The sequence below is a fragment of the Mesocricetus auratus genome, unplaced genomic scaffold (genome assembly GCF_017639785.1).
Source record: "Mesocricetus auratus isolate SY011 unplaced genomic scaffold, BCM_Maur_2.0 Super-Scaffold_100694, whole genome shotgun sequence".
Lineage (NCBI taxonomy): Eukaryota > Metazoa > Chordata > Mammalia > Rodentia > Cricetidae > Mesocricetus > Mesocricetus auratus.
The window spans coordinates 4091816-4163904 of NW_024429268.1; the positions used below are offsets into that span (position 1 = coordinate 4091816).

Below are 72089 nucleotides of genomic sequence, written 5' to 3' on the forward strand. Positions count from 1 at the left end.
CTTGGCTCCCGCAGGGATGGGAAGCTCTGTGGCAGTCGACATGTGTTTCTTGTATGCAGCAGAAGGATGGGTTCTGTCTTTGTATCCATTCTGCTAGTCTGTGTCTTTTAATAGGCAAGTTGAGACCATTGACATTGAGGGATATTAATGACCATTGATTGATGATTCTTGTTTGTGCTTGATTTATTGGTAGTGGAGTTATTGTGTGTAGGTTCTCCTGCCATTTTCTTTTGGTGTTTGGTAAAGTGGGATTATCTATTCCCTATGTCTTTATGAGTGTAGTTATCTTCATTAGGTCTGGGTTTTCCTTTCAGCACTTTCTGTAGAGCTGGATACATATTTTTTAAATCTTGCTTTGTCATGGAATAATTTTGTTTTCTCCATCTATGGTAATTGAAAGCTCTGATGGATATAGTATTCTGAGCTGGCATCCTTGTTCCCTTAGCATTTGTAGGGCATCTGTTTCATAGTTTCCATTGAGAAGTCAGGTGTAATTTGGTTAGGTCTCCCTTTATATGTTACTTGACCTTTTTCTTTAGCTGCTCTTAATATTTTCTCTTTATTCTGTAGGTTTTCACGTTTTGATTATTATGTGGCGAGGTGACTTCTTTTTCTGGTCCAGCCTATTAGGTGTTCTGTAAGATTCTTGTATTTTCATAGGCATATCCTTCTTTAGGTTAGGGAAGTTTTCTTCTATGATTTTGTTGAATATGTTTTCTGTACCTTTGATCTGTATTTCTTCACCTTCTTCTATACCTATTATTCTCAGCCTTGGCTTCTTCACAGTGTCCCATATTTCCTGGGTATTTTCTTTGGTTGATGACTGTATATCCTCTAATGAGTCTTCAACACCTGAGATTCTCTCTTCTATCTCTTGTATTCTACTTGCAACTGTAGTTCCTTATCATTTACTCTGCTTTTCTATTTCTGGCATCCCCTTGTTATGTGTTTTCTTTATTGTTTCTATTTCAGCTTTCAAGTCTTCAACTGTTTGAGTTATTTCCTTCATTTGTTTGGTTGTTTTTTTCTTGGTACTCTTTAGATTCTTTGAGACATTTTTTATTTCTTGAATTTTTTGGTTTGCCTTTTCCTCCATTTCATGTATTTTTGTTTGTTTGTTTGCTTTTTCTTCTATTTCTTTAGGGGATTTCATCATTTCCTCTTTGAGGGTCTCTATCATCTTCATAAAATATTTTCCAGGGTTTGTCTCTTCTGCTTCATCTATGTAGTGTTTTTCATGTCTTTCTGGTGATGCGTCTCTAGATTCTGGTGGAGTCATGTTGGTCTTTCTATTGCTGAGTGAGCTCTTATTCTGTCTTCCTCCCATCTCTTCTTCCAGTGGGTCCAGGTGGGGTATTTCTGTCTCCACTGGTCTCCTTCTTTCCTGAAGCTGAAGCTGGGGACACTGCAGCTGGGGATGCCAGAGGTTGAGTTGTGGAAGGACTGATACCTTTCCTGTGTGGGCAGGTCCTCTGGATGCCAGGAGCGGGCCACCAGAAGATTGAGGGCATGGGTGATGGGCAGGGGATGGGGGTGGCCCCAGGGGGACCCAAGCTCACCTGAAGCTGGGGTTGCTGGAGGCTGGGGGTATGGAAGGACTGATGCTTTTCCTGTGTGGGCAGGTCCTCTGGATGCCAGGAGTGGGCCCCCAGAAGATTAGGGGATGGGAGATGGGCATGGGATGGGGGTGGCCCCAGGGGAACCCAAGCTCACCTGAAGCTGAAGCTGGGTACACTGGAGGTTGGGGTCTTGAAGACCCTGATATTAACCCACACCTATGAACACCTGATCTGTGACAAAGAATCTAAACTATACAATGGAAAAAAGAAAGCATCTTCAACAAATGGTGCTGGCATAACTGGATGCTGGCATGTAGAAGACTGCAGATAGATCCATGTCTCTCACCATGCACAAAACTTAAGTCCAAATGGATCAAAGACCTCAAAAGAAATCTAGCCACACTGAACCTCTTAGAAGAGAAGGTGGTAAATACCCTTGAATTAATTGGTACAGGAGACTGCTTGCTGAACATAATACCAGTATCATAGACACTGAGATTGACTATTAATAAATGGGACCTTCTGAAACTGAGAAGCTTCTGTAAGGCAAAGGACACAGTCAACAAGAATAAATGGCAGCCCAAAGAATGGAAAATATCTTCACCAACCCCACATCTGATAGAGGGCTGATTTCCAAAATATATAATGAACTCAGGAAGCTAGCTACCAAAACACCAAACAATCCAATTACAAAGTGGGGTGCAGAAATAGAGGATTCTCAAGAGAGGAATTTAAAATTGCGAATAAACACTTGAGAAAGTGCTCAACATCCTTAGCCATCAGAGAAACGCAACTCAAAACAACCCTGAGATACCATCTTACACCTGCTGGAATGGCTAAAATCAAAAACACCAGTGATAGTCTATGCTGGAGAGGGTGTGGAGAAAGGAACACCCCTCCATTGCTAGTGGGTTGGCACACTTGTACAACCACATTGGAAATCAATATGGCCATTTCTAAGGAAAATGGTAATGAGCCCACCCCAAGATCCAGCAATTCCTCTCTTGGGAATATACCCAAAAGATGCACATTCATACAACAAGGACATCTGTTCAACTATGTTCATAGCAGTGTTGTTTTTAACAGCCAGAACCTGGAAGCAATCTAGATGTCCTTCAACCGAAGAATGGATGGAGAAAATGTGGTACATTTTCACAATGGAGTATTACTCAAAATGAATGGATGGAACTGGAAGAAAACATCCTGAGTGAGGTAACCCAGTCACAGAAATACAAGCAGGGTTTGTGCTCACTCATATATGTCTATGAGACCCAGAGCAAAGGGCTGCCAGCCTACAATCCACGCCACCAGGGAAACTAGGATACAAGGAGGACCCCAAGAGAAGAACTCATGGCCCCCAAAGAAGGGGGGATAAGAACCCTTGATCAAATTTGGAGCATGGGGAGAGAGGAGGGAGTTGAGAATGGGCAGGGGAGAAGGGGAAATGGGAGAACAGGAAAGAACACGAAGACTGAGACAGGGGAGCAGTAGAGGAGGGCAAGAAAGGAGAAGCCTCAATAGAGGGAGCCAGTACAGGTTTGGAGAGAGGTCTGGCACAGGGGAAAAGTTAGAGGATCCACAGGGATGACTCCAACTAAGAATCTAGGTAGTGGTGAAGAGGCTGCCTTTGATGCCCTTCCCCTATAATGAGATTGATGACTACCTTGGTTGCCATTCTAGATCCTCCATCCAGTAGCTGATCAAAGCAGAAACAGGCACCCATAGCTAGACACTGAGCCATACTCAAGGAATCCAGTTGCAGAGACGGAGGAGGAATGAGCAAAGGAGCCAAGACTGTGCTAGAGAAACCTGCAGAAATAGTTTACTTGTCCTAGTGAGAGCATGGAGATCCTAGTCCTAAAGCTGTGGAACCAGCATTGGACCAAACCAAGCCCTCCGAATGTGGGTGCCATACAGGAAGCCAGGACAGTCTATGGGATCTCTAACAATGGAGCCAGTGTTTATCCCTAGAGCACAAATGGACTTCGGGAGCCCATTCCCTATGGAGGGATCCTATTGTGGTCCAGATACAAGAAAGAGGGCCTAGGCCCTCCCCCAAATGATGTGACAGACTTTCATGGTCCCCACATGGAGGGCTTCACTATGCTTGGGGAGTGGATGGGAGGTGGGTTGGGGGTTCAGTGGGGAGCATGGGAGGATGGGAGGGCAAGGGAATGGGGGAATTGATATGTAAATAAGAGTGCTCTAAAATAATAAAGAAGATATAAGCTTAATGTACATTTGGCTTTATAGTCCAATGCAAGAAACTAGTCTACATAATCTTAGCATGTATTTTGACAGTAATGATAAGAATTAAATGGTGTTAATTCCAATGAAATGGAACAACCCCCTGTAACATATTCTACTGTCATTTCTGTTAAGTAGGAAAACTATTTCACATGTTTCATTTAAACCCATGATATGGAAATTACTATTTGTATAGAATGTGAATGAGCGTGTATATTTAACATTCACAGACACAATCCATTTCTCATCATGATACAGAAATAAAGAATGACAATAACAGTGAGAGTTAAGCAAAGACAAGATGGGCCAAGCTGTCTGGGAGGAATTTGTGGTGTTCTAAATTTATAGAACCTTACCGAGTCACATATTAACACACAAGGATATCAGAAGGGGAAGCAGCTGGAGACTGGCACTGGGTCCAATTTCTGCAGAATTTCTGGGGAACTGTAGAACACTCATGTCTGAGGCTGCTTGAAATCCAGCATAATGCTTAGGGAAGGAGATTTTATTTTCTGAGGGCTCAGCCTAGTTGGCTGCTCTTGAGTCTCCTAGGAAGGGCAGGGCCATGAGACATCATGCATGCCTATTTTTGCAGGAAGCAGAGACAAAGAAATGATCTCTTTCTATTGTTCTCATCCTCAACAAGACACACAATTAAGAATCACAGACAGTTAAAAAGTATGCCTCCCAGACAACAACCATCAGAGTCCCTGAATCCTGGCATTAGTTTATCTTGTAACTTCCACAGCTTTGTCTTCACATCTAGATGTTTCTGATGAATTTGTCAAGATGTAGAACCAGGGAAAAAACTCCTGGAATCCATTCAGAAGCTTAGCCTCTCCTGGATGGAATCTGAATCCCTTGGTTTGTAGTAGAAGTGTGATGTCAAGGACTTAGAAATCGCTTGTGATTGAAAGTCACACTCCAAGTTGTAGACCCACTTTGGGAACTTCATAGGAAGGCAGAGAGGGGATTTGGGAGTTCAAAAAGAGGCCAAGGTGTCCTAGAATGATCTTTTGGGTCTTGTCGTAAGGCAGTGACTTTTATGGTACAAACCACCAATGTAGGTGATCTATCAGAAGTACTCTTTTGGCTTCATCTTGCAAGATGGAGGTGTCTTGATTCAGAGACCATGCCTTTCTGGGAAAGCAGAAGCCTCTACAGTATGGTTTCACTTATGTTTTACTATATAAACCCATTGTCATTTTATTTATGTTTCTTTCTGGTATTAGAAATTGGAGAGACGGTTATTTCATTTGAAGGCACTCTAAAAGTTGTAAATCAATAATTTACTACATTTGCAATCATAGTCATCTGGAGTTAGGGCATAAATTCGAGGAGAATTTTTGTGTTTCTCACATTTTCAGGACATACTCACATCTGCTATGAGTTTGTATTTGTGATGAAAATACTCCCTCATGCTCCATCTTTTTTTCAAGATACTGTTTCTCTGAGTAGACCTGGAACTTACTCTGTAGATCAGGATGGCCTTGAACTCAGAAATCTGACTCTTATGTCTCTTGAGTGCTGGGATTAAGGGTGTGCACCACCATTATCTAGCTGAAACAAAAATAAATCTATAAACACCATTTTTGAAGCTCAAAGCATTGTTCCTTGTATGAAACCCATTATTTGTAGGCTATAGTCTTTATAACTTTCGTCTCCTTTTGTGTGGACATGAACTGCAACTAATGTAAGCAAAGCTTTTCTGACAATTATCAGTTTTAGGGCATTTAAAAAATTGGAAATCAGTGTGGCACTTCCTCAATCATCTGGGAATTTATCTACCTCAATATCCATCTTAGAGACATATCCGAAGGATGCACAGAGACACTTGTCAACCATGCTCATTGCTACTTTACTCCTAATAGCTAAGAGTGGAAACAACCCAGATGTCCTTCAACAGATGAATGGAGAAAGAAAATGTGGTACATTCACACAATGAAATATTACTCAGCCGTTTAAAAAATGAAACAATGAAACTCACACATAAATTGGTGGAAAAAATCCTGAGTGAGTTAACCCAGAATTTATTTGCTTTTATGTGGAAATTATCTTTTAGGTCAATGATAAGCATGGATAGATATCCCTAGGAAAGGAAAACAGAATAGATAATATGGATGGACAAAGGAATAGGACTGGAATGGGAGGATTATTTAGAGTGAGGGAGGGAACAGGAAATAAGGGGAAAGACGTGTAAAATTAAGGGTTGTTTGATGGGTAGTATGGAAACATAATATAGTAGAAGCTTTATATATGAAAGTGATCTAAATGACACCACCAAATAATGATGGAGACAGAGCCCAACTGGACATCTCTTGTCACCAAATGAAGCTTTCCAGTACGAGGAAATGGGTTATACCTAATTTAGTTTTTGCACAAAGGGATCCCATGGGAGTCTCCAAGCAACCCAGGGTGCGCCCATCACTATAGGTCACTTTCCACAAACTTAAGGTAAGGGCCCATTGCTGAAGACACAACCTACATAAATCATTGAGCATGGAGAAGTCGAGCTGTTGCCTACTACAGCCTCCACTGCTATGCTCTAGTGTCTTTGGTACAGGAAGGTATTCTGCACATTACCAAAGGAAAAATGTGAACGCCAGCCCAGTTACAAACCCTTTTCAATGGCTCTGCTAGTGCAATGGTGACGCCAACGATGGGGGAGTAACCACCAACACATGGTAGGACTTAAAAGATCACCCCACGAGAGGGAACCCTACCCAACACTGCTTTGGGAACTTAGAATCCAAGACTAGATAGCTCAGGGATGTAGCACAAAACCAAACACCATTCTCCTAAGGAAATGTAGCAATAAAGCGACTCCTAATGACATTCTGCTACACACGTAGATACGTGCCTTGCTTTGCAGTCATCAGAGAAGTTTCCTCCTGAAGCAGATGGAAAGAAATAACAGAGACCCACAGCCAGACATCGTGCAGAGTGAGAGGCCTTGAAATGCTCAGCCCTAAGTGGGATCTATCAAATCTCTCCCCTCAGGGTTCAGGGAATTCTGCGTAATAGAAAAATGGAAAGAGAGGGAAGTAGCTGTCCCTCTGGCATCATCAGGTAAACAGGCCAGCTTCCAGGCCTGTGTTCCAGAGCCTGCAGATCGCCTGGGAACTGCACAGAGCTCCCAATCCCGGCGGGAGCATCAGGTAAACAGGCCAGCTTCCAGGCCTGTGTTCCAGAGCCTGCAGATCAACTGGGAACTGCACAGAGCTCCCAATCCCGGCGGGAGCCAAGCACCCCAGACTCCAGATCTTCTCTCCCACCAACGAGTTCAGGAAACTAGAGAAGGCTGGGAGCACAGGGAAGTAGCTGTCCCTCTGGCATCATCAGGTAAACAGGCCGGCTTCCCGGCCTGTGTTCCAGAGCCTGCAGATCGCCTGGGAACTGCACAGAGCTCCCAATCCCGGTGGGAACCAAGCACCCCAGACTCCAGATCTTCTCTCCCACCAACGAGACCAGGAAACGAGAGGAGGCTGGGAATACAGGGAAGCAGCTGTTCCTGCTGCAGCATCAGGTAAACAGGCCAGCTTCCCGGCCTGTGTTCCAGAGCCTGCAGATCGCCTGGGAACTGCACAGAGCTCCCAATCCCGGCGGGAGCCAAGCACCCCAGACTCCAGATCTTCTCTCCCACCAAAGAGACCAGGAAACTACAGGAGCCAGGGAGACCAGGGGAGTAGCTGTTCCGGATCAGGTACAAAAGGACCCAGCATAGGGTCCAGGGGACCAGGTAGGAGGCTAAGCGCCCCAGATTCCTGTTCTTCTTCTCCACCCACGGACCAGCATTTGAACAAGGTATAGAAGAACCACCAGATTACTGGACTTACTAGCACCCACCAAAAGGGAACTCTGGTCCCCAGACCAGGAAGGGGCTCTTTCTGCACCCACTAGAAGAAGAGATGGGAAAGAGACAATACAAAAACACAGTCAGCAACAGAAAAACAAATATGACACCGCCAGATTCTAGAGACTCCACACCAGCAAGACCCCAATACTCTAACGCGAAGGAAGCAGAAGAGAACGACCTTAAAAGCACTTTCATGAAAATGATAGAGGCCCTAAAAGAGGATATTGGAAAATCCCTCAAAGAAATGGAAGAAAAAACAAACCAAAAAATGCAAGAAATGGAAGAAAAAACAAACCAAAAAATGCAAGAATTGGAAGAAAAAACAAACCAAAAAAGGCACGAAATGGAAGAAGAAATGAAGCAAAAAATGCAAGAAATGGAAGAAAAAGCAAAGCAAAAATGCAAGAATTAGAAGAAGAAACATACTAAAAAAGGCAGGAAATGGAAGAAGAAACAAAGCAAAAAATGCAAGAAATGGTAGAAAAAACAAAGCAAAAAATGAAAAAAATGGAGGAAGAAACAAACCAAAAAAGGCAGGAAATGGAAGAAGAAACAAAGCACAAAATCCAAGAAATGGAACAAAAAGCAAACCAAAAAATGCAAGAAATGGAAGAAAGAACAAACCAAAAAATTCATAAAAGGCAACAAATGGACGAACAGATAAACAGAAAATTGCAAGAAGCAATGCAAACGCTGCAAGGGTTGAAAACTGAAATAGAGACACAAAAAAAACACAATCTGAAGAAAGGCAGAAAATAGAAAAGCTGGACAAACAGTCAGGCACTACCAATACAAGCATTACCAACAGAATAGAAGAGATGGAAGAGAGAATCTCAAGTGTTGAAGATACATTAGGAGAAATGGATTTATCAACCAAAGAAAACCTTAAATCCAACAAATCCTTAACACAAAACATCCAGGAATTATGGGACACCATGAAAAGACCAAACCTAAGAATAATAGGTATAGAAGAAGGAGAAGAAATCCACCTCAAAGGGGCAGAAGGCATATTCAACAAAATCATAGAAGAAAACTTTCCCAACCTTAAGAAAGACATGCCAATGAAGGTACAAGAAGCCTACAGAACACCAAATAGAGTGGACCACAAAAAAATCCCTCGCCACATAATAATCAAGACCCCAAACATACAGAATAAAGAAAGAATATTAAGAGCAGCTAAGGAAAAAGGTCAAGTAACATATAAAGGCAGACCTATCAGAATTACACCTGATTTCTCCATGGAAACTCTGAAAGCCAGAAGGTCCTGGATAGATATTCTACCTACACTAAGAGACCATGGATGCCAGCCCAGACTACTATACCCGGCAAAGCTCTCAATCACTATAGACGGAGAAAACAAGATATTCCATGACAAAACTAGATTCAACCAATATGTGTCCACTAACCCAGCCCTACAGAAAATTTTGGAAGGAAAACTCCAACCCAAGGAAGCTAACTACAACCAGAAAAACATAAGCATTAGAGAATCCCTCTCTACCAACAGCCAAAAGAACAAAGGGGTGAAATTCCACCCATAATTCCACCAACAACAACCATTGCAAATTGAAGAAGGATGAGCAATCAATGGTCATTAATATCCCTCAATATTAACGGCCTTAACTCACCCATAAAAAGACACAGACTAGCAGAATGGATTCGAAGACAGAACCCTTCCTTCTGCGGCATACAAGAAACACACCTCACCCTCAAAGACAGACATTACTTGAGAGTTAAAGGTTGGGAAAAAATTTTCAATCAAATGGACCCAAGAAACAAGCAGGGGTAGCAATCCTAATATCTAACAAACTAGACTTTAAAATAAAATCAATCAAAAGAGATGAAGGAGGTCATTACATACTCATCACAGGTGAAACCCACCAAGATGAAGTGTCTATCCTGAACACCTATGCCCCCAATACAAAGGCATCCACATTCGTTAAAGAAACATTATTAGAACTTAAATCTCATCTAAAGCCCCACACAGTTATAGTGGGAGATTTCAACACACCACTCTCACCACTAGACAAGAATACCAGACAGAAACTCAACAAAGAAGCAAAGGGTCTAATAGAAGTAATGACCCAACTGGGATTAACAGATATCTATAGAACATTTCATCCACATAAAAAAGAATATACCTTCTTCTCACCACCACATGGAACCTTCTCAAAAATCGACCACATACTTGGCAACATATCAAACCTCAGCAGCTACAAAAACATTGGAATAACTCCATGCATCTTATCAGACCACCATGCCTTAAAATTAGAATTCAACAACAACACAAATTGCAGAAAACCTACAAACTCATGGAAATTGAATAATGCTCAACTGCACCATCCCTGGGTCAAAGAGGAAATAAAAAAATAAATTAAAGACTTCCTCGAATTCAATGAGAATGAAGACACAACATACCCAAACCTATGGGACACTTTGAAAGCAGTGCTACGGGGGAAGTTCATAGCACTAAGTGCTCACATGAAGAAACAGGAAAACAGTTATACCAGAGAATTAACATCACAGCTAAAAGCTCTAGAACACAAAGAAGCAAACTCCCCAGGAGGAGTAGACGCCAGGAAATAATCAAATTGAGGGCTGAAATCAACAAAGTAGAAACCAGGAAAACAATACAAAGAATCAATGCAACGAAGAGTTGGTTCTTTGAGAAAATCAACAAGATAGACAAACCTTTGTCCAAACCTACCAAACAGCAGAGAGTGAACACGCAAATTAACAAAATCAGAAATGAAAAGGGGGACATAACAACAGACTCTGAGGAAATCCAGAGAATCATTAGGTCATACTTTGAAAACCTGTACTCCACAAAATTCGAAAATTTAAAGGAAATGGATGACTTCCTGGACAGCTATCATTTGCCAAAACTAAATCAAGAACAGATAAGCAATTTAAATAGACCTATAACCCCTATGGAAATAGAAGCTGTCATCAAAAGTCTCCCAACCAAAAAAAGTCCAGGTCCAGATGGCCTCAGTGCAGAATTCTACCACAAATTCAAAGAACAGCTTATACCAATTCTTCTCAAAGTGTTCCACACAATAGAAGCAGAAGGGTCTTTGCCAAACTCTTTCTATGAGGCTTCAATAACCTTGATCCCCAAGCCACACAAAGATACAACCAAGAAAGAGAACTTCAGACCAATATCCCTCATGAACATTGATGCAAAAATACTCAATAAAATACTGGCAAATCGGATCCAAGAACACATCAAAACAATCATTCACCACGATCAAGTAGGTTTCATCCCAGGGATGCAGGGATGGTTTAACATACGAAAATCCATCAACGTAATCCACCATATAAACAAGCTGAAAAACAAAAATCACATGATCATCTCACTAGATGCTGAAAAAGCCTTTGACAAAATCCAACACCCCTTCATGTAAAAGTCTTGGAGAGATCTGGGATAACAGGGACATACTTAAACATAATAAAAGCCATATACAGTAAACCAACAGCCAGCATCAAACTAAATGGACAGAAACTCAACGCAATTCCTCTAAAATCAGGAACAAAACAAGGCTGTCCACTCTCTCCATACCTTTTCAACATGGTACTTGAAGTTCTAGCTATTGCCATACGACAACAAAGGGGGATCAAGGGGATACAAATTGGGAAGGAAGAAGTCAAACTTTCACTGTTTGCAGACGATATGATAGTTTACATCAATGACCCAAAGAACTCTACCAGGGAACTCTTACAGCTGATTAACACCTTCAGCAAAGTGGCAGGTTACAAGATCAACTCAAGAAAGTCAGTAGCCCTACTATATACAGATGATAAAAGGGCTGAAAGAGAAATCAGAGAAACATCACCCTTTACAATTGCCACAAACAACATAAAATACCTTGGGGTAATGCTAACCAAACAAGTGAAAGACCTGTATCGTAAGAACTTTGAATCTTTAAAGAAAGAAATTAAAGAAGCCCTCAGAAAATGGAAAGATCTCCCATGCTCTTGGATAGGTAGGATCAATGTAGTAAAAATGGCAATCCTGCCAAAAGCAATCTACAGATTCAATGCTATCCCCATTAAAATCCCAGCACAATTCTTCACAGACCTTGAAAGAACAATAATCAATTTTGTATGGAAAAACAAAAGACGCAGGATAGCCAAAACAACCCTGCTCAACAAGGCAACGTCCGGAGGCATCACTATCCCTGACCTCAAGCTCTATTATAGAGCTATAGTCCTGAAAACAGCTTGGTATTGGCACAAAAATAGACAGGCAGACCAATGGAATCGAATTGAAAATCCGGGTATTAACCCACACACGTACGAACATCTGATCTTTGACAAAGAAGCTAAAAATATACAATGGAATAAAGAAAGCATCTTCAACAAATGGTGCTGGCATAATTGGAGACTGGCATGTAGAAGAATGCGGATCGATCCATGTTTATCGCCATGCACAAAACTTAAGTCCAAATGGATCAAAGACCTCAACATAAATCCAGCCACACTGAACCTCTTAGAAGAGAAAGTGGGTGGTACCCTTGAACGAATTGGTACAGGAGACAGCTTCCTGAACATAACACCAGTAGCACAGACAGTGAGATCAACAATTAATAAATGGGACCTACTGAAACTGAGAAGCTTCTGTAAGGCAAAGGACACAGTCAGCAAGACAAAAAGGCAGCCCACAGAATGGGAAAAATATTCACTAATCCCACATCTGACAGAGGGTTGATCTCCAAACTTTACAAAGAACTCAAGAAGCAAGTCTCCAAAACAGCAAAGGACCCAATTAAGAAGTGGGCTGCAGAACTAAATAGAGAGTTTTCAATAGAGGAGTCTAAAATGGCTGAGAGGCACTTGAGAAAGTGCTCAACATCCTTAGCCATCCGGGAAATGCAAATCAAAGCAACTCTGAGATACCATCTCACTCCTGTCAGAATGGCTAAAATCAAAAACACCAATGACAATTTATGCTGGAGAGGATGTGGTGAAAGGGGGACACTCCTCCATTGCTGGTGGGAGTGCCAACTGGTTCAGCCACTTTGGAAAGCAGTATGGAGATTCCTCAGAAAAATGGGAATAAACCTACCACAAGACCCAGCAACTGCACTCTTAGGCATATATCCAAAAGATGCCCATTCATATAACAAAGATGTCTGTTCCACTATGTTCATAGCAGCTTTATTTGTAATAGCCAGAACTTGGAAGCAACCTAGATGTCCCTCACCCGAAGAGTGGATAGAGAAAATGTGGTACATCTACACAATGTAGTACTATTCAGCAGAAAAAAATAATGGAATCATGAGATTCGCAGGCAAATGGATGACACTAGAAGAAACCATCCTGAGTGAGGTAACCCAGTCACAAAAAGAGAAACATGGCATGTACTCTCTCATATATGGATTTTAGACATAGATCTGGGGAGTGCCAGCCTACAATCCTATGGCCAGAGAGTCTGGGAAACAGAAACTTCATTTAGTGGCTGGTTAAGTACTGAGCTGAACTCAAGAAAGCCAGTATCAGAGAGGGAGGACTGATGATCAAAGGGATTAAGACTGGGCTGGTTTAACCCCCAGAAACAGCTGACCAGACAAAGGTTAACTCTTGAATCCCAGGCATCAGCCTGGGAATCCAGCATAGGACTGATCAAGACCCCCTGAAGCTGGGTGTCAGTGAGGAGGCCTAGGTAATCTATTGAGCCTTGGACAGCAGATCAGTACCCATCCCAAGTATACACATGGACTCTGGACTCCCATAGAACAATGTGAGGTGCACTCTCACCCTGAACTCTTGGGGAAGGGTCTAGGCCCTGCCCTATATGAAATGACAGACTATGGACACCCCCATGGAGGGCCTCACCCTGGGGGAATGAGGGGATAACGGGGGGGGATGGGGGGAGGGCACGGGAGGAGGGGAGGGAAAGGGAGAGGGACCTCGAACTGACTTGTGAAGCAACCTTGTTTCTTATCTAAATTTAAAATGGAAAGTAAAAAAAAAAATAATAATAATAAAAAAGAAAAATGGAAAGAGTGCTGGAGCCAGAGGAGATGGGAGACACTAAGAAGACCAGGGCCTCTAAACACACAAGACAGATGCACGCATGAACTCACAGAGACTGTGGCAGCATGCACAGGTCCTGTATGGGTCTGCAGCAGATGGGTCTCTAGAGCCCAAAGGAGACTTGGACACATGTCCCAATCCCTAACCCAGAAGCTATCTCCAATTGATAAATACTTGCAAATGAAAATTTAGTTTTCTCCAAGGGAGTTTCACTGGGGAAACAAACTACTCCTAAGGGTAGACCACATGCCCAGTAGTAGATGGTCCATAGAAAATGAACCCAACAGCCTGTTTGGAGGTTCCTTCTCTCATGATGTCGCATCAGGGCCTTTTTTTTTCTCTTTTATATTTTTAATTTTATCCTTTTTATTTTTAATTTTTGTTTCTTTCTCTCTCTTTTACCCTCCAGGTCTTTTGCACATATATATTATATCTTTCAGTTTTATATTTTAATGTATTTCTCTATTGTGCAAGCTATTGATAACTGGCTTTCAGTGTAGTTTGCTTTCTTCTTAAGCTTATGGCATATGCAATTTGTGAGGCTATGCAATTAGAATTTTGATAGAATTTATTCTATTTTTGGGATCAAGAAAATGAAATATTATTTAATTTTATAGCCAATAAATTCAACTGAAAATAAAAACAACTATGTCTGATAAAAACCTCATTTTATAGAAAGCCAATGATTGAATCACATGTAGTATTTTTCTTACAAATTAAGAGGAAGGGTGTGGTCTTATATTACTAGACCCAGATAAGAGGGCAATAGAGAACTTTTCTGGATTTAGGAAAATAATTGGGATAAAGATTAGAGGAAATTACTGAGACTTGTGGTCCAAGCATCACACTATCCGGGAATGAGTTTCTTTGCACAGAATCCTTCTCAGGGCACCCTTGACCTCAGTGTTCCTCAGGCTGTAGATCAGGGGGTTCAGCATGGGGTTGAAAAAACTGTAAAACAGGAAAAGGATCTTCTGCTGCTCCTCGGGGTGCTGGGACTTGGGGGCCATGTACATGACGATGGCGCTGCCAAAGAAGAGCCCAACCACACAGAGGTGGGAGGAGCAGGTGGAGAAGGCCTTTCTGCGGCCTTCCCCCGACTGGATCCTCAGGATGGCCACCAGGATGCGTGCGTAGGAGACTAGTACAAAACAGAGGGGGCCCACTAAGATGAACACACAGGCTGCAAAGATGACGACTTTGTTGAGTGTGGTGTCAGCACAGGCCAGCTTGAGGACAGACAGGATTTCACAGAAGAAGTGATTGATTTCATGGGGCCCACAGAAGGGCAGCCTCAGGATGAGGACTAAATGAACCAGAGCCAGGAGGAAGCTAAATATCCAGGAACCAGTAGCCAGGATAGTACACACTCGCCAGTTCATGATGACAGTGTAGTGTAAGGGGTGGCAGATGGCCGCAAACCTATCATAGGACATCACCACGAGGAGGAGACATTCTGCGTGTGCAAAAGCCAAGAAGAGAAAGGTCTGTGTCATGCATCCAGCAAAGGAGATGGGCTTCATCTCATCCAAGAGGTTCACCAGTGTCTGTGGCACCGTGTTGCAGGCATAGGCCATATCCACAATGGCCAAGTGGGACAGGAAGAAGTACATGGGGGTGTGGAGTCTGGAGTCCAGGCAGATTATCCCAAGGATGGTTCCGTTCCCTAACAGGGTGAACGTATAGAAGAGAGAGAAAAGCAGAAAAAGGACTAGATGAATCCTTGGGCCAAGACAGAATCCCAGCAGGATGAACTCTGTGACCAATGTGTGATTTTCTTCCATTACTCTAAGAAGGAGAGATAGAGAGTACTCAGAGATGCAATTATATTAAAACATCTTTTTAAAAATATTTCATCAGCATTTTTTGGTATAGAATACTTTAAAATTATACTCTTAGAAATTCATTCAAGTAAATTAATTAATAAAATATTGCTTATCAAATATCAAATTGTTTACTCATCTGCTTAAGTTTCACTGTTGGTATTCAAGTTTCAGAAGGGAAACATGTCAGCCATTACTGACCCAGAACCATTGGTGCTGATGTGACTAAGAACTACCAAGCTTATACGTATCAAAGTATCATGAAATAAAGTATTTCAGAGTTTCCTGTGTGTCACTTTGTTAGTGAGTTACTGGGTCTTAAAAGAATACCAGAGCTTTTAGAAGAATAGTGTCAAGGAAAAAAATAGAGACTGTAGATTGCTTTGGCAGAAATCAGATTGCTGTTACAATTTTTTGAATAGTTATTTACAGATATTTAAATTGTAAATAGAATATAGAGGCTGTTTTTGATGGGCAAGTATAATTGGGTGTGTTATGGAGTAGAAGGTGAAGTTTGGCACATGGACACACTTGCAATATTAGCGAGGAGAGAGTTGGTAGTAGAAATATTATCTAATTAGAGTTCTATATGATGTCATGTATCTGTTTTCATTTGTCTAAAACACATTCTTTCTACATATAAATGTATATAAGATGTGTATCATTGTTTTGATAAATGAGCAGAAATCAGTGTTTGACTATTTGGTAACTGGGTTACTGAGAGTTATTAATTCACTGTACCTACTTTTCTACACATTGAAAGCAGGTCAGTTAGTGTTCAGTTGATTGGTGATACAGGACTAGACACTGCACTAACTACTCCAGATCAGTGTTCCTATAAACTCCTGAGGATTTAGAGGGTGGCCATGATTTGGGATTTTTCCAAATATGCTGTCTGCTTTGACTTTCCTTTCTTGTAGTATAAAATGAAGATAAGTCAGGATACTCATCCTATTAGTTTTACAATTTACAATGATTGCCTTTTATTAATATATTTTTAATCATGTCTGTGTACAGAGGTCAAAAGACAATCTCCAGTAGCCAACTCTCTCCTTTCACCACATGGGTTCTAGGGAAATGGATTTGGACTGATAGACTTGGCTACAAGCTCCTTTACCTGCCAAGTCATCCTGCCTGTCCTACTCATTTTATTTTAATTTAATCCTTTATATTGATAATGAGCACCATATGTGTTAATAATTATGCAATTTTCTATTTAAACACACTGCATGAAAGAACAAGATGGCCTCAGTATCAAGGATTATCATATTCTCTATAAGTAGGCAATTCTAAAAGCATTGAGAAGTTGATATTTCATTTGGACACTTTACAGAAATCTGAACGGACTAATTAGGGATAAAATAGTCTACAAAAGTGGCTTTTTGATTTTGATTTTGGACATGATTTCTTCACTAAGCCTTATTGAAATACACATGGTTTCTGATGAGAACTTCATCAACTCTATCACCCGGGCAACATAATGTGAAGCTTAGTAACTTTCCCAATGACCAGTGTCAGGGATGACACAGAGTTTGGCTAGTCCCCAGATTAACTGTAGTCTCTAGGGATGACACGGAGTTTGGCTAGTCCCCAGATTAACTGTAGTCTTTAGCAAGGGATATGTCAAGAAGTATTTCCTGAGGAATTGGCATAGGAGACAGAACTGGGTTCTTAAGGAAACAATTGTAAAATGCACATATAACATATGATAATAATGACTTAGAAGCAGAAAGGTAATTACAGTTGCTGGATGTAATCTCCCAGAGGCAGGGCTGGAGGATTTGACCAACAAGTGAGCTCAAATGTAGTTACTTTCATGAAAAACCTGACTGGAAAATGGGTTTAAAAAAAGGGAGGATATGGATGTGGAGTGTAGATACTGTGTCTATGAGGCAGCATTGGGAAGTTCATGTAAAATAACCTTCAGGAGAGGAGGCCAAGGGAACCAAGAAGAGCAAGGATAGGAGATGTCTGCACTCCTAGTGGGTGGGTTGGTGATTGGTCATCCATCACCTTATCTGGAAAGATTTCTGAATAGCTCTTCCAGATGTCATTTCATGTTATTTATAGCCCTTGGCCAATGATCCCTTTTCTTGAACAGGTGACCATACAAAGACAGGATATGTGATTAACAAAATTTTCTTCTTATATTGCATTGCATCTTGATTTTTACATAAAGAATATTTAGATATTATGCTTTATATACCAGTGTTTTGATGGAACATGAAAAAATATTTCTTGAAGAAAATTTCCAAAGCTAGATCTAAAAAGCAGAGACCACATTCTAGACCAATACAACTCCTTTAATACCATACCTTGCAAAGAAATAGTTCCCTTACTAATGGCAACTAATGTTGTCCCTACCTTCATAGAAGCATTATTGACACACAGCCAATGTATATTGACTGCACATAATATAAATTATACATATTTAAAGTTCCATGCATGACAGGCTGATTTAACATTATGTTACTATCAAAAATTTCGTGGTGAAAGACTAAGTTTAATTGTTAAATACACTACGCATAGAGAAATATTGTATTATAGCTTTTTATAGCCCCAGACACAGGAAGATGGAAAGGTCAGATGTATTAGCATCCTGTTAGCACTATTGTTTCAGTCTTGATTTATTCTACAGCGGTGGAGCATATTTGCCTATTTTGTATCCCAGACATTTGTTATATGACAAATGCATTAAAAAGAACAAACAAATAACTTTTGTCTTCTTATTATATCTAGTTCCTTTAAAAACATAGCCTTTAACAAATATGCCAAGGAAGCTCCTTCTTTCTAACGGAAATAAGCCCTACCACCCAGCAAAACTTCTTTCTTGTGACCTGTGTTAAAGTAAGAGCTTTAACATTGGGTAAGACCAACTAAAGGGTATGCAATGTGTTAAACACTTGAATTTAATATTTATTTGTCTTATAATTTTATTTGCTAGCTGTTTGACACATCTAGTACTAACAAAAACAATCAACGGAAGCTAATTTTCAAGAGGTCTGCGAGAATGTCCCACTGACACATATTTCAGTTGCAAATGTAAATTTCAGTTATTGTGATGACCATAAGTCTACCAATGTGTGATTTCAAGTATTTAGAAGATGTTAAAATTATATTCAGTTAAAAATTCATCCACTGACTTTAACATTCTACTCAGGTAAATATCTGAGTAAGAAAGATGTTTTTTTTCCTGTATCAACAAAGTTTTACCATTTAAACAATCCACATTTAGAAAAGCAAATCTCAAAGTTTGATGGACGTCCATCTATCCTCCGCAGTAGCAGACATGGGCCAGAAGGAATTTGTAGTATGACTCCCTGTTGTTTACCAATTATGCAGCTCTAAAAGAAGCCTGGCCACTTACAGGTGATGAAAAAAAGAACTGGAGACTAATTAGTTTTCTTGCTCACACTGTTAGAGAGACTTCGCCAGGTCGTCCTACAGAAGAGTCTATGGAGTGGTGTCTTAGGCACCAAATACCGTAGGGAAACAACAGCAGGGCAGGTTGATGGAACCATTATTGTGGAGACTCCGTCGTAAAATTATCTCCAGGAAAAAGAGATTCATGTAAAGGTAAACTTTGAACATCAAAGCCTTCTAGCAGAAAACTTAAGAGGTTTTTTTTGGCATTTCTTCCTTCTCTCACTTTGCCATGTGACCACAGACACCTATATTCCTTTCCATACCCATTACAAAACACATCCTGCAGACTAACATGTACTTACTTGTTCAGAGCATTCTAGATGTCTAAGCGCATCCTTATAACTGTGAAGAAAAGTATGTGGAAGACATAGGCTTGACATTCATTTGGCCTCATATTCCACTGGAATAAAAATATTTTCGTAAGCTTGGCATGCGTTTCGTGAGGGTTGACGAGAATTAAATGCAACCTGTATGAGATAACCAGCATATGTTAATTTTCCTGCAATGGAACACCATTCTGTAATTTATCCTATTCTTCTATTATAATTTTTGTTAATTGGGAAAATCATTCCACATATTCCATCCAAGCTTTCAATGTCGAGCTCACTCGCATGTAGAATGTGAATAATGAGCATGTAAATTCAGCATCCACAGAGACAACTGATTTCTTTTCCTGATTAATAAAGAGTGGTAATAACAAAGGTAGCAGAAACCACAACCTAGAAGTATTAACCAGTCTGGGAGGATGTAGCTAGCAAAGTCAGGCAACTTTGCTATGAACATTAAACTCAAGCATTTCAGAAGGGGAAGCAGCTGGAGGCTCTCACAGATCCTGTCTCCTCAGATCTTCCCATGGAACTGCAGAAACCTCCCTGACTGAAATGCAGCCACATCCTCAGGAAAGGAGCTGCTATTCTCTCAGGGCCCAGCCTAGTTTGCAGCCCTTGAGAGGTCACAGGAAGGGCTATGCCATGAAACACCCTGCATGCCTACCTCTGCTGGAAGCAGCAACAAAGCAATTGTGTTTTTCTCATCCCCAGCACACAATTAGGAAATATAACCACCAAGCACACCTCTGAGACTACAACTCTCATTAGAGTCCCTGAATGCTTCTCACTATTCGATCTCATAATTTCCAGAATAGCATTGTCCCCAGTCTCTGTGGGATTCCGGAAAACCTGCCAAGAAGCTGGACCACTGGGGGAGCTGCTGGCATCCAGTCGTCAAGTCAACCTGCTTTGGATGGACTTTGGTTGCTCCAGGCTGGAGCACACATGGAGGAAAAAGGATTCTGAAACTCAGTTGTTTGCAAGCTGCACTCCAAGGTCTGGAGGTCCTGTGAAAGTTGCTTAGAGAGTCATACAAAAGATTGGGGAGTTCAAGGAGGAGGTGGTAAGGTATTCCAGAGAATCTTTGGGGACTTGCTTTAAGGCAGTGTACCTTCTACGGCAGGAACCGCAAATGTAGGTCATGGCTTGGAAGTCCTCATTCATCTCCTTCTGAGACTGTCACTTTCTGGGAAGATAGGAGCCTCTACAAGGTGGTTTCTGTTATGAATTACTGTCTCTCCCAGGAAAATGGAGATGCACGATGCCAGATGTATTTTCATTTTTATTTATATTTTTCCTAATATTGGATATTGGAGAAATAATAATTGTAGTTGCAGCCATACTGAACTTTATAACCCACTAAGTTTATTACATGGTGATCCTGATCTTCTGGGGTTAAAGCATAGACCCAAGGGAGTTTCTCACATCTTTCCCACCTTTGCAGGTCATGGTCACCTCGATCATGAGTATGTGCCCATGATGAGAAAAAAAAACACTGTTTTTAGGAAGCCAAACAATCATTTCCTGTATGAAAATTCCCTGTGCACAGAAGACATGGCATAAACATTTTATCTTCTTTTTTGCATCCTGGAGATCTACAAGCAATATAAATAAAACTCCCGTGATAACCATAAGAAATCTTCACTATGTAAACAACCAGTCATAAAGACTCATTCTAGAGCCACGCATTGGTGGTACATGCCTTTAATCCTAGCACTTGGGAGGCAGAGGCAGGCAGATCTCTGCAAATTCTAGGTCAGCCTGGTTTGCAGAGCAAGACACAGGACAACTAAGGCTACACAGAGAAATTCTGACTCTAAAAAACAAAAACAAAAAGTCGTTTCAGTGAAAGAGACTGAACATTTGAGTTGGGTCAAGGCAAACACACAATTTCATAATGGCAAACAAATGGAAATTTGGGAAACACACCACCCAAATCGTGCCTTTTCTAGTGTATAACAAGTTAGGAAAATCTCTACTTCAGCAAGCTGTCACTAAGAAACATAAACACATGGAAAACATAAACACATGGAAATTAGACTAACAGAGGAAACAAAGTTTAATTGAAACAAATATGTTTATAAATGTTTGTGCTATTCTTAACCACATAGAAATCCTCTATGGAGAATTAGCCTGGGCTAGAGAGATGGCTCAGCCGTCAAAGGCTAGGCTCACAGCCAAAAATATAAGATAAGTATCCTGAAAAAATCTATGTAAATGGAGTCTATAGAAAACATTTCTATATGATCAACACATATTTGAGGATATAAGCCTGAAAAAATAGAGAATAGTAACTAAATTTTACACTTGGGAATACAACAAAAATTAAACGTAAGAAAATTTCCCTTCCCCTGTAATTGGACTGATGACTACCTTGGTTACCATCCCTAGAGCCTTGACCCAGTAGCTGATCCTAGCAGAAACAGGCACCCACAGCTGAGCACTGAGCCATACTCCCAGAATCCAGCTGTGGAGAGGGAGGAGAGATGAGCAAAGGAGCCAAGACTGGACTGGAGATACCCGCAGAAACAGTTGACCTGACCTAATGAGAGCACACAGACCCTCGTTGGATAGCACAGGAACCAGCATTGGACCAAACCAAGTCCTCAGAATATGGGTACCAGTCTATGGAACCTCTAACAGTGGAGCCAGGGTTTATTCCTAGGCCACAAATGCACTTGGGGAGCCCATTCCCAATGGAGGGATACTATTGCAGCCCAGATATGGAAAGGAGGATCTTGGCCCACCCCCAAATGATGTGATGGACTTTGGTGATCCCTCTGGAGGGTCTCACTATCCCTGGGGAGTGGGTGGTGGGTGGGCCGGGGGTTGGTGGGAATCAAGGGAGGATGGGAGGGCGAGGGAATGGAGGGACGGATATGTAAATAAGAGTGTTTCTAAAGAATAAAAATAAAACAAAGAATATTTGGCTAAGAACTGTTTCTTCCTACATATAAATAAAAACACATTGCTTCAAAAAAATTCCCTGAAGAACACAACACCAATAGCTATCAATATCGATCAAACTGTACATGTTCTGCTGAAAGTAAAATGAGATAGTGTTTATCTTGTGTTGGTTTTCCCCAGGAGATGTAAACAAACGTCCATTTGCCCAGATAGGACACAGATAGCAGGCCAACAAAACAGACCCACCCACGTCTAGCTCGATGGACTAGTGAATATTGGAGTATTTCTTACAGTAGTGTGGGTGATTAAAATGCAGTCTCATCTCTGAAGATTCTTTCTCAATAATGGGTAAGGATTCAATGAAAGCTGCATTTATCGAATTGTCTACATGACTTGCAGGCAGTGTGGGTGGACCATAAGTTTCACTCCATAGCAGCAATTACTGTGGAACTCTGGAGAGGGGTTTTATGTATCTGCTAAGTTTCAGGACCATCTTGAGACTTGTGAGTTTCTTTTCTTCCTGAGCTTCATCATTTTAATTTACTTCCTAAGTCATAAGGTTGTCCATTTCAGGAGGATATACATCAATTTGAAGGATGTAGCTACTCAATTTCTGGATAAGTATTTACCATTTTAAGGAATAAGAAGGCTATGCAAGTATAGGAATAGGTAAAGCTAACAGTGCAGTCAGTATTAATTGAAATAAAAATATTTATGTGCTAACACTATTTGCCTTTGATGGAGATTCAAAGCTCTTATGCTCAAAGCACCTCTAGAATTAATCACGGTATTTAACTGAGAGTAATATACATAAATCCTAACTGAGACAGGAGGATGCTGTCAATGCTTAAAGTAAAACATCATCAGTGCCTTTCCCTACAGCGGGAGGGACAACTAAGAAGAGGGAGGGTGTATCTTCAGGACAGCATGGCAGACATGTTCTGGGTGGAGAGTGCTAGTGCTGTTCTTTTTTTACTTGTGCAGTTCTGAACTGTGTGTCCTGAGTGATTTTACTTTCAAATGTCAGGTGTTTATTTGGAACAGATGCCGGGAATAAAAGAGGCGTTTGTGATAGGAATTATTTTTCTTGGCTCTTAAGTGTTGCTTTCACTGGGACACAGGGCAAAAGTGTTCCTCTTCACGATGTGCAGTTATGCCTGGCAATAACAACCGACACAAGGCTACATCACTCAGCCCTTTACATTTAGTGTGGGTCATGTGTCCCCAAAGGGGACATAATCCGAATAGCTTTGAGCAACTCCTGAGGCTGAAGTGGATATGAAACTGGAATCCTGAATTATACCTAATCTATCAGAAGCAGAGGTCACAACTGGAGCTTGTCATTGCCGGCTGCAGTGAGGTGGTATTATGAGAAGAGCCACTGACTCATGACATCTGACACTATCTAATATGAGATGGGTGTTGGAGTTTAGTTGGAGGACACACAGCTGGTGTTTGCTGGAGAAGGGATTGCTTGGTTTGTGGGGAAAGCCCCCATATACTCAGGATCAGTGGCAGAACATTGGATGTGTGAACACAAGAATGGGAAAACAACCATACGTTTCTATATTCTTTGAGAGATTCTAAATATCCAAGGGAAACACACACACACACACACACACACACACACACACACAAACACTTAAAAAAAAAGACTTGCTTGTGCTGATATTGAGAAAGACCAGAGATGTGAGAGTTTATTAGATCTCAAGGCAAACTAAAAAAAATGATTTCAGGGACTAGAAATATGGCTTTGTGTGTTAGTTGCTTGCTGCATAAAGCGTGAACACTTGAGTTCAGATCCTCAGTGCCCACAAAAAAAAAGAAGGCTTACCAGAACACACCAGCAACCCCTGTGCTGCAGATGTAGAGATAAGTGGATCCTGCAGCATCAGGTTCAAGAAAGAGATCCTGTTTCAAAAACTGAAGGGAAGATCAGAAGAAGATACCCAAAGTTGACCTGTTTTACACACACACACACACACACACACACACACACACACACACACACACGGTACATGGATATACATGTGTATGAAGGAGTATGCACAAGCAGACAGGGAAATACATGTGCATATATACTAAATGATTTCATAGATAACTTATTGAGAAGCCACCTAAAATATTTGGAGACTGAATGCTAGTCTTTAGCTTTTAACCGAGTTGCCAGAACCAGCTATGTACCAACTGCATCCTGCAAAGCTTCTCATGGAAGGTGAGAAGAACTTGGAGGGCAGTGACAGGCACCTGGACTAATACAAGTAGAAGAGCTTATGGGAAGATGCTGGGAAACAATGCATAGAAAAGTCTGCAACAGACATAAACCAGAATTCATTATTGAACAGTTGTAGAGGAATAAGTCACAACCCAAACAGTTGAACCTGATTCTCACTTTCAGCTGATACAAGGAGACAATGCTCCCTTTTACCCTCTTACTAGCTGCCAATGAATCCCCAATCTATAAATGAAGCTTCAGTGATGCCACTGTCTATGGTCTTAAAAAAATACTCTCTTCTTCATCCTTCTGTAGTTCTTGTTTTACTTCTGTTCTTTCACTCAACAAACACGATCTTAATATGAGTCAATAATTTTCATATAAAAGTTGTTGATCTCACAAAGCACAAGTAACTACATATCCTCAGGTGTTCCCTGGACTAGGCAAGTGCAATTGGGAAATGGACCAGTGTGTGATGGGTTGCCTTTGGGTGTAGCTTGTTTTGCTTCTAAATCTTATGCACTTTTGTGAAGATATCCAATTACCCTAAAGGTTTGATGACACACAACTTTTTGGACCTAGAAAATGAGTTACAATATAATGACTTCATAAAAATAATTATCATTACATAACAACAACAATTATTATATAACGACATAATATAATTACATAATCAATTCAACTGGAAATTAGTCATGTCTGATAAAACCTTGTTTCAAGAATGCAACTCATTTATATGTTTTTCTTGCACCAGTAGAAGGAGGGTGTGTTCTTATCATCAGCAACAGAAAAAAAAAAACAATGCAGATGTTTTTGTATTTAGGTAAGAACTGGAGGCTAATATTATAGGAAACTACTGAGGCTAGTGGTCCAACCATCATCCCAACTGGGAGTGAGTTTCTTTGCACAGTGCTTTCCTGAGAGCACCTTTGACCTCAACATTCCTCAGGCTGTAGATCAGGGGGTTCAGCATGGGGTTGAAAAAACTGTAAAACAGGAAAAGGATCTTCTGCTGCTCCTCGGGGTGCTGGGACTTGGGGGCCATGTACATGACGATGGCGCTGCCAAAGAAAAGCCCAACCACACAGAGGTGGGAGGAGCAGGTGGAGAAGGCCTTTCTGCGGCCTTCCCCTGACTGCATCCTCAGGATGGCCACCAGGATGCGTGTGTAGGAGACCAGCACCAAGCATAAGGGCCCCACTAAGATGAACACAGAAGCTGCAAAGATGACGACTTTGTTGAGCGTGGTGTCAGCACAGGCCAGCTTGAGGACAGACAGGATTTCACAGAAGAAGTGATTGATTTCATGGGGCCCACAGAAGGGCAGCCTCAGGATGAGGCTCATATGAACCATGCCAAGGAGGGAGCCGCATGCCCAGGATGTGATAACCAGAGCAGCACAGTCTCTCCAGCTCATGATGGCGGAGTAGCGGAGTGGGTGGCAGATGGCCGCATACCGATCGTAGGACATCACCATGAGGAGGAGACATTCTGCGTGTGCAAAAGCCAAGAGAGAAAGGTCTGCGTCATGCAGCCAGCAAAGGAGATGGGCCTGGCTGGATCTAGGAGGTTCACCAGCATCTGGGGCACTGTGTTGCAGGCATAGGCGATGTCCACGATGGCCAAGTGGGACAGGAAGAAGTACATGGGGCTGTGGAGTCTGGAGTTTTGACAGATTGTTCCAAGGATGGCCCCGTTCCCCAGCAGGGTGAAGGCATAGAAGAGTGAGAAAGATGCAAAAAGAATTTGGTGAATCCTTGGGCCAAGGCAGAATCCAAGCAGGACAAACTCTGTGACCATTGTGTGGTTTTCCTCCATTTCACTATGAAAGAGAGATTCAGGGAACTGAGACACGACTGTTTCAAATGGAGGCGTCATTTTTTTTTGGCATTGTAACATGAGTCTGTCATCCACAGATGTGTTGGACACAACTGCTGTTTACTTGTCATAAGCATGGAATACTATTATTAACCTCCCCAAGAGCTTAACTAATTAAAAGTAAATTAGTAAATGCTTATGAAAACCAGATTATCTATAAGCAAAATAACTAGTCTGACATTGAAGTTTCAGAAGAAAAATGTGTCAGCAATGATTATTTACTTAGAACTACTGACCCCAAGGCAGTTAAGAACTAGCAAATTCACACATACAAAATAAGTATGAATCACTGATCATTTCAGGCTTTATAAATAAATATGTAGGGGAATTGCTGAATCTTAAAGTGAGCTTTCAAAATAAGAACAGCACTAGAAAAGAAAAGAATTCGAATTGCTTTGGTAGAAGTTATGATTGCTACTAGAAATATTTATATACTAACTAACTAGATACTGCTTTCATAGCTCTATCCAAAGGACATTGTGAAACAGCAACTTTTTAATTAATATTGTTTTTGATGGACAAGAATAATTATGGGTATTTACTTATTGAGTTCAGTTTAATGTTTAGATATTTGAATACAACCTGGAATGCTGTGAGGTAGTCAGAAGGAGAGGATTTGTACAAACACTATCAAATAATGATTTATGATAGTATGTATCTTTGTCTAGATATATAAATAAAGTGTGTATAACTGCATCTGTACAAAATATGTATTATAGTCTTGAAAAACAGAAACAAACTAGTATTTGTTAACTTGACAACTGGTTCACCAAGCAATGCCTATAGACAATAGGGCATTTTGTGTTTCATCAGCTGTATTTATAAGCACAAGAATGCATAAGTGCTCCAGGATTTTGAAGCTGGGCATGGCAAGTGTCTACAAGCAAACACTCATAGAAAAATTTCTATGCTCTATCTGATCAATTCATCCCTTCTATGTTTCATAAAAGAGCCTAAAATGAAACTAAGACAGGACTCTCTTTTTTATCATTAATTCAATCCTTTATATTCGCAATACATAACATATCTGAAATTTATAACACAACAGTTTGCTATTCAAACTGAAAAACAGTAGCTGACCTCATCATCAAGAATGCTCATATTCTTTAGCTGATCTGGTGGTGCATACTTTTAATTCCAGCACTTGGGAGGCAGAAGCAGGCAATCTCTGAGTTCAAGGCCACCCTGGGTCTATAGAGATCCAAAAAATGGAAGTATGTAGTAGAAAATATTTATTAAATTGGAAATTCACTTCATCTGTTATGTGACAAATATCTCCATTGTCCATGCATTGTTTTTATGCTACATTGAGGAACTTGGCTTTTTTTAATCATAATTTCCCCAAAAAGTCTTGTTAACACTCAATATAGTCTGGAGTGCTAACATTTATCAGAGCTGTTATCAGCTCAGAATAGTTTAAGGTTTATCTACCTTTCCATAAATAGGGTGAGGTATAACCCCAAGATATTCCTTCCAGTTTAACTGTCCCCATTGCACAGGGTGAGGTTAAGGAATGTTCGTGAAGAAGTTAACATGAGAGATAGGATTGTATTCGGAGAGGGAGAGAGAAAGAGAGACAGACAGAGAGAAGAGAGAAGAGAGAGAGAGAGAGAGAGAGAGAGAGAGAGAGAGAGAGAGAGAGAGAGAGAGAGAGAGGTTGCAAAGCACACTCACAGCTGATGGGACTAACAGCCCAGAGGTGGAAACAAGATAACTATAGGAAAGATGGGATTGGAGAATTTAGGGACTTCTCAAAGGCTATTCTTGTTGGGCAGTCTCCCAGTAGAGGGCAGAAGGATTTGGTTAAATCTGTTGAGACCAAATAGTGATTGGTTTTATGGCATATGTATGTGGAAAAAGAGTAAAAAAAATCATGGGGGTGATGGATATGGAGAATGTGCACCAGGCCTGACGCCAGCATTCAGCAGCAAATGTAAAATGGTCTTCCAGGAGGGGAGCAGGGGAGCCAGGTAACACAATGTTGCTGGTTACCTGGTGGATAGATGTCTGCAGGATGCAGCCATGGGTTTGATGACTCATTGTCGATAACCCTACCAATAACGATCTCCGATTAGGTCTTCTTGCCGTTAATTCTGGATTCTTCAACCATCCAGTAATAAAGTCCTGTTCGTGAACAGATATCTCTACAGGAAAGAAAAACATTATTAGAAAAATTCTGCGCTTCGAGCTTTAAATAAGCTGTATTTACATATGACAGCTTGTGCCTTGTCCTCTCGCACTTTGGCTTGGCATGATGCTGACCCCAAGGAACACTTCTAAAGCCTGGCCTGCAGTGTTATTGGTCAGATCCTGACCAATGAAATCCCCTTTAAGCAAGCTTTGGGGAAAATCGTGCCTTCCTTTTAAATAACAGACTTGTTTTCTTTCAAACAAATGGCCAGATTTAACTGATATGAAAATAACCTAAATGATATCTTTATTTCCTTATTTTAAAAGCCATGATAGGCTGATTCCATGTAAGGCTAGAAAGGAATTCTTTTTTGGTGTGGTTGCCAAAGTGTCTAAGTTTTTATTTAATGAAGTCCCTTACATTTTATTTATTTATTTAGTGTGCATATGGGGGGCATGTGTGCACCACTGCTTAGTTGGGAGTTGAAGAACAGCGTGCAGGTGTTTGTCCTCTCCCTCCGCCTTGTGGGTCTCAGCTATAAAACTCAGATGGCCAGATGGTGGCAGGCACCTTTGCCAGCTGAGCTATCTGTTGTTAAACACACAAAATTCTGGACTAAGCAACTTTGGAAGCTAAAGGAAAGATGATTGGAAAGGTCAGATGTGTGAATTTCTTTTCATCCAGAAGCTCTCTCGTGTCCACCTTAAGAAAGCAGTTGAATGATGTTTTGTAACTCTGGCAATTCACACGCATTTGTTAGATACAAAGTTCACGAGGAAATGCAAGCAACTACTGTGTTGTGCATTTGGTTTCATTTAAAATGACGTCTGCTATACTCGTGTTGAACTCAGACCCATCTTCCAGCGGGAAGCGAGTCCTAGAATTTTGAAATACTTCATTCCTGTGAGCAGTGTTAAAGTAAGACTTTATAAAACTTCTTAAGAGCAGCAGAAGGGTTCACCGAGTGTTCGGCACTTGAATCTAGAACACACTTCCCTTTTATCTCTTTCTTTTGATAGCTGAGTAATAACTAATGGAGACCACACAGACTCGTTTTCTTTTGGTCTGCATGGACTCCACATTGGGGGACTGTTAGCGGTCCGCGTGGGTTGAGGAGCTCAGGGGACTCCTCCTCCTCATTCTGGGTTATTTGCTGCTGATAGATTTAGCGAGAGGGAAGTCATTGCCTTCTGTTGTGCGGCTGGTGAGCTCAGCAGGCTCCCATGGTTAGTTACAATCCAGTGCTTACAGAATTGTCCTCGCTGAACTAAATTGGCTACCTAACAAACTCCAGAACCAGGAATCTGGGATAAAGACTGATTGAGAAGGGGAAGGAGTTCAACAGAGGTGGAGGGGGATAGGAGAGGGTGAGAGGAGAGAGTAATTGGAAGGCATTAGATACATGTATAATGTTGTCAAAACAAACTTAATTAATAAAACAATCAAATATTTAAGTTTTAATGAACCATCAGTGTCTTTCCTACAGCATTAAGCTTTGGGTAAGGAAGAATTCTTAAAACAGTCTCACATTGTTAGTCAATTGCTCAGCTCAAATGGAGATTTCTTATTTGTAAATAACAAGGAAGAGCTTAAAATATTAATTTCTTACTTGCATAATTATAAACATATACTTTGACAAGTTATCTTAAGGAGTAAGAATTGATGCAGAAATGTTTTTTTCTGGGGGGGTAGAGACTATTCTGGATGAGCAAGAACTAGAAAATCACTCTCACTCAATTAGGGCACATTCTGTAACTCATTGAGGGCTGGTAATAACATCTGTTGAGTGCTTCTACGTACCATGTACTATGGGAGTACAATGTGCAACAGGATGATAGGTCTGAGGCCATGAAGATTTCATGTGAATGTGTGCTTTGGGCAGAAGAGGATATGTAAAGAAAAAAGAAACTTTCAGATACAAACATTGTATGTTAAGTTCTTCTGTCACTGGCTGTGTTACCTTGGATACACAGTATGTTTTCCATTTCTATCCATCTGTACCCAAAGACTCATTCTCAGTGTCACAGAAAATCTATTTATTTACAGAGTGCCTTTTAAGTGTCTGAGTATGTCTATAAAGTTATGTTCAATGAAAGGCAAGTATAAAATGCACAACTTAGCAACCATTTAACTTTATGTTCCACTGCAGCGAATATATCATCATAAACACAGCATGTGTTTTGACAGTGCTGACAAGAATTAGATGCAACATTTAAAACAGCCAAATATATTAACTTCACCGGAGCAGAGCATCATTCCATAAGCCATTATACTGTAATTTCTATTGAGTAGGAAAATTATTTCACTTAAACCCATAAAGTAGAAATTCCTAACTATTCATATAGAATGTGAGTGGCTGAGTATTGTGTGTGCATACATTACACACACACACACAAACACACACACACCTCATACAATGAATTTGTTTCTCTTCTGGATACAGACAGAATGTCAGTGAGCGTGACAGGTGTCTAAAGGCTAGATGTTACAACTTGTCTGGCAGGAATTAAAGGTAGAGCAAAATTCAAGTCACCTCGATAGCTTCCACATTAGGACTCTAGGATCTCAGAAGAGGAAGCAGAGGGAGGCTGGCGACACAGGTCCTGTGTCCTCAGAGCATCTCTATATGCACAGAACCCTCACTATTGCCCCTTTCTGAAAAATGACAGAGCCCTCAGGAAAGGAGGCTCTATTCTCTGAGGGCTCAGCCTAGTTGGCAGCTCTTGAGGGCTCACTGGAGACACAGGATCATGAGACTTCATGCATGACCATCTTTGCTGGGAAGCAGAGACAAACAATTGGATTTTTTATCTCTGTTCTCATCCCCAGCAGGACACACGATTAGGAAACACACACAGTCATCCAGCACACCCATGAGGCTTCAACACTCATTACACTTATAGATACATGGCATCATCTGTCTTCAAAGTTTCCAGACTTGCACTGTACCCCATCTCTAGATGATTCTGGCGAGCCTTTCAGGAGGCAGGACCAGTTGCTGAGTTTCCCAGAATCCACTCTACAGCTTGTCTTCTATTTGGTGGAACCTGAGTTACTTGGGGATGTAGCATAAATGTGAAGACAAGACCCAAGTTACACTTCAAGCTGGGGAGGTGCTGTGGGAGCTGGTACGGAAGGCATGGGAAGTCCAAGAAGGGGCCAAGGAATCCCAGTAGGGCCTTTGGGGACTTACCCTTGGGGACTTTTTTCTAGGGCACAAACCTCCCATAGAGATAATTTGCTGTGAAGTATAGAGATTCTGAGTTTAGGCCCTCAAAGGGGGGAGGAAAAGACTCCCTCTGTGACACTTTCCCCTGGAAAAGTGCCTTTTTATCTATGGAAGGCTCTTATTTAAGGTACTGTCGAAGGCACTGTCATAGCGTTCACATTTTACTTCATTGTTTTTTTTTTCTGGATATAGAGAAGTCAGAGTGCTATTTTAAAAAAATTTCATGTCATCCAGTCATGGAATTTATAAACTGACTCCGTATAGCATGTCCTTGCAGGTAAATTTGTCGTAATCATCCACTTTTGAGTGCATGCCAGCCCGTGTTCCAATTCTGCTCACTCCTGTGACAAGAAGCATACATAAAGAAGACAAGTAACAGCTTCTGGCTACAGGAAAATCTTGGTGCTTTACTGGCCATTCATAGCAAGCTCCTTTTGTTATGTTTCAGGGCATCTGCAAACTGGGGAAATCAAGCAATTACTATTTAAGAGAAAAGTAGTGTAAATGAAACATTGCATTTGTGGAAGCAGTTATTTTAGGACGTGGTTCAATATTCACTACTTTTTGCTAGCTACAAAACTATGTTAAGTTACAAAAGTAAAACATTTAAAGATGAGGAGAAGCTAAATATATATGTATATGTCATGAAATTTAAGTCAGCTAAGGGAATCACTTAAAATGCATGCTTTTTTGCATCATAGCAAGTGGACACAGCTTTTTCACTGTGGGTTTTGGCGTTTCTCAGGTTTCTGTAAGAAAAGAATATAAGTTTTTGTCTCTGTCTCTGTTTTCCCTGCCCCCTCTCTCTCATACACACACACACACACATTTTCTTTTTGAGAAGCTAGAGATGGAATCTAGCTTCATAATGCTAATCAAGCACCATTTCATTGCACCATATTGCTCAGCCTCCCAACAAACTCTCTCTCTCTCTCTCTCTCTATATATATATATATATATATATATACATATGTATATTACACACACACACACACACACAAAAACACAAAAACTCATACAGGTTTTCATCACAAATTCTGAAGACTGTGAGACTGAATAGATTCACTATCCAAGGTTTATAATGGCATGCTGGACCAAGAAACAAGAGATGCTTTGAGTCATTGTCTACAAAGGATCATATTGAGCAACAGAGAGTCAGCGACCCTCACTTTCCATAACCAAACAGATCTTGACAGGCACTGATGTGAGTTACTCTCCTCAAATTGACATCCTCTGTAGAGACTTCCTTGTGGGGGAAAAAGAAAGAAAGTTGGGGCAACGGGAGAAAATACATTTTTCCTAGAATGGATTTTCGGGAAGTATCCACAAATAGTCAATCAACCTCCTGCTGCCTTGTATCTGAAAAAAAATGACACAACAATAAACTTTGGCAAAAGCCAAGGCTTTAAAAAGTACAATAGAGCCAGGCGTTGGTGGCACACGCCTTTAATCCCAGCACTCAAGAGGCAGAGGCAGGTGGATCCCTGTGAGTTCAAGGCCAGCCTGATCTAGATAGCGATTCCCAGGACAGCCTCCAAAACAATACAGAGAATTCCTGTCTCAAACCCCCTCCTCAGAAAAGTACAATAGAATTCTTTTTTTTCAATGAAAAGAAATTTATAGCTTTCACTGTACTAATAAAGATATAAGTCTTACGGAGAAACATAACATGAAGTCATTCACCATCTTCTTCCATTAAAAAGGCATTGAACGTCCTCTGGAAGGCTTATGCCTTGAGCAGAGTGTTTTGGTGACACAGAGCACTGCATCATGGCCAGCAGCGTCTCTGAGAAGATCTCTTTTGGAAATGTGGCTTTGAAATCTTGGCTCTGGTGGGGAGTAACTGTACCACAATCTGTTATTGTCAGCTTTTGAAATTAAAGATTTTTAGAATTCCTCCCATAACTGTTGAGCCAGTCATCCAATGGAGGGCATAGGGCAGCTAAATTAAAGGAAATGCATATGCTCTGGATGGTTAGGACCCCCTTGAGAGGATAATTCTTCTGTCAATGGTTAAACATGATGCTGTAAACTTGTCACAAAACGTTGCATCCTCAGAACTCTCCTCAAAGTATTCTTCACATCAGAGTTCCTGAGACTATAGATCAGGGGGTTGAGCATGGGGTTAAAAAGGCTGTGAAATAGTAAGAGATATTTCTTCTGCTCTTTCGGGTTCCCGTGCCTGGGTCCAATGTACATGGCAATGGCTGTACCATAAAATAATCCGACCACACAGAGGTGGGAGGAGCAGGTGGAAAAGGCTTTCCTTTGACCCTCCCCTGACTGGATCCTCAGGATAACACCGAAGATACAGGCGTAAGAGACCACAATTGAGGAGAATGGTCCCACAAGCACAGACACTGCTCCAGCCAAGACCATGGTCTCGTTGACGTGTGTGTCTGCACAGGCAAGTTTGAGAATAGCTGTGATTTCACAGAAAAAGTGATTGACTTTCTGAGACACACAGAAGGGTAAAGGTAGAAGTAACAGCAGATGAACCAGGGACAGGAGCGCCCCAGCGATCCAGGATGTCACAGCCATAGCGCCGCAGACCTTCCAGCTCATGATGGCGGAGTAGCGGAGTGGGTGGCAGATGGCCACATACCGATCGTAGGATATCACCACTAGGAGGAGGCATTCTGTGATAGCAAATGTCAGAAAGAGAAAGGTCTGTGTCATGCAGCCAGCAAAGGAGATGGGCTTGGCTGGATCTAGAAGGTTCACCAGCATCTGGGGCACTGTGTTGCAGGCATAGGCGATGTCCACGATGGCGAGGTGGGACAGGAAGAAGTACATGGGGGTGTGGAGTCTGGAGTCCAGGCAGATAAGGCCCATGATGGTCCCATTCCCTAGGAGGGTGAAGGCATAGAACAGGGAGAAGAGGGCAAAGAGGAGCGTCTGCATCCTCGGGCCGAGTGGGAATCCCAGGAGGATGAACTCTGTGATCAGTGTCATATTGTTTCCCATATCCCTACGACAGAGGACACTGAGTTAATGACTGGCTTATGGGTAAACTTTAATACTGACTTGGGCTAACCTTTGTAGGTTAGCAGAGTAAGGATAGCTGAAATCAATTTTTTTTTGCTTAAATGGAATTTCAAAGATTTGTCATGTGCACAAAAATATGTCTCTAACATTTTAGACGATTTTGTGATTGCTATTGTGTATGTTGTGCACAGTGTGTTTGTGTGGGTGTACTTGCCATTACTTACACGTGGAGAATTTTGTGGAGCTGGTTTTCTCCTCGTACCCTGCTGTGACTCTAAGAGCACGGAGCCGTCTTGCTTGCTTGATGATCATAAGATTTCTGACGGATCTAAAATTTCACAACGAATACACCCATTTTTATGCAAGTCAAACTTTGTTCAATCCTACAGGTTACACCATAGTTTTCAAATAAATCCTACTTCCTGGTTGTCTTGGCTAACATTATTCAGCAACATTTTTTTTAATTTAACTTAGAAACAAGCTTGCTTCACATGACAATCCCAGCTCCCTCTCCCTCCCCTCCTCCCCCACCTCTATCCAGTAACTCTTTAATTATTTTTAATTATAAACAATGAATCCTATATAATCGACCAATGTTTCAAAACTGTGCTGCATTCAATATTGAGTGGAAAGGGTTCAGTAGGATGTAGCAAGTTTAAATATAGAAAAAAAGCATTGTTCATCATTCCTTCCACAGATATTTTCCAGTCTACAATAAATACCTCACAAAGTGTCTGTCTGTTTAAGCAAAAAAATGCTTAGATTCAGCCAAAGATCTTGTCACTTAGTTCTTCACATTAACATTTCGACGAGCATTTTTTGAACTGTGCTTGTTGTCAGGCATGAGAGCAGGATCAGTAGTCTTGTCTTTGGCTCAATGTTGACTGTATTAGGAAAAATAAAAGACCCAGAGACAGATATTAAGCATCAAGCTTCAAACTGAAGAGCAGAAAAGCAAAGCAGCTGGACACCAGCTCTTACTCTACCTCAGACTGAAGTGAGATCCTGGTTCCACAAAGCCTCAGACTGTAACCTCTCCTCAGCATGGCTGGAGAATCCTGAGACTTCATTGTCTTCCTATCCTCAGTGTGGCTGGAGAATGAATGCTTGATCTGAGACCTTGTGCCTATCATAATATACCTCTCATGAGTCCTGGGACTAAAGGCGTGTGATCCCAGGTGCTGAAATCATCTTTGTGTGGACTGTTTCTCTTTAGGACTGGGATCGATTTCGTGTAGCTCAGTGCGGTCTTGAACTAACAGAGGTCTGTCTACCTCTTAATCCTTAGTCCTGGAATTAGAGGGGTGTACCAACTCTTCCTAGCTCTACGGTTGCTGGGATTAAAGGTACGTGCCTGGCTTCTTTAGCTTGTGGCTGGCTTTGCTTTCTGAATCCTCAAGCAAGCTTTAATAACTCACAAATAATCTATCACCACAGCTGACAGACACTCTAAACAGTTTCAGGTACCATCTCTGCAGGTGGCTTGTTGTGACTCACTTTCTGTGGGGAATGTAGCAGAAATGGTTGCTATTGCCTGACTGAACCATATCACCTCTCCAACTATAATTCTATAGTAAAAATGTGAATACAAACATAATTCCCTGCTGCATACATTTATCCTCTTATTTTATGTGAATTCCACTTATGCAGGTGTACAGGAATGAGTAATAAACCTTCATAGAAATAGCCATGAAATTCTATGTCTAAGATTGAAAGATCTCATCATCAAAATATCCAATACTAGCATCAGAGAGGTAATTAGCATGCTCAGATGGGTGAACAATAAAACCTTATGCAGGTGCCTATTAATTTCCCATGTTTTGTATAGCTTTACTCTTAGTGCAGAGATATCAACAATTAGACCATTACTTCCTCATTGCTCAGACTTTGTATGGCACCATAGTAAGGTTATGCACAAGAAACATACATTCTTTATCCTTATTTGATAGGCTCCAATTAGTGCCTCCCATTAAAAATACATATATTTAAAATACATAAAGATATATAAAATATATTTATACATAGGTATGCTATGTATAATATACCCGTGAGCATTTGTATGCCTTACTCAGTTTATCTTGTTGTTGTAACTATTGATGCGCAGAATTTGGACACTAAGAAAGCAGAACTGCTACTTTGTGACAGTGAAAGCTAACTGACAATGGAAATAACATTGTATTTCATCAGAACTTACCAAAAAAGTGAGGAAGCCTGGGTGTCTAAAGAAGGATGTTGTAAAAGGACCCTGGTAAACCTTCATTCAGTCAAAGGTAAACATGTTTGCAATTCTGTGATGACATTGGAAGCCTTGCTGCTTGTCTTGGAACTGACAAAGGAGGTCTATGGCTTTTCAAGTTGCCTTTCGGAAGAGAAGGCTTTATGGATTCACCCTTTCAATTGTTATGAGAGTCTTGTGTAGTGCATGAAAAAAATATGTCTCTTTGCACCATCATGGTTCCTATAGAGACAGGAAGAATCCACCCACTGTGATTCTAGTCCACAGAGGTTTGAGTATATCTCTGTTTCTGTGCCTGAAGAAGCCATACACAAAATGAAATCGTCCAATGTTAAGGAAGAACAGTTAGTACTTTTGTAAGTAGTGGGACATACTTGGAACCACAGCTACATCAAAATACAGATTGTTGTAGCTTTGTGAATTTTCATTTTGTTTCAGTCTTCAAACAATCAAGAGATTTAGTGGTAAATGAACAGGCTGTTTCTGATTATTGACTGTGGACAAAAAACTTGAAATTAATTCCTTTAGTCATAAATCCTTTAGTCTGATTTCCCAGGCAGTGGGAAAATGAACTTGAATGATAAGGCCTAAAATATTGGATATTATCTAGAAATAAAGACATTTCATCCCTAAGCACAGGTTTGGAGACGTGTAGGAGCTATAGGGATGTAGAAACCCTGAGACTTGTTGATTCATCTGTTGTTGGACACCGGGCTGGTCTCCTAATTTAGTTACTACTGATAACAGTTCTGCAGTAAACATCGATATGTGATTATCTCTGTGATTGGGTAAATATGCAGGGGTAGTATAGCTGGGTCATATTGTAGATGTATTTATTAGCAAATTAATGAAACATGATTTTATTAGTGATGTGCTCCATTCCCACTTACTTGGAAAACAAATGAAATACAGACTGAAAGTCTTCAGGTCAATGTTACATTTCTTCTACCTATTTTTAAAATACCCCCTTTAAAAATAATGATTCTTTTAAAGTCTTTTGCAGCTTCAGACATGGATACAATGTACCTCGATCACATCCATCCTCTGCTGTCTCCTCCAGCTGCCTTCTGCACCCCTCATCACGTCTGGCTCCCACTTCCCATGGCTTTTGATTCACACACTTAGTTCAGTTAGTGTTGTCCGTGTGGGCACAGTCGTGGGGTCACCCACTGGGGAATGAGCAGAAAGTGACTCTCAGATCCTCAGCAGCCATCAAGTGTCAAAATCTCCACTAGTAAAGAGCAAGAGCCTCTTTAGCTCACTCAGTGTAGGATCTGGAGACATCCCGGTATGTCAAATTACGGGAGCTATTGTTACTTCTCTGCTCACATCCTTTTCATGATTTTCTGACTCTGTCATAGGTTTACAAAACCATGCTGTACAGGTAACACAGTTTTTGTCTGTCCATGCTGTGTCTAGTGGACATCATCTTACAGCATTCCCTCCCCCCCATTTTCAGCTCTTGTCTTCTTTCCATATCTCTTATGAGACGTTGGCTGAGCCTTGGGTCTAAGAAGGGTCGGTACAAATGAGCACTGAGCAATAGATGGGGCATCTACATTGTTAGATTTTTTTGAGATACTTCCACGGTACCTGGACTGGTTTATGTTTCTACCAGCATAGTGTAGGGGGTTCCCTGTGTCCATATCTTTGCCAGAATTTGTTGCCAATGATATTTTTAATGACTGATATTCTCAGTAGAGTGGGATGGCATCTTAATGTCGTTTGATTTTCATGTTATAACTTAATTGTCTTTGTTTTCACGATGACTAATAAAAGAAGTGAATGATGATTCCCTTGAATTTGTTCCTTTTAAGTTGAGGGGAAAGCATCTGGTCTTTAACAGTTCGTTATTATTTTAGCTATGGTGTCTCCATGCACTCCTTTTCAGAATAAAGAAGTTAACTTGTGTGTCCAGATTGTTGCGTGTTTCTCACGAAGAAGCATTAGGCTTGTCTGTCAATTGCTTTAAATAGATGTAAGGAGAAATTATATTTTATTTATTTAATATGTCATATTACATTTATTGATTTTGCATGCATTCATACTATTGTACTCCTGGAATAAGCCTCACTTGCTCACAGTATTTGTGTTGTCTGTTTACAGGTTCTGGTTCCTGGTATTGTTGAGACTGTGCACTTACATACAGAAGGATAATGGTCTATAGTTTGTATTTCCTGTGATGTCTTTTATATAAATGACACTGACCTCACAGATAGGACTTAGGAAATGCTATCTTTATTATTCTTTTTTAAAATTTCTATGAAAAAATAATTAATTCTTCCTTTTAGACTCTGATATAATTTATTAAAATAACAATGTGGTCTATAACTATCATTGTTAAGCTTCAAATTTACTAATTTATTTTTTATATACTATCAATCTACTTAGATCCTTTTAATGAATCAGTAGATTTGGTACTAATTGCAGAATTCTCACAATTCTTTACATATCTACTAAATTTGGGATGATGTTCCTTTACAAGGCTAATTTTGGTTATTTGAACATTTTCCTCTTGTGTAGGTGTGTGTGTGTTAGCGTCTCTGTGAGCCTGTGCAGTAGCTATAGGGGTGGGTATTAGGTGTCCTGTTTTATCATTCTCTGCTTGTTCCCTTGAGACAGGGTCCCTTATTGAAACAGGACCTTCAGAGTCAGCCATCAAACTTCAGCAAACTCCCTGTTTCTGACCCTGCAGCTCTGGGTTGCAAGAGTGTGTGCATCCATACACAGCTTCTTACATCTGTGGTGAGAGTTCAAACCCTGGTCCTCAGCCTTGTGTAGCAAATGCTCTTAGAGGCTGAACCATCTCCCCAACTCTTCAGCACCCTCTCTTCTGTTGACCAGCTGGTCAATTGAGCTAAGATTTGTTAATTCTGTTATTTTTTTAATAGAAAAATCACGTTGGCAGCCATTAATTTTATCTATTATTTCTCTATTTTTGATAACTTACAAATGTTCTAATCTATAGTACATCATTTCTTGTGCTTGCACTAGTGTTTAATCACCTTTCCTTTAAAATAAGTGATTAGTGATAAAATGTAAATAATTGATGCAAATATAAGTGAAAAATTGTGTTCCATTTAGGAGAAGCTCTCAACATTAAGATTCAATCCAAAAATTGGACTCATAGAGTTAGCTATGAGATATCATTTTCCCTGTTATTTTGTACCACTTCCAGAACTGGAATTTGAGCAATTACAGTTTTTAAAATCGGGCTTCTATCCGTGTGTTTGCGCATAGCTTTTATCCCAGCACTTGGGAGGCAGAGGCAGGTGAATCTCTGTAAGTTGGAATCCAGCCTGCTCTACATAGCGAGTTCCAGGACAGCCAGAGCCACAGGGTAAACACCCCATCTCAAAAACAAACAAACAAAAAGTAGCTAAGTAAGTAAGTACATAAATAATCAGATTTCTAGTTGAGAAATTTCCCTGAATTTTGCTTCAGCTAACTGCACACTTCAGGACCACGCACCTAATTCACATGTGCCCCTCACACAGATCTCTTCTGCAGTGCTCTGTGGAAGGCTTCTTTCACCTGGGCATTCCTCAGGCTGTAGATGAGGGGATTCAGCATTGGGTTAAAGAGACTGTGAAACAATGACAAAATTTTCTCCTGCTCCTCTCGTTGGTCAGAGTCAGGAACCATGTAAACCAACATGGCTATCCCAAAGAAGAGCCCTACCACGCAGAGATGGGAGGAACAGGTGGAGAAGGCCTTCCTGCGGCCCTCCTTTGACTGCATTTTTAGGATTGTCCTGAGGATGTGTAAGAGACGAGCATTGAGCAAAGAGGCCCAACTAAGACAAAAACACAGGCAGCAAGGATGACAACTTGGTTAATCAAGGTGTCAGCACAAGCCAGCTTGAGAACAGCCAGGATTTCACAGAAGAGGTGGTTCACCTCCCGGGGCCCACAGAAGGGCAGCCTTAGCAGGAGAATTATGTGAGCCATGGAGAGGATAAACCCACACGACCAGGAAGTGGCAGCCAGGGCTACACACAATTTCCAACTCATGACGACGGTATAGTGCAGCGGGTGGCAGACGGCCACAAACCGATCATAGGACATTGCTGCCAAAATCAAGCACTCTGAAGCTGCAAAGGCCAAGTACAAGAACGTCTGTGTGACGCATGGAACAAAGGAGATGTTTTTTTTCTGGGTCGCGAGGTTCGCTAGCATCTTGGGGACATTGTTGGAAGCGTAAGAGATGTCAAGGATGGCCAGGTGTGAGAGGAAGAAGTACATTGGGGTGTGCAGCCTGGGGTCCAGGTAGATGAGCCCCAAGATTATGCCATTTGTCAGCAGGCTGAAGATGTACAACAGGGAGAAGACCCAGAAGAAGAGCATCTCCATCTCTGCGCTGAGCTGGAGTCCCACCAGGATGAATTCCGTGACCCATGTCTGGTTGTCTCTCATTTCTTTATGACAGCGGACGTAGCAGTGACATGCGGTGGTAAGCCCAGAACTGGACAATCAATGAAAACTGGATTTATTTATGTCAAGACAAGGGCAGGAAACAGTTCAGTGCTTCCTCTTATTTCACACTTCCTGACAGCCATCTGTGTTTCTGAACCTTTACTATGAAGTAAGTTGAAACATTAAAATATGTATATGCGAAATTATTCAAAGACCCCTTATGTCCCTTCACTCAGATTTAGCATATATCGATGCCTCTGCTGTTTATCTTCTACTCTTTGTCTCTGTACACTTAATGTTTTCGAACCATTTGAAATCGCCGCCCCATTATAATTGTAAAAACAATCAGGAGATGTAATGCTTATATGTTTGTTTTCTCTAATATCTCCACCCACACAGGACCTAGCCTGAGATTTAACATTATATTTAATATGACCCTTCTTAGCATCTTTGTAATTTGAATGTGTCCTTGGTCTTTACATGTTTTCCTTATATTGACATTTTGAAGAGTAAATAATAAATAGTAGGATTGAAAATATACTGTATTTCCCATGTATTGATTCAGATTACTCATTTTCTGCATGAAGTATACTTAACCCATTATTTGCAGATGAGGGTGTTAATTTGTTCCCTTGTCAGGACAAAGCTAAGTTGGATGAGTTGATAAACACAGTGAATTTTGATATTTCCATTTTATAGCTCTTATTTTCCCCAATCAGTTTCTTGGATAGCTACTAAGATTGTATATATATATATATATATATATATATATATATATATGATTTTATATGGTAATGATGATTGAGAATATAGTTTTATGTCTGTTAGTTGACCATTATGCAGAAAAATGCTCTATTGATCCATCTCTTTCTGTTTGGACTTACATTGTTAGCCAGTGGATGATATTTCATTATTACCATTTGTTTGATGCCTTGTTTTCTGCATGAGGCCCCTCCAAGCTTCTTCTCTTGTGTCTTTAGCCTACTTTGGATTTGAACTCTCCCTTACTTCTGTTGAGAACAGAAGTTTCAGACTCATCTATTGATAGTCAACATTTCATTCATCAACCAACATCTAGACTTTATTGGACTCTGTTTAAAAAGATTTAATTTTTATTTTTACATATATGAATGCCTGCATTTATGTATGTGTGCCATAAGGGGGTCAGGTGCCCAGGGCGTCCAGAAGAAGGCATCAGATCCCTTGATCTAGGGTGCTGAGAATGGAACTCATGTGTTGGGGAAGTCCTGTGCATTTGTCAATAAAGTACTGTCTGGCCAATGGGGAATCTAGATAGGAGGGACTAGGAGTCCAGGAGGACTCTGGGTAGGAGAACACAGAGAGTTCGAGATGTAACGCCATTGGGGTAGGAAGCCCGGAAACCTCTCCGGTAAGAGACATACTTAGATTAACAATTATGAGGTAATTACTTAAGGTAGAGCTAGCCAGTAAGAGACAAGCAAGGCCAACAGCTTCATAATTAATACAGCGTCTTGTGTGTTTATTTGGGGACTACAAAGCGGCAGAGCCCAGGTGGCTGGCGGGTGATAAACCAAAGCGGCTAGCAAAGAAAAAGCGTCTCTTAACACTCATGTCATCTATAAGAGCGAGAAATGCTCATAACCACTGAGCAAACTGTTCAGCCACCTTTATTAGAGTAAATTCTGCTTTATTTAGTGCTGAAGTTGCACCTAGTGCCTTCTATATCTAAGGAAGTTCCCTACTCTGAAACTATAGTTTTAGTCCAGTAATGTAAGTTTTATCCTAAGCATAGTATTCATTTCTGGTGTCCTTCTGTATGAAGGACAAAAGGATAAAAGGAATTTTATACATTCTCAAGATTCACTCTGAAAACTGTATATGCAGAACTGGTTCCAATTATGAAGTCAAATCTTCTTAGTAAATTAAATCAAAGAAAATGTTTATTATATACTTTAATATCTTATTTTAATACAAATATGTGTTTGTGATTTTATAAACATATTAATCAGTGGGTTTTCTTATCATCTGTCTTTTAATCAATTCTAGAAAACTATATACTCTTGAGTAATTTAGATTTAGAGATTAATTTTCACAAAGTGATCACTGATGATAATTCTTATTGTCTACCATCTATTTATATTATGGATTTAAAAATCATAATATGCTTTTATTCAATTATGGCTATCCTTTGTAGATATACAATGAACCATTTCCCATGTCAAAATATTTGCCTGTAACACACATTGACCTGAATCTATTTATCTACATATGAAAACATCTATCTCAAATTAGCTCAAAGTCAAAACAGCAAGATATCTAGGCATATTCAGATTATCACAATATCTGTGGCTTCAGAAGGGTGTTTAATCATTGTCTTGTAATGATAAATTATTGCTTCATTTTTATAGTGAATACCAGAGAGACAGTAGTTCTTCATACTTTGATGAAACCTGCCTGAAATCAACCTTCTTAGGATCATCTTTACTTGGCATGATATCGATGCTAAGAAAAAATAATACATTTACCTGGAACACCATTCATTTTGTTTGTCTTTTGTTTTCTTGAGACAGGGTTTCTCTGTGTAATAACCCTAGCTGTCCTGGAACTCACTCTGTACACCAGGCTGGCCTTGAACTCACAGAGATCTGCTGGCCTCTGCCTCCTGAGTCGTGGGATTAAAGGTGTGTGCCACCACCACCCAGTCTGAAACACCATTCTTTTACAAAGCTGAAATGCAACCTAGTTTGTGATGTGTAGCCACCGGTTGCCAGAATGAAATGCCCACCTGTTCTACCTTCATCTTAGGCCCTGAGTCAAGGGAGGTGACGTGTTTATGTGACTTTTGTGTTCCTTAGTCCCCAGGTTCCATGTGGTTACACTTGAAAGAACTATCTTAGTGTCACTCTTTATGTTTCCTTCCTAGATGCCATTCTACCTTGATTAGTAAGAACAAGAGATACATATTTTTATGACAAATCTAATCTAAGTTTTTTTTCAATTCCAGTTACTGACATTAGAAGAAATTCTACTTCAAGGATGAATGACATTTGGAACAATGTGATTCATCATTCACATTCAACAGAAAAGACAGTCTGTAACAACATGGAAACTACAAATGAACAATATTTTTAAACAATCAGTTTTAAAAATACCACTTTTAGTGTTTGAAACTGTACATGGATTTAATTGCATTTTGATCATACTTGGCTTTCAGCAAGGTTATTGTAAAGCATACAATGTATTTCCTCTTATGAATTAAGTCTCTCATGAAGTGTATTGCATATATAAGTGAAGTGTATTGTATTACATATGTCAATTAAGGGATTAAGGGTCATATTTAAATATGCTGTTACCTGTTATGGACTGAATGATAAACTCCAAAGGTATAATTTTATTATATATATTATTTTAGTAGAGTATCTTTGAAGATGTGATTTCTGGTACTTTTCAAAACTTTGAATATTAGAGAGGTTAAATAACATCATATCTGCTTTGAATTGATAGTTTAAGAAGACAACTTCATAGTAAGTTTTTGGAGGAAGCGCTTTATAACTACATGAGAGGGAGACTTGGAGATGCACATATAATTGTCTTACAAAGTTTTCTAATTTCTGTGCTCAGGAAAGGAATTGGTTCAATGAATTTCTTTGAGAAATAAAACCTCAATGAAGGAGAGAGATGAAATAATAGATTCTTTAATTTCTATGAAGGTATTGAATTTATTGAGGAGGACTATATCTAAATGTGCATAAAATTATTTTTAGTACAGTCAGATAATTCTCCCGTATTATACTAAGTAATGAATAATGACATCTGCATTAAATTTACTTACAATTATAGACTTCTAACTTCTTAGCACAAGAGATAACAATACTGTGGAAAATAATTCAAGCCATTAATACCTCATTGGAACATTTGTGTTTTGATTCTTTAGCCTTTATAGTTTTATAGTCTTGTGCCTAGATCAATAAACCTTCATATATTAATTATCATTTCCAACTTGCTACTAAGCATTAGAAATGGAGACAGTATAAAAATGAAGCTAAATTAAAGTATTGAAGGAAATGCTCATGATGGTAATAGAGAAGAAAATACTACAGAATTGGGACCTGAATCTTTGTATTTGCAATAGATTGAATGAAACCACAGCAGCCCACTGAACGAAAGGTCTGAGTAGTTTTTTTCACTAGACCAATACTTCTTAACCTGTGGGATGCATCAGAAAACGGAGACACTTACATTATGATTCATAACAGTAGCAAATTTACAGTTATGAAGTAGCAAAGAGAGTAATTTTATCTTGGGGGTTCTACAACATGAGGAACTATATATTAAAGGGTCACAGCATTAGGAAGGTTGAGAACCACTGCCCAATTCAGTTCTGCCACCAAGAGTATTTACCAAGCTTGGAGTTTGATTTCTCTTTGTCCAGAGTTGTCTGATGGCTCCTTCCCCCCTCCTTCCCAGCTAGAAAACTGCTTTTTAAAAGTACTTTAAGTCTAATACTTATTATATTAGTGTGATGAATTGAAATACTTAAAAATTAAATAAGTATATGATAAATTCATTTATCAAACTGATTCAGAAAACAAATTACTCCAACTGGTATTCAAGTTTTCTTTGACATAGGTGTCCTGGATACTAATTTGTATCTTCATTTAGGCAGTTAGAATATGATTCTCAAGCTTTCTCACTTTTATGACAGTTGTGACACTCTGGCTGCTACCACAACAGAGTAGATGATGATTGGAGAGGGATAACAGGGAATTTTGTGGACCCCTATCTATTGAACAGCATGAGGAGGTTCCATGACAGTAAAGGGACTCTGGTGTCCTTTCTAACTACTTTCAGTGCATTCTGAGTCAGGGTGGAAGATCACTCAGGTATGACATCCTTTTGATTCGGCTACAGTGATTTCTACTGTCATACTCTTCTGTTTCAACTACCCACAACAAAAGCCACTTTCCAGTTCAAATGAGTCTCTGTAGTATACAGAGATGTTAGTTCTGAATTTTCTCTGAAGAAAAAACTTTGAGTTAGAGTAAACCCTACCAAGAAGAGAACCATACCTCTAAAACATTTGTTGAATCCTCCTCCTCCTGACAGCCTTCATCAGACGAAATCAGTAACAGGAGGATTCAAAGGACTTGCTCAAATGTCTCCAAAGAACTCCAGAAGCATAGTTTTATTTTACAACCAGAGGAAAAAACACTTCTGAGTCTCTAGTGACAGTTCAAATTTCCACAGGGACCATACAACATCACACCAATGTATCTTCTCCCTGAGGGGTAGGCAGGTCAAAATCTTTTGTTTAGAAGACAAAAAAGATAGTTGATGACGAGCTTGAAGGCAAAGTTCTAGGTAGTGGGCAAGCCAGTTAATTTTTTTCTCATGTGTTTTCATTTAAGTTAGAAACATGCATGCTTCGCATGTCAATCCGAGCTCCCTCTCTCATTCTTCTTCCCTTGTCCCTCCACCAGCTCCTCCCAGCTTCCCACCCAATCCCCACATCATTCCCCAGGGAGGGTGACGCCCTCCATGGGGCATCTCCAGAGTCTGTCATTTCATCCAGGACAGGACCTAGGCCCTTCCCCATGTGTCCAGGCTGAGAGAGTATCCCTCCATGTGGAATGGGCTCCCAAAGTTCATTCGTACTCTATGGTAAACACTTATCTACCACCCAAGGCCTCACAGATTGCTGAGGCCTCCTCACTGACACTACATTCAGGGAGTCTGGATCAGTCCCCTGTTGGCCTCTCAGCCATCAGCCTGGGGTTCAAGAGCTCCCCCTTGTCCAGTTAGTTGTCTTTGTGGGTTTCACCATTATGGTCTTGACCCCTTTGCTCATCACTCCTCCATCTCTGTCACTGGGTTCCAGGGGGTCAGTTCATGTTTAGCTGTGGATGTTTGCCTCTGCTTCCATTAGTCACTGGATGAAGGTTCTAGGATGGTATATAAGGTAGTCATCAACCTTATCATCAGGGAGGGGCTATTAAGGTAGTCTCACCGCTATTGCTTAGTTTGCCAGTTGGTGTCAACCTTGTAAATCTCTGGAAACCCCACTAGGGTCAGCTCTCTCCTCAAACATATAATGACTCCTTTTATTATGGTATCTCTCATCCTGCTCTCCTCTATTCTTACCTTGATTCAACCTTCCTGCTCTCCCATACCTTCTTCTCCCCTCCTCTTATCCCCTTCTCTTTTTCCTGGTTCCCTCTCGCCTCCCCTGATGTTCCCAATCTGCTCAGGAGCTCTTGCCTCATTCCACTTCTCTGAGGTATCATGCATATCTGTTGGGAATCTCTCTGTTTCCCAGACTCCTTGGCACTGGGATTGTAGGCTGATACTCCCCTGATCCAAGTCTAAAGTCCATATATGAGTGAGTACATACCATGTTTCTCTTTTTGTGACTGGGTTACCTTACTCAGTATGGTTTCTTCTAGTGCCATCCATTTGCCTGCAAATTTTAAGATTCCATTGGTTTTTTTTTTTGGCTGAGTAGTACTCCATTGCGTAAATGTACCATATTTTCTCTATCCACTCTTCAGTTGAGGGTCATCTAGGTTGCTTCCAGGTTCTGGCTATTACAAATAATGCTGCTATGAACATAGTGGAACAGACATCCTTGTTGTATGAATGTGCATCTTTTGGGTATATACCTAAGAGTGGAATTTCTGGGTCTTGTGGTAGACAGTCCCATTTTCCTGAAGAATCTCCATACTGATTTCCAAAGTGGTTGTACAAGTTTGCACTCCCACCAGCCCAAGAGGAGTGTTCCACTTTCTCCACATCCTCTCCAGCATAAGCTGTCATTGGTGTTTTTGATTTTAGCCATTCTGAGAGGAGTAAGATGATATCTCAAAGTTGTTTTGATTTGCATTTCACTAATGGCTAAGGATGTTGAACACTTTCTTAAGTGTCTCTCAGCCATTTATACTCTTCTATTGAGAATTCCTTATTTAGTTCAGTCCCCCACCTTTTAATTGGATCCTTTGGTGTTTTGGAGACTTGCTTCTTGAGTTATTTGTAAATTTTGGAGATCAGTCATCTGTCAGATGTGGGGTTAATGAGTATCTTTTCCCAATCTGTGGGTTGCCTTTTTGTCTGGCTGACTCTGTCCTTTGCCTTACAGAAGCTTCTCAGTTTCAGGAGGTCCCATTTTCTAATTGTGGATTTCAGTGTTTGTGCCACTGGTGTTATGTTCAGGAAGTGGTCTCCTGTACCAATTCGTTCAAGGGTACCTCCCACTTTCTCTTCTAAAAGGTTCAGTGTTGCTGGATTTATGTTGAGGTCTTTGATCCATTTGGACTTAAAGTTTGTGCATGGTGATAGACATAGATCTATCTGCAGTCTTCTACATGCCAATATCCAGTTATGCCAGCACCATTTGTTGAAGATGCTATCTTCTTTTCCATTGTATAATTTTAGCTTCTTTGTTGAAAATCAGGTGTTCATAGGTTTGTGTATTAATCTCAGGGTGTTCAATTCAATTCCATTGGTCTACCTGTCTTTTTTTGTGACAATACTAAGCTGTTCTCAGGACTATAGCTATATAATAGAGCTTGAAGTCAGGGATGGTGATACCTCCAGACATTGCATTGTTGAGCAGGGTTGTCTTGGCTATGCTGGGTCATTTGTTTTTCCATATAAAGTTGAGAATTGTTCTTTCAAGGTCTGTGAATAATTGTTCTGGGATTTTCATGGGGATTGCATTGAGAAGCCAATTACTTATGTACAAGTCCTCATGTCTCTAGAGAGTAATGAAACTGAGGCAAAACAAAAACAATATCCAATATTTTGTGGTTATGGTTTTATAGCTTTGAGTGTCACTACAATCTCTTTTTCTCCAGACAACAGACCTCTCCTAATGCTAAGTGTATCTCCATTTATAGTGGATATGAAAGATGATAGCCTGCCAGCTTAAGCCACAGTATTCAGTCCCCATTGTACTTCAGAGAAGGTACCAGGCTCTTTAATGTGGTTCTGTATATTAATCTCATTCCTCTCAGCTCATAGCATGAGGAATGACACTGACAACTGTTTTCTTAGTGTGGTTCAAGGACTCTGAGAATGACCAAGGATCTTCCAAAAGATCAACATGATCAAAACCATTTCCACATGATATTTGGACAAGTTTGTTCTTCTTTCCCTGTCGTTCTCTCAAGGCACACACATTGAATTTTTCTGCATGTCATATTACAACATACTCGGGAGGCAGGAGACATGAAGTGAAACTTTCAACTCTGTTTTTTAAATTTAAATTAGAAACAAGGTTGTCAATCCCAGCTCCCTCTGCCTCACCCCCTCTCCCCAGCTCCCCAACCCCCCACCCAATCCTCACTGTAACAGGGAGGGTAAGGCCCTCCATGGGGGAATCTCCAGAGTCTGTCATTTTGTTCAGGGCAGTGCCTAGCCCCTTGCCCAAGAGTCCATGCTGAGAGAACATCCCTCATTGTGGATGGGTACCCAAAGTCAATTTGTATACCAGGGATAAATACTGAACTACTACCCAAGGCCCCATAGATTACCTAGGCCTCCTCACTGACATCCACATTCAGGGCGTCTTGATCAGTTCCATGCTGGCCTCCCAGCTATCAGTCTGGAGTCCAAGAACTCCCCCTTGTTCAGGTCATCTGTTTCTGTTGGTTAAGCCAGTCCAGTCTTGACCCCTCTGCTCATAACTCCTCCCTTTCTGTTTCTGGGTTCCAGGAGTTCATTTCAGTGTCTTGTGGGTTTCTGCATCTGCTTCCATAAGTCCCTGGATGAAGGTTGTTTCCCAAACTCTCTGGCAGTGGGATTGTAGGCTGGCACACCCCTGATTCAATTCTTAAACCAAGCACTAAAATTTTCAAAATTGTGAAGTATTTAGTTTTCTAGCTTTTAATAAAATAAAATTTCATAAAAGGCAATATTTATATTAGCCATTATGGGAGTTCTTTAAAGATAAAAGAAACTTTCAACATTCTGTATTTAGCTTGCAAATTTAACATAGTCTACTGGGTTGAAACAGATATTCAATAAATGTGTATGGCATGTGTAAACAGAGATGCATTAAAAGTAATTTTTCAATAGGCTCTCAGTTTTAATTTCTATTGTAAATATCAATACCTATACCTATCTAAATATCATTAGGTCCTCAGTGACTTTTAAGAGTATGAAGATTTTCTGAGACCAAAGCATTGGAAAATAATTGCAGTAAATGACAAATCACCATTTTAGTAAGGATTAGAGTTAGAAACATTTGATCTTCAGTTATTATCAGAAGCAAGGCTAGGGTGATGTTGCAGTGGGTAGAATGATTGCCTATCATACATAAAGCTCTGAGTTGAATTCCCAGCACCACACTGTCCTCAAGCTATCTGTATTATTGATGGCATGATTATTGTATTGATGTTAGGAAAACAGTAACAATATGACAGTAGTGACTTAACATTTAAAATCAGAAGGTAATTATTTAATATTCTATGTTCCACTTGGTGGTGTGATTATTAGAACATAGCAAAATTTCTTTGGATTCCAGGCTTATATAATTTTTACCGAAATAAGAATTATTATACATTTTATTTACTATCCCTTGTCCCGAGATTTCTTTTGTGCGTTATAACGACAATTTACACTTAGAGGCATGCTCATGGAACACATGCAGTGGTAGGGTCAGCTTGCCATGCTCCAGAGATGGAAAAATGATTGTGGGTTAGAGATAGACCCGAGGAGACTATTAATCCATTTTATGAGGTAATGATACATTTTCATATTTTTTGCATCAATCTTGTCTTGATCCCACATCCCCTTGCCCTTACCTTTTACCCTGTGATAAACAGTTTAGCATAACAATTACCTGAGAGCTACATTAAGTTCTTATACAGACTAGGCATTTCCTGTTCATGTTATGTTCTTGGAAAATTACACAAGAACTCACAATGAATTTGATCCTAACACTTGTAGAGTATAGTTTTTTCTTTGCCTGTTGCTTTGGTTTTTCCCCTAGCCAGCTGCCTGGGCTCTGCCACAGTTGCAGTCCCCAAATAACACACAGGATGCTATAGTAATTATGAAGCTGTTGGCTGTTTGCTTGGTTTCTTACTGGCTAGCTCTGACTTAAGTATTTAACCCATAATTGTTAATCTAAGTATTTCTCTTACTGGAGAAAAGGGTCCGGACCTCTTACTCCTATGGCGACTACATCGTCTCTGCCTGTGTCTCTCTTTCCCAGAATCCTCCTCAACTCCTAGTCCCACCTATCTTGCTTCCCTATTTGCCAACAGTGCTTTATTGACATATACACAGGACTTCCCCATCAAACCCTCAATATTTTTATATGACTCATAGACACTGTGTGGCTAAATATTGCCAACAATACTAGGATCACACCACATTACAGTATGACTAGAGCACAGTCAGTATTGTTAGACAACATAGTGGAATCAGAGAAATAGCAGTTTTGTCTTTCCAATAAATGTGACTGGGTTTAGGTAGGTTGCTGTTAAATACAGAAACCATTGCAATTTGTAGTAGAACGTTATTTTTCTGTATTCTACATAGTTTGAGAACAAACCCAGTGCTTTGTCTCAGATTAAAGAAATGATAATTAGATTCCATGCCCTGTGGTAGGGGCATGGTGTAATTCAGAATGGTTTCCCAACTGTTATGTTATGTCTTATTCTGACACATTCTCACAATGTGGGCATCACAGTTCATCAATTAGAATAACTAGGACCCAGAAAATTTAAATGAATTGCAAAGTCCCCAATGTATTTTTCTTTTACTTATGTAAATAAGATGAACAGATTTCCTGTGGTAACATTGGTTTCTATCTGTGTCAAGCTAGCCAAGAGGTACAAGCCCTGTCTCTCTCTAAGCCCCATAAAAATTATTTCTTGAGTTGCATGACGCATTTCACTAAAGTGTCATCATATTTTTGGACTAAGCTGCATTGTCTCCCTCCCAGGAGATAATTTGCTAATTTTAATTGGCATTTTTTCCTTTGAGTCTCACCCTTCATTAAAAGTAAATTCAGCTTGTCTCTTGATATCTCAATAGGTACCTGTTTTCCCCAGTACCCTTTTATTTGTCTTGAGAGACAATCAGTTTCTTCTTGTCATTATAAACTAATGGCCCAAGTACAATTAGGATGTAGGTTAGTTAGTAGAAAATACTGGTGTTCCTTTGTATTAGAGATTGATAAGTGACATCCTGCCAAGACACAACTGAGTCTGAGTATGCAATAGGACACTCTATAACTTGGTCTAAAGGTGAGACCATACCTGGGGAATTCACAGCCACCAGATGATATCTGCTCTTTATCATATTGTTCAACTCAACACGGGTAGTATGTATCTCCATTGCATTTTCTGGTGTGTTATAATGCAGCTGAAATATTTTTGTCTATTTATAATCAAGGAGCTTTATGAACACTGATCAGATGATCATCAAGGTTAGAGGTAGAGAGTGATAGGCCAGCTGGGAACTGTATATCAGCTGGTATAGCCAAATTCAATGGAATTTCTTCCTAAGTGATTGTCTTCCTAATGTATGACCTCTGTGAAACAAGAATCACAGTTAGAGGTTCATTAGTACTCTCCTATTCAGCAATGTCTGTCTGTTTTATCATCATAGAATATTATATAAGTATTTCTCTATGCAGCAATGTATTTATTAATTTATTTTTATTATATTATCAATTTAAACGTAGGATCCAACATCTGGGAGGCCTGCTCGGTTCAGCCACTGTACTTTCAAACTACTGGCAGCAATGTCACTTGAGTATGTGCCTTTCCCTGTCATATAGGATAGGTTGCACAAGTCCATAGTCCCTGGCTCTCCTTTCAACCTTAATGTAACACGAGGTGACATCCTCCATCAACCCAGTTTTTCCAGAAGAGTTTTTCCACTCACAATCCTGTGGGAATCTTGATGTGGTTTCTTTACAGGGATCATCCTCGCTCCAGTCACAGTTGCAATGATAGCCCGGGGGCAACTATCTAAGGTTAGGAGGAAAGATAATGGGGGGGGAGAATTGTACAATGAAATGGAAGGAGATGGGGGCCAGATGCTGCTGGTTATACTCCAATGCGTTCTCTCCTAAAGAGCTTTACTCAGGTGTCTCTGGCATCTTGACTGACATCACATAAAATAATGTCAAGCTGTGTTAGTATGAAGCAAAGTGATAAGGACAATATTCAACTTCATATAGAGAAATCAAAAAAACCCAGGATAGCTAAAACAATTCTGTACAATAAAAGAATTTCTGAACGTATCACCATCCCTGATTTCAAGCTATACTACAGAGCTATAGTAATAAAAAACATCATGGTATTGCAAAACAAAACAAACAAACAAAAAACAGGCAAGTTGATCAATGAAATCAAATTGAAGACCCAGAATAAATCCACACATCTATGGGTACCTGATTTTTGATAAAGAAGCCAGAAATCCACAATGGAAAAAATAAAACATCTTCAACAAATGTGATGCCAGCATGCAGAAGAATGTAAATAGACTCATCTCTGTCACCCTGCACAAAACTCAAGGCCAAGTAGATCAAAGACCTCAACATAAAACCAGGTACGCTGAACCCAACAGAAAGAAAGTAGAGAACAGCCTTGAACTCATTGGCGCAGGAGACACCATCCTGACAAGAACACACATAGCACAGGCACTAAGAATAACAATCAATAAAACTGAAAATCTTCTATAAGGCAAAGGACACCACCAATAAAACAATATGACAGTCTACACAATGGGAAAATATTCTTACCAATTCTATATCCCACAGAGATGTAGTATCCAAAATATATAAAGAACTCAAGAAACTAGACATCGACAAACCAAATAATCCAGTAAAAATTGAGACATGCTGTGACAGCATCTTGCCAGTGAACCTGTAATGGTGGCCTCACCCCTTTGGGTGTGGCTTCAGGTGGACAGGAATGGAAAGAGGGAAGCATGAGGCTTGGTCTTGTTTGGGTGCTTTTTCCTCTTGGATCAGCCAATTTGATAGGAAGGGCAGAAAGTGCCGTCACATTTCTTTTTTCTTTTTTTTTAAGATATAATACTTTTTATCCCTGTTATCCATTTATGTATTTTATTTATATCTGTGTAAGTGTTCCCTAATAAACATCCATTTATCATTTATCTTGGGTCTAGTGAAATCTTTACACCCTCACCTTCAGTATGCTCCATAGAAGTATTCTCAATAGAAGAATCTTAAATGGCCAAGAAATACCTAAAGGAATGTTCAACATCTTTAGCCATCAGGGAAATGCAAGTCAAAACAACTTTGATATTTTATCTTACAAATCTCAGAATGGCTAAGATATAAAACACAAGGACAGCTCATGCTGGGTAGGATGTGGAGCAGGGGGAACACTCCTCCATTGCTGGTGAGAGTGCAAACCAGTACAGCCACTATGGAAACCAATGTGTCAGTTCTTCAGAAAATTGAGAATCAATCTACCTCAGAACCCAGCATTTACCCAAAGGATGCTCCACCTGCTAAACTATGTTCATTGTATCTTTAGTCATAACAGAAAGTTGTAAACAACCTAGATGTCCCTTCACCAAAGAACGGATAAAGAAAATGTGACACATTTACACAATGGAGTATTACTAAGACTGTTAAAAACAATGGCATCATGAAATTTGCAGGCAAATGGAAGGAACTAGAAAAGATCATCCTTAGGTAGGTAACCCAGACCCTGAAAGACAAACATGGAATGTATTCACCTATAAATGGATATTAGCTATGAAGTAAAGAATAATCATGCTGTAACCCATGTACCCAGAGATGCTAAGTAACAAGAAAGGCTCAAGGGGGTTCTCTCTGGGAAGGGAAAACAGAATGGATTTTGCAGGTGGACTGGGGGAAGGTGGGGATGGGAACAGAAGGGATCAGGCAGAGGTGATGGTGGGAGGGATGGAGGAAGAGAGTACTGGGAGAGACAACTGGAATTGGGGGGCAACGTAGAAACCTAGTGTGGTAAAAACTCCCCGGAATTTATGAAAATCACCTTAGTGAAATTTCCTAGTAATGGTGGATACAGAGCCTAAACTGCCCATCTCCTATAACCAGACAAGTCTACTAGTAGTGGAGCTGGGACATAAATCCAGTCACAACACCCTTTACCTACATTCTGTCCTGCCTGCAAGAAAGATGTGCTGAGACAATGTTGGCGCAAACCCCGTGGAGTGGCCAACCAATGACTGGTCCAACTCGAGGCCCATGCCATGCGATGGAGCCCGTGCCAGACACTGCCTGGATGGCCAGGAATCATAAGCCAGGAGAGCTCAGGAACTCAGGATGGAACCAAACATGGCTGAAAAGAAGTCAGTGAAATTACTCCTGATGACATTCTACTGTACTCATAGATTTGTGCCTAGCCCAGTAGTCACCCAGAGGGGTGTCATCCAGAAACTTACTGGAGCAGATGCAGAAACCCACAGCCAAACACTAGGTGGAGCCAGGGGAATCCTGCAGAAGACCAGAAAGAAAGATTGTAGGAGACGGTGGAGTCGCCCACTGAATAAGCTGAATAGGGGTCATGGGGGCTCACAGAGACTGGAGCTACAAACTTGGACCCTGTACGGGTCTGACCTAAGTTATCTGTGTATATGTTATGGTTGTGTGGCTTAGTGTTCTTGTGGGACACTAGTGGGGGTTGTCTCTGACTCTTATAGCTGTGCTTGAGACCCTTCTTTCTCCTGCTGTGTTGCTTTGTCCAGCCTTGACATTAGCGCTTGTGCCCAGCTTACTGTACCTTGCTAGGCCATATTGGGTGCATAACCCTTGGAGGTCTTCTTCTTTGAAGGCAAATGGAGGAGGAGTGGATCTGGGAGAGAGGAGAGGTAGAGAGAGGGGCTGGGAGGAGTGGAGGGAGGGGGAAACTTCACTAAGATGTAACGAATGAGAAAAGATAAAAGTTTTATAAAAAGAGACCTTGTATCCAATACGTATAACCATCTCTTATAACAAAAATAAAAAATGCCATATTAAATAAATAAAGGTGAACAAAAGGGGGTAGTGCACACTTAGACTCAAGGGTAGACAATAGCTTATCCATTATCTATTGTATGTATAATATAATAGCTACGTATTTGATTTTATGATGTTGGAAGTTGTGCTGCTCAGTGGATACAATTTAAAATCAAGTTCAAAGATTAGGCAAAGTTTAAAATAATATAAAGTTTAAACATTCATTATTTTATTTCTTTCTCTCACTTTAAAGAAGATTCCTTTATAAATGAAGTTGTAAGCTGGCGGACGAGATGCATGGTATATGTTTATAGAAGAGGGCCAATAATCATAAATTCAAGGGTCACATGAGTTTTGGCTTACAGCTAAATCATTTTCTGATTTAGCTGATTGAGATCTCTCTTCAGAGAATGGGGCGTTGTCTCTTTCAGTACTCTTCTTGGTGGTTGGTTGGTTGGTTTGTTTTTGAGTATGTTTTCAGGTGTTTCTTGACAATGCCAGCAATAAATATGAACCAGATCCTAAAGTGAGGGGCTGGTGTATCTTCCCACAGCCCCTGAAATTCCTGTTTCTCTATCCCCGTAGAAGATCAGGATATCTCCCTACTACATTTTCAAAGTCTTTTTTAAAAACAGGGACCTTGAGTGGAGACCTTCTTCTGGTCCTTTCATGATGCGGGTGATGATGGAAATGGACATGCTATCTCTGGATGCGGGTGATGATGGAAATGGACATGCTATCTCTGAAACTGGATGCTAGAGACAATTTGTTAGATATTTATGTTATAATTCATAACAGTAGGAAAATTACAGTTGCAAAATAGCAATGAAATATTTTTATAGTTGGGGGCCACCACAACTTGAGGAAGTGCATAAAGGAACTGCATGAAACACTAGGAAGATTAAGAATGCTTTAGATGAAACTCTGGCCTTGTGTTATTGATCTTTATCTGGGGACTTGTACATTTACTTAGTCATATGATTGCTTCTGTGACGTATAATCCCCCCTCTTCCTACTTCAGTCTTTGCCTCAAAGGATATTGTTGTTCACAGTGCACCTGGTGTCATTCTGGATGGAAAGTTGGGGCAGGGATTTTTGTCAACTTACTTTCTTGATCGCATCTAACTAGTTAACTCCACTTGCTGTCAGCTGATTGGCATATGGCTTCAAACGGTGTTGTAGAGCACTCCTTTGAAAAAAACAGACCAAAAGTCGGCGTTAGGAGTCTTTTCATTTCAGGGTTCTCCCCCAAGCTGTTTATGTCTAGTCTGTTCTTCCAAACTAGCCAGCCTAAAGATTAGCCTGCATTCTCAATTAGTGTACCAATCTCTTCTTAATTATCTTCTATAATCACCTCTACTATTTTCCTTACCACTTGGCTTGGGATTCTTTATGATGTGTGGCAGATGAAGCCAATCCTTCAGGAGGGGTTGAGAGACTTATAATGGTCTGCTTCCATCATGAAGCTTTTCTGAGTCAGGCTCAGTAGGTGTGACTATTGAAGAGCTAAAAAATATATATAGATGAGAACAATTACAATGAGAAATCCACATAAGGAACTTGTTTACCTGAGCTGCACTCACAGTCCTTATATTTCTTTTTAGATGCATGATTTGAGCAAAATAGATAGTAGAAATGTCCTGCCCTTTTGAGAAGACAACAAAAAAGATATTTCAAATTAAATGATGTAGTACAATTTATCATGGAAGGCTTTGCTTTCCAAAATGGTAAACACTGAGAGGAAATTTGTGTGCTGTCATACAAAGTCTAAGAAATTGACGCATTGATTTGAACATTGGCCAAGGGGCCCTAAGAAGGGAGGCTACCATAATACATGCTATTGTGGTACAAACATGAATGTACCCACAGGGTTGACTGTTTTGAACACTTGGTGCCCACTCAGTGGCTCTGTTTCAGTTTGTTGAGGAACATTCAGGAGGTTGAGCCTGGCGGGAGAAAATGGATCACTGAGATGGGTCTTGAGGCTTTGTAGCCTGTCACACTTCCTGTTCACATTCTGTTTCAAGTGAGGGTGCACTGTAACTCTTATCTCTGCCACAGGCCTTCCCAGCCTGTCTTCTCCACCATGATGGAATGTATCTCCCTAGTGCTGGTTAAAATACTCCCTTTGCTGCTTACATTTGTTCTCTCTGGGCATTTAATCACTGGAACCAAAAAGTAACTCTCTCCTTCCACCCTCTCTCCCCACGTCTATCTGTCTGTGTTTGTCTCTGTAGCTAATCCTCCAAACTACACCCCCCCACACACACACTCAAGTACACACAAGCACACTCAAACATGTATGTCCTAAGCAAACCAGATAGACTTAAAACATTGAAAGGAAGATAACTGTAGGTATGACTGCTGTAATAACTCTCACATTTAGAAGACCTTGTCTAAACAGTTTCCATGAGCTCCTTACTGTAAGAACCCACCTTGTTCTGGGTGTTCCTCCTATCTATTTTCACTCAGTGTATTCCTCTATGAAAAATTATTACTATATAACTGATGAAAGACAAGGATTACATAGCCTGTAATCAAGGCTAGAATAAGAACGACGATTAGAATATGTAACCACTACTAAGACAACCTAAAGATATGAAGTGCTCCTTTCTGTTCAAAAATGTCTAGAAGTTGAAAAGAAAGCAAGTGAAAAAAGTTAAATCCTGGTAATTCCATTTTTGATCAAATAGTCTGATTTACAGGACTTGATTTTTTTTGTAGGATTACTGTTCTTCAATTCTTCAGTTGTATGGCCCTTTGAGTTTGAAGTGTCATAGGAGGCTCATGTTCTGAGCACTTACTCCCCAGCAGGCAGCTGTTTTGAGGAGGCCAGCAGGCTGTAGGAGGTGCCTGGCTGTGAGAAGTAGGTCACTAGGCTTTGGAAGTTGATATCTTGGCCCCTAATTCTGTACTCTTTCTGCTCCCAGGTCTGCTACAATGTGAATAGCTGACGTCCACCACACAGTCCCATTACTGTAAGCTGAGCTGCACCCGCCATGTCCTTCTGTAAGCCAAAATAACCTTTTCCAAGCTGTCAAGAGAGGTTACTGGATAAAGGTAGATATTGGCAAGACTGGAGATATGAATATTATTCCTGGGATATACATGGCAGAAGGAGAGAACAGACTTCCTGCATGTTGTCTTCTGAATTCCATGTTTATTCTATGGGATTGCACATAGCACACACACACACACACACACACACATGCACACATACTTGCATACATGCACACTTGGATACTTGCATACTTGCATACATACATACATGCATGCATACACACACGCATGCATACAGAAATACATACAGAAAGTAAAAATAAAAACTAACCTTTCATCCCTTAAATTCTTTTAATTAGATATTTTGGTCACTGTGACATGAAGTAACTGGTGTGGTTTTGGAGCCTTTATGCCCTTGCTTTCAGGTTCAAATGTGTAACTGACAGCATGAGGATCTGAGTTTCAGAATTTATCAGAGAAATCACAGGCATTTGTGATCTATTGGCTACTAGGTTATGGTGATCTATGTTTTAGATCCTGTCAAAGAAAGAAAGGCCTCAGCCAAAATTGGTTCCACATCGTCTTACTTTAAATTCTTCCTAACATCCTGGTTCCCAACCCATAGTAAGGACCTGTGATTTTGAACACCACAGACCTGCACTACAGATCTGTAAGTATCTAGAAAATACTTGAGCGGATACCTGTTTTGTAAAGGAAGTTCATACAATCATGTGTCACCTACAGGTACTTTTTGTCAGAAATGAATTATTGTGACAGGAAAGCTGGCCCTTTGAATTGTAAGTTCTTATTTCTTTCTTTTCAAAGAAAAAGTCACTAACAATTAATCTAAGGAATGTGGGCTATGTGTTTAATAGCTCAATCCAACTTAACTATGCTGTATCAAAACTATCCATTTTGACTGTTCACCTGCAGGACCCACAGGAAAGTGACCACTAAACTTAATGCAACAGTCCTAAAGGGCTCCTGCTTCATGGAAAAGTCTACCAGACACATGGTGGCCTATGTGCTGAAGACGGATGCCCCAACATCACAGAGGAACTTCAGGTGACTGTCCAGGTAGCGAGATGCCTCTGTGAATTCTAATGCTTATATATTATCCTTCTGTGGCCTTTGAAGGAGTTGAAGACAGATAGATGTAATTATAGTTTTCCTTAGTTATGATAAAAGAAAAGCTACATATAAGACTTTAGACTCACACAGATAGGATGATAAAATACTTTCTTTAAATCTTACTAAATGTTAATGGACTAAATATTGTAACTATAGTTATTACTTGATAACTGTTCCGTTATTTGTAATTTGACTATGTTAAAGTTAAATTTTTTTTCACTTAGACAGAAGAGGAGATGATGGAGAATGTTCTTCTGTGGTATATATTTTTTTATTGTTTGATGAATAAAGCACTGTTGGCCAATAGGGAAGCAAGATAGGAGGGACTAGGAGATGTGGAGGATTCTGGGAAATGGAGGCATAGTCAGTTACCGTGTAGGACATGGGAGGAGTAAGAGGTCCGAATCCTTTCTCTGGTAATACTCAGATTAGCAGTTATGGGTTAATAATTAAGTAAGAGCTAGCCAATAAGAAGCCATAGCAAACATCCAACAGCTTCATAATCAATATAGCATCTTGTGTGTTCATTTGGAAATGACGCGGCTCTGGGACCAGGCTGGCAGGAAGAATGCTTATAACATTCACCAACGATTGGTATTAGATCTCCCCAAATTCCATTGATTATTCCCTGCAATTTTAGCCATTTCAGGAATATTCCACATTAGCTTGTACTTCCAAATTCTTACTGAGTAATGGTAAGAAGAAGTTTGCATGTTTATCAGGTGTGTGTGTGTGTGTGTGTGTGTGTGTGTGTTGCACAAGCGGTTGTTGAGCTACTTTGCTAATTTTACACAAATGTGATTGCATGTAATTTTACTGTTATTTTAAGGGGTTCACTTCATGTGCCACTCACAGTTCCCCTTGGTCTAACAGATACTTTTGTTATCAATTAGTTGGCTCTACTCTGATAAGAATTATAGGTAGGGACAGGGAGACTTTTCCAGTGTTACAGTCTTAATTGTTGCATGCTTAAGACCTATAGTATGGATCCAGCAATTTCTGACTCCTAAATTTAAGAGGTATAGGCCTATTGTTCCAATCTTCAGAAGCTGGGGAACGATGACTGTAGGTATACGTATGTTTTTTTCTCAAAGCAGAAATATCTTTGGTCTATGTCTACGAGTCTATAATATTCTGTTTTAAGGGAGTGTTTATAATAGAAAGGGCAAAGGAATGCCAACCACTATGTTTGAGAGACAGCAAAATCTTCCATCCAGGTTGTTCCTTGATGTCCCTCATGCTGGTCTCTCTTTCCACAATACCCTTCTTAGGGCACCCTTGACCTCAGCATTCCTCAGGCTGTAGATCAGGGGGTTCAGCATGGGGTTAAAAAGACTGTAAAACAGGGAAAGGATCTTCTGCTGCATCTCAGGGTGCTGAGACTTGGGGGCCATGTACATGACAATGGCACTGCCAAAGAAAAGCCCAACCACACAGAGGTGGGAGGAGCAGGTGGAGAAGGCCTTTCTGCGGCCTTCCCCCGACTGGATCCTCAGGATGGCCACCAGGATGCGGGTGTAGGAGACCAGCACCAAGCATAAGGGCCCCACTAAGATGAACACACAGGCTGCAAAGATGACGACTTGATTGAGTGTTGTGTCAGCACAGGCCAGCTTGAGGACAGACAGAATTTCACAGAAGAAGTGATTGATTTCATGGGGCCCACAGAATGGTAGCCTCAGGATGAGAATTGTATGGACCAGGGCCAGGAGAAAGCTAAATATCCAGGAAGTAACAGCCAGGGTACTGCAGACTCTCCAGCTCATGATGACAGTGTAGTGTAGGGGATGACAGATGGCCACAAACCTATCATAGGACATCACCACCAAAATCAGGCACTCTATGTGAGCAAAAGTCAAATACAAGAATGTTTGCATTATGCATGGAATGAAGGAGATGGTTCTTCTTTTAGACACAAGATTTGCCAGCATCTTGGGGACATTGTTGGAAGCATAAGACATGTCAACAATGGCCAGATGAGAGAGAAAGAAGTACATAGGTGTGTGCAGTCTGTGGTCCAGGCAGATTATTCCAAGGATAACCCCATTCCCAAGAAGGGTAAAGGAATAAAAGAGAGAGAAAAGCCCAAAGAGGAAACACTCCACAGTGAAATCAGCTTGGAATCCCAGTAGAGTGACCTCTATGATCCATGTCTGATTGCCTCTCATTCTCCTGTGGCAAAGCCCTTGTTCAGGCCCAAAAGGTCAGAGCTGTGGAATAATCAAAGATACAAAGCATTTAATGATTATGGTAGAGAAAACATTTTGAAGTTCATCATCTAGGATGGAGTATTGGGTTTTGTTTTCAGATATTACAAAATATACTTTACTGTAGTTGTAAAAATGAGGGAAATGTTCTGATGCATACTTAGTATATTAATATTAAGAGAAAATGCCAGTGAGGGACATTGCTCAGTAGGTAAAGTTGCTTGCTGCCAAGCCTGACAACCCAAGTTCAGTCTCCTGGACCCACATGGTGGAAAGAGATAGCCAACCATACAGGCTGTCCTTTGACTTCCACATGTGATCTGGAAGCACACCTGCATGTGTGTACCCACATGTGTAAAATCAGTCAATTAATTAATCAATGTATTTTAAAAGATAAGTATGCACATGTCCATAGCAGTACATAAAGTTAATCACATTACCAAGCACAATGTGTTTTAGTGTGCCCCATGTAAGAGGATTTACATTCAAATATTCACACATATATTGTTTTGGAGAGTTCACATTATCTGGTTCCACCTCAGTATAAGAATCTTGACCACACACATGATGAAAATGTTAGCCCTTATCAAGAAAACATGAGCAGGAAGTTTTAAATACATTTACTTCTATAAAGGGGAAGAAAATCTATTCCAAGTTGTACTGGTGGAAACAAGATTTTCTATTGCCGGATAGCAGAGATGAATCTTAAATCAGGATGCATATGTTTGCAACACCTGATGATTGTTAATGAAGGCACCAGTGCACAACAGACCTAAGTTGGCATAGGTCAAAAAGTCTTTGATCTTTGTCAATCAGATACGTACATTTCTGTGTCTTTTAAGTCTCCCGTACGATATGCAACTCCCAAAGATTTAAAGTTAGAAATCAAAAGAACCGAAATGAGCAAAAAGAATGCATGAAATGTACAATTTGGAGCAGTAGAGACCGTCACTCTCATAACTTTATGAGTTTGCGTTCTTCTGAAAAGTCTAGAATCCTGAACTCCAGGTCTGTTTGTGAAGATGCTGCTGTAGACCTGATATGTTTTGTCTCTGTGATTTCCCCCTGTTTATGTTTCTGCAGTTGACCAGTGTGCCTGATAATGGTCACATTTAATCTCACCACAGTAATATTGCTTGTGAAAGGGACTTTAGTTCTGTTTATGAATGTGACTGTTTCTGTGCTGATATGACTTTGATCATTTTTAAAGGTGGTAGCCATCTTGAGTTAACTCCCAAGGTCTTGTGTAGATGCTTCACTAGAAACTCCCAACGTATTGTGTAGATGCTTCACTACAAGGCCGAATTTGGCCAGTAAAACCTGCAGTCTGTCACATACAGTGGAGTTGATTTTATTTCTTCAGATTGATGTTCTTTTGGCTTCACACTGGTTTATTTGTGGTTGGATCCGTACGAGAAGAACACAGAGAGCACATACTGATATTTAACTTCTATTTGGCTGATCTATAAGATGAGAATTGTCTAACTTACTGCATGGCATAACTTAGTGACAGAACGAAGGTTTGAAATGTTTTAGGCACACAGTAGTAATATTGTGGAACTCTCCTGCTGAGTCAAGCTGGAAGAGACCAATAAGACCTTCCTGAGCCTTCCTAAGGCACAGGCGTTTATGTTTGCAGGGGTTCATTATCTGGAGTATGGATGAGCCCCTGCTGCATCAAGCACAGCCACTCTGATAGTTCATGAGCCAAAACTCAAGCTTTCAATCTAATAACATTGTTTGATTCGTCTTAGCGCACCATTAGATTAACCTGCATTAGAGTTTTCCATTCGTCATTTTATTGATATATATTCATTATATGGAGTTCTAAGCTTACTAAGGACATTTTAATGCCAATGTATAATATAGTTTGGACAAATTGTCCCATCCAAACCCTTTTTTTAAAATCCTCTCTTTCCCTTCCAAATGGGCCTCTTTTCCCAGGCAGTATAGCTGGGCACAGTACACATACCTTTATTCCTAGCTCTTGGGAGGCAGATCACTGTGAGTTCAAGGCCCTCTCTGTCTATATAGTGAGTGCCAAGACAGCCAGAGCTACATAGTAAGACCCTGTCTTGGGGGAGATGTATCCCAGTTAGGTCTGTTTATTTCCATAGACAGTTTCATTCAGGTTTCATGGCATATACACATGAATGACTTTGTATACCTATACAAAGTCTAGGATCTTGCATCTTGTATTATTGACAAGTGATTCTTGAAAGTAAAAAATATATAGGGGCACAAAATACTCTTAGTGAAATAATTTTATCAGATCAAATCATATGTAAGGTCTGCATCAATTGTGCTTTTAAGATGTTTGTAGCAAAGACAATGAAAAGACAAGTCCATAGTGATGACCACACCTGCTGAACAGACACAAATGCACACCCCTCACCCAATAACTCAACTATAAAGTCAACAAAGGTGGAGCAACACAGCAAAAGGTCAAAATACCTTTACCTTTGATCCGTTGCTATGAACTTACATCTTAGGTTTCAGAGATCAGGGAGGCAGATAATTTCCTCCCCTGGAATAATACGATTAATAACTAGATCTTTGAAATGACAGATGGTTGCTAAAGTACATCTCCAGAAATATACAGAGAAATGAGCTTCATGGACTCATTTACGTGTTCTTCTCGACATAACTTGACCAGTGATGGTAAACTTGGTCCTGACTGTGGCTGAAGGCCATGCTGTTGAAAGATTGGTCAGACTGCCATTTTCATCTTCATTCTGAGTGGTGTGTATTAGGAAATACAGTCTCCTGTTCTAAAACTCATTTTGTTGTATTAAAATGGGGCAATAGATATTAAAATGGTGAAGAAGGAGAAGGAAGAGGAAGAAGAACAATGAAGAGGAAGAAGGACAAAGAAGAAGAAGAAGAAGAAGAAGAAGAGGAAGAGGAAGAGGAAGAAGAAGAAGAAAAAGAAAAAGAAGAAGAAGGAAGGAGAAGAAGAAGAAGGAAGAGGAGGAGGAGGAGGAGGAGGAGGAGGAGGAGGAGGAGGAGGAGGAGAAGGAGAAGGAGAAATACAAGTCGCTGGTGTTCATTGTAAGGTTAATAAACATTAGTTTTCAATGATAGTATTAATGAGACCACAAATCAGAAGGAAAAATCAAGATGATTGGAAGCGGGAGTTCAATGTCATTGTCCTGTTATTTTAAAGACTTCCACAGATACATTATTTTTCTTTTTAACTTATCTTAGATTTTTTTTTGGTTTTACGAGACAGGGTTTCTCTGTATTGTTTTGGAGGCTGTCGGTCCAGCCTGGCCTTGAACTCACAGAGATCCGCCTGCCTCTGCCTCCCAAGTGCTGGGATTAAAGGCGTGCGCCACTACCGCCTGGCTCTTAGATTTTAATTAAATCACTAGTTTTTATTTCAATCTATACCTTCATATTTCTTTTAAAACCATAAATACAAAGACCTTTGAAGAATACATCGAGTGACCAAAATCCAATATTAAAAAAATACAGTTTTAAAACTGCAAGGACAATTATGGCAGGAGAGTAAATAGTTTGGGGAAATGGGATGGGAAGTATTTAAGACACCTAACATTGACTCAAATGAACTATCTCTGCCAGGCAATGTCCCAGAACATGAGTTCTGGGCTCCACGAAAGGTAGAGTCCTAGGAGCGGGCATTTGTCAAATCTTTACATGCATGGAGAAATTTTAACATTGGGTTAGTACTAGTTATGAGCACAGAACGTGACTCTAGACTCTAGACCTCTCCTCCTTGATTTCAAGCCCTGTCTTTATGAATACTATCCTTGTGATTTCTCTGTGCTACTTCCTGCCTCAGTTCCCCCGTCTACAAGACTGGATAGGCATTAAAACTGATCTGATGAGTCTCTTAATCTCTCTCTCTCTGATCAAATGAGCTAAATTAATCAGAACACTTAACTAAACACTTAAATGTGATGACTACTATTAGAGATTTGATACCTGTCGCTGGAGAGCAGCTTCTAGATTCAAGAACCACAAGGAATATGTTATACATCCAGCAACTCCTCTGATAAAAGGAGGAACATAAGAGAATGGACCTTCCCTCCCCCAGAGGCACTCGGTTCACTGAGGAAGAAGCCACCCATCTCTCTCATACAGTGTTGTGTGTCCTATGGAGGAGATGATGCTCCCACAGATGCATAGGGGAGGCAGTGAACAGAGGCAGGAGGATGAGGTTCAGTACCCATACCCCCAAACTCCTGGGGTCCCAGTGTCTATTTAGGAGGAGAGGGCTCCTGTGACACACAATCATTGAGGCTCATTAACTAGGTAAAATCCTCTCTTAACATCTCTCTGATACTGTTTGCTGGCGAGAACAAGTGACAAGCAGGGGCACGGGGGGAAGGAGTCGAGAAGCACAGAGGGACCCCAGATACAAAAGAACAGTCAAGGAACCCTATACAACTACTCAGGACCCTTGTCATACCCAGGCTGGGGCTAGACACCTACCCCACTGTGACCTCAAGCCAAGTATTTAACTGACCTCTATCCCACTTCTCTTCTGTAACTCATTCTCAGGCAAACAAAACAAAACAAACAAACAACCCCCAAGCCCCCAAACCAAAGCCAAAACCAACAACAAACTAAACCTTCCCACTCAAAACTCCCCCAATACCAAACCAACCAACCAACCAAACAACAACAACAACAATAAAAAAACAAAGCTAAACCATATATACTTACAGTGGCATAAGGTGCAATCTTTTCTTCAAGTACAGTCATGGGTCTAGAAGAAACCCCAAATAGGAAAGGAAGAAAGTGAGAACTTGGGTGGGCGCTCCTTCAAAAGGGGTCTCACCAGGAGCAGCCAAGGGCAGAGCTCTGACTGGTGTGATGGACTTGCTTCTGCAAGTGAAGACTTTTCTTGTTACCCTTTGAATCCAGATTCTTCCCTACAGACAAAAAACCTAATAACCCAGGGAATGGGGCCTTGAGGTGATGCAGCCATAACACTCTAGAGAGAAGTGAAGAATATGCAAATTAGAGACCAATACCACCATTTCCCATGTCTCTTTGCTTAATAGTAGTCCCCCAGGAAGAGTGTGTGTGGTTGCCTGGGATTACATGATAATGAGGATTAGTCAGAAGCTAGATTCTGGTTCAGAAGAAAAAAATCTAATCTTCTCATAAGTTAGTGTCTGTTAACACATATTTCCTCAGTCTTTACTGGCCCCCTCCAATGCCACCTGTGGTGGTGAATGTCTCATTATTAGGAGCCCCATGGACCCTGGTAAGATACCATCAGAGAAACAGATTTTTCATAGTGGAGGAGATGATCCAAAATAACTCGTATGCTTCTCAAATCAGAAGCACATTTTAAGTCGACACTCATCAGTACCTCACCTACCTTTTCATTTGTATTTGTGTGTCTGACATCCAGAATAGCTCTGAATTCATTCCAATCTTGAGAGACTGTGGATAACATAAATCTTGTCCACTATATTAATCACTGTTCTATTGCTGTGAAAAGACACCATGACCAAGTCATCTCTTATAAAAGAGAGCATTTAAATGGTGCTTACTTATAGTTTCAGAGGTTTAGTCCATCCTCATCATGGCGGGAAGCATGGTGGCGTGCAGACAGACATGGTGCTGGAGAATTAGCTGAGAGTTCTACATCCTGATCTATATGAAGGGAATGAGCTTTTGGACCTCAAAGTCCAACCCCAGTGGCATACTTCCTTCAACAAAGTCATATTTCTTTTTTTTTTGCTGTGAATTATTTTAATTCATGAATATACCACAATGTCTTTACAATTTTCCTACTTAGTGGATATTTTCATTGTTTCTAGTTATTACCATTACAATGATTCCTTTTCTTAAACCTTCTAATCTTCTCAAATAGTGTCACTGCTTGGTGACTAAGCATTCAGATAAATGAGCCTATGGGTGACATTTATATTCAAACCACCCGTTAAGCAGTAAAGTCAAAGGATTGTAAAATTTTTCCAGTTCTTACCCCTAACACATGTACACATAATTTAGTTCTTAAACTGTGACTGAAGGAGCAACTTGAAATTAAAATGACATCTGTTATCTTTTGTAGATAAGTATTTAATAGGAAGCCAATGGGTTATTTCTGATTGTAAATAATTAAAGTACCTAGTAGAATGTCTGGCCGCTGACCTTATTGTTAAAAATTTCTCTCAACTTCTTTCAGGTTTCCTCCATCAAACTCCCATTCTTGGGGACTGGGATGTCTCCTCCTCTTTTACAGGCTTTTGGGACTCTACTCTTCATACTGGGTCATCTTGCTCAGCCTTACTATATGGAGAGGCGCTTAGTCTTACTATGACTTGATATGCCATGTTCCATTGATATTCATGTGTGATCTGCTGCTTCCTAAACAGAAACAGAGGAGTGGACTGGGTGGTAGGAACAGAAAGGGGAAGGCAGAGAGGGGCTGGGAATAGAGGAGGGAGAGGGAACAGAAGCCAGGATGTAAAATAAATAAACAGATAGATAAATAAATTTATTTAGAAAAGAATATAAGACTCAAACTTACAGTTTTCAGTAAATACGTTAGTTCTTTAGTCTTCAGACAAACAAAACAAAACAAAAAAATCAAACCCTCCCACTCTTAACCATGTTAATGCCCTGACTTCAACGTCCCACTCCATGGGACTATCTTGATGGTTTCTGTGGAATAATCCTTCTGTGAGCTGTGAAAATGTGTTGCTTTCACTGTTAATAAAAATCTGGTTATCCAATAGCTAGGCAGAATTGGAGCAGAGAGAATGCTGGGAAGAAGGGTGGCATCTGAGGAGTCACCAGCTAGATGTAGAGGAAAGAGGAGATGAGCATGGCTTGCTGAAAAAAGATACCATCATGTTGTAGAACCTAGATAAGAAATATGGGTTAATTTAAATTGCAAGAGCAAGTTAGTAACAAGCCTAAGCTATTGGTTGGATATTTATAATTAATAATAAATCTCTGAAAGGATATTTGGAAGTGAGCTGGTACACAGAAAAGCTCTGCCTACAGATAGCTCCACAGTTAAGAGCTATCCAGAGGACCTAGGTTCAATTCCTAGCACCTACATGCTGACATACAATTTCCTGTAACTCCAGGTCCAGAGAATCTGAGGCTTTATTCTGGCCTCTATGGTTACCAGACATACATACTAGGAATAGACACACATTCAAGGAATAAGCAAATATGTACAAAATTAATGTGTTAATTGTTCATCACATTCATGAAGACACTTGCAATTGCCTCTGCTTTTAATGACCTTTAGATTGCTAGAATTCAGTTAGTAAGATTCAAGAGTGTGTACTCAATGGTTTTTCTGTAGTGTCTCACTGTGTAGCCCTGGCTGATCTGGAAAATTTTTGTTTTTTGACTTTTCATAATTTTTCTTGTTTCTCATTCTGTGGTGGTTTGAAAGAAAATGGACCCCTAGGCTTATAGAGAGTGGAACTACTGGGAGGTGTGTCATTGTTGGAGTGGCTTTGGCTTTGTTGGAGGTAGTGTGTCACTAGAGGGTGACCATCTAGGTCTCAAATGCTGATGTCAGGTCTGGTATGACACTCACTTCCTGCTTCCTGTGGATCAAGATGTAGAACTCTTAGCTCCTTCTCCAGCAGGATGTCTGCCTGCACGCCACCGTGATTCCCCCTGTGATGACAGTGGACTAAGCCTCTGAACTGTAAGCCAGACACAATTAAATGTTTTCCTTTACAAGACTTGCTGAGGTCACTGTGCCTCTTCATGGCAACAAAACCACAAGACACTTTCCTGCAAGGAATTAAAAATAATAAATTTAACTTATTATCTCTCAGAAAGGACTAAAGATATTGTTTTGTGTCTTTACCAAATCAAGTAAATGGAATTAACAAAATTTTAAGTCTTCTTTTGATGATTACTGTGGATACACAAGGGGTCATAAAATGGTCTTAGTTTGCATGGGATGAAATGTTTTAATGATCTAATATGACTGTGAACTTCATGAACCACAAACCCAACCTACCAGGAAAGATGTACCTCCTCATGCAATAGTGTCATGACTGTTATGGGATAACCATCTATTCTCTGACTGAACTTTGTCCTGCTTTTCAGGAGATACCTAAAGCCTGGTGGTGAAAACTTGGTCAAAAAAACCCTGACTGCAGAGGTCATAGACCCTAAAAGAGAACTTACTACCATTTGTTTATCTATATTGGCATCCATTTTGTAACTATAGACAAAAATGTCACCACTCATAAAAAAAAACTGCTTTTTACATTGAGTTACAAATGCAGAAATTCTTGGCTACAAAGGTTGCTGAGGAAAAGAGACATACCGTCATCTGAAGGCTCAGGAAACATTGCAGAAGAACTGTGAAAGTGTAAGAGCTGGACTATGGGGATTTGGAATTCTATCTTCTGTGAATGATACAGCCTTTGTAGCCACGAATTCTTAGCAGCTACACTTCCCTGCACTGGGCCTGTATAGGACCAATCCTGTCAGCAGCCAGTTATGGATGGGAGAGGGGCTCATGAGGACCTAATTATCCCTGCTGAACTATTGGCTACTGAAAGATTATGGTGGAAGAGTACTCCGTATTGTCATGCATCTCCCCACTGGTGAACCTTCCAGGCTCTATTAGATATCTCCATGCTCATGATCATGCAGGTAGCCCTGGTTAAATTCAATGGCTTTCAGAAAATTAACAAGGAAAATATAGAAAAATAGCAAAACTTGAAGATTACAAAATAAGCCGGGTGGTGATGGTGCACACCTTTAATCTCAGCACTTGGGAGGCAGAGGCAGGCAGATATCTGTGAGTTCAAGACCAGCCTGATCTACAAAGCTACACAGAGAAACCCTGACTTGAAAAACAAAAACAAAATTACAAAATAAATGAAATACAATACTTTGTCAAATTTACTATTTTAAACTTAATTTATATCAGCTGTTCCTTTATTTGGTTAGATTAATTAATATATGAATTTAGTGGATCAGCAAGGGACATTTGTAGTCCATAGGCCATGAAATCCTGCTAAGTTTTAGAGATTATCTGGGTGAAAGACTCCTCAGTCCAGAGTGGCTTCAAAGTGATAATTGAGTCTTCATCTTCTCTTAATGACTCTGATTTCCTTTTGTCCTCCTGAGTTCAAGTGATGGACTGTCACTTATACTAAGAGGGACTAGAAGAAATTTAAATCTGGGGGAAATCATCAAGGTTCACATCTAGATTAGCTACTTGTTTTGTAGATAAGGTTTTATGAGAACATATCCACATCCGTTCACCCACATGTATGGATGCCTTCGCCAGAGGTGGGTTATGGCAAGGAATACAGTCCTGAAACTCATGTACTTTCCTTTTCAGTTTACAGAAAAATAGAATTTATCTAGAGCTGGGCTCCTTAAACTTTTCCCAGTGTGATTCATTTATGCCTGAATAGATGCATAGAACAGTTGCATAAATCAAACAAGCACTAATAAGAAATCATAAAGAAATTTATTCTAAAACAATTTGTAGGGACATATATAAATTTACCACTTACTAAACTCAGAACCAAATTTGCCTATT

The 72089-nt window shown here is 40.3% G+C and overlaps 5 protein-coding genes across 5 annotated transcripts; all 5 read right to left on the reverse strand.

Moving 5' to 3' along the window:
- Positions 1-14396: 14396 nt before the first annotated feature.
- Positions 14397-19402, reverse strand: LOC121137762 (olfactory receptor 2A1/2A42-like). The gene is made up of 2 exons (XM_040740452.1): positions 19250-19402; positions 14397-15486 (listed from the first exon to the last, which is right to left on the reverse strand). Exon 2 carries the CDS (start codon positions 15480-15482, stop codon positions 14541-14543), a length of 942 nt encoding a protein of 313 aa, XP_040596386.1. The 5' UTR covers positions 15483-15486; positions 19250-19402; the 3' UTR covers positions 14397-14540.
- Positions 19403-25186: 5784 nt separating this feature from the next.
- Positions 25187-26216, reverse strand: LOC121132744 (olfactory receptor 2A1/2A42-like). The gene is given in 2 exon segments (XM_040740444.1): positions 25187-25910; positions 25913-26216. Coding segments are annotated over 2 exon segments (939 nt in total). The 3' UTR covers positions 25187-25275.
- A 7157-nt stretch (positions 26217-33373) lies between these two features.
- Positions 33374-34603, reverse strand: LOC101828224 (olfactory receptor 13). The gene has a single exon (XM_005083058.3). The coding sequence runs from the start codon at positions 34601-34603 to the stop codon at positions 33650-33652; it is 954 nt and encodes a 317-aa protein (XP_005083115.2). The 3' UTR covers positions 33374-33649.
- Positions 34604-40349: 5746 nt separating this feature from the next.
- On the reverse strand, positions 40350-41275 carry LOC101828497 (olfactory receptor 2A2-like). The gene is given in 2 exon segments (XM_005083059.3): positions 40350-40627; positions 40630-41275. Coding segments are annotated over 2 exon segments (924 nt in total).
- Positions 41276-61594: 20319 nt separating this feature from the next.
- LOC101828757 (olfactory receptor 2A14-like) lies at positions 61595-62527 on the reverse strand. Its single transcript, XM_005083060.3, has one exon. It carries the CDS (start codon positions 62525-62527, stop codon positions 61595-61597), a length of 933 nt encoding a protein of 310 aa, XP_005083117.2.
- Positions 62528-72089: the final 9562 nt, after the last annotated feature.

Coding starts and splice junctions, on each gene's coding strand:
- LOC101828757 (XM_005083060.3), bottom strand. CDS start 62,527: ATGAGAGGCAATCAGACATGGATCATAGAGGTCACTCTACTGGGATTC.
- LOC101828224 (XM_005083058.3), bottom strand. CDS start 34,603: ATGGGAAACAATATGACACTGATCACAGAGTTCATCCTCCTGGGATTC.
- LOC121137762 (XM_040740452.1), bottom strand. CDS start 15,482: ATGGAAGAAAATCACACATTGGTCACAGAGTTCATCCTGCTGGGATTC.